General features: G+C 45.5%; 2 protein-coding genes across 19 annotated transcripts; both read left to right on the top strand.

The window, feature by feature from the left end:
* The first annotated feature begins 13,323 nt into the window (after positions 1 to 13,323).
* LOC120383253 (zinc finger protein 501-like) lies at positions 13,324 to 69,524 on the top strand. 18 transcript variants are annotated; one of them, XM_039501132.1, is made up of 6 exons: positions 13,324 to 13,529; positions 22,525 to 22,593; positions 43,076 to 43,168; positions 58,254 to 58,426; positions 61,088 to 61,189; positions 66,858 to 69,524. In XM_039501132.1, exons 3-6 carry the CDS (start codon positions 43,164 to 43,166, stop codon positions 67,880 to 67,882), a joined length of 1,305 nt encoding a protein of 434 aa, XP_039357066.1. In that variant the 5' UTR covers positions 13,324 to 13,529; positions 22,525 to 22,593; positions 43,076 to 43,163; the 3' UTR covers positions 67,883 to 69,524. The 18 variants fall into 18 exon arrangements, 13 of the variants coding, with proteins under 13 accessions (XP_039357066.1, XP_039357062.1, XP_039357065.1 ...); XM_039501128.1 differs by having other exon boundaries at positions 22,522 to 22,593; XM_039501134.1 differs by lacking the exon at positions 13,324 to 13,529 and adding an exon at positions 18,938 to 18,950 and having other exon boundaries at positions 22,522 to 22,593.
* On the top strand, positions 22,533 to 27,889 carry LOC120383123 (zinc finger protein OZF-like). Its single transcript, XM_039500747.1, has one exon. The coding sequence runs from the start codon at positions 22,533 to 22,535 to the stop codon at positions 24,066 to 24,068; it is 1,536 nt and encodes a 511-aa protein (XP_039356681.1). The 3' UTR covers positions 24,069 to 27,889.
* Positions 69,525 to 71,785: the final 2,261 nt, after the last annotated feature.

Raw genomic sequence — 71,785 nt, 5'->3', positions numbered from 1 at the left:
TTTGCTTTTTTTGCAACAGCATCACATTATTGACCTATGACTTTGTGATCCAGCACAACTCTCAGAGTGGCTTATGTTCAGTGATTCCATCATACCACAATTCAAGTTAAACAAACTGGATTCCCCTTTATAGTCCAGTGACCGCAATTACACTGATCTCTGTTTTACACATCTTTATCATTAGTTTGTACAAATAGACTAACATTACAGCAACATATATTATTAGTATCACTATTTTCCCCCAAACTCAGTCAATCAGGAGGTGAGAGGGGCAAAAAGAAATTGAGTTCTCCAGAGAGATTGTTGGCGTGGCCAGGGACAGTGTATCTATGGCAAAAAAAAACTGGAGAAAGACAGGGAGATTCAGCAACAACTCCTGGAGGAAATACAGAGCCAGTATGCTCAGCTTCAGCACATGCTGCTGTTAGGGCATGTTGACCTATGGCCTTGTCTCATGTATAGTCTTAGCTTGCTATCATAGAATCATAGAATCATAGAATCATAGAATTCAAGATCAGAAAAAAACTCCAGGGCCATAGCCAATCTTCCCTGGAAAAAAACTCTCCAGCTATATGTAAAGGGACACTATCTGGATATAATATTGAAAGTGTGTGTTGCTTACTAGGGTGAAATATAATAGGTGGCAAGTAGAAGGCCACAAATAATTGGATTATTAGTCTGGGCTATGGATAATGGCTTGTTTTATTAGTACAAGGCCTGGAGTGAGTAGTTATGCTGAGCCTGAGTTTTTAGCTAAAAATTTGCAGGCCCAAGAAGTTAACCCCAGGGCATCAATTCTGCACTCTCATTCTGAGAGACAAACAAATGACAACAAATGTACAGACATACTGCAGAATTACAGAAGTAATTCTGAGACAAGGAGTTGGTGGGGCACCTTGGCAATCTGGTAACTAGGCAGTAAATAGGCACTTAGACCATATTAGCATATAGGAATTATTAAGACATGCTTGATGCAAATTATTAATATTAATGATTGGAAGTGTAATTATGGACACTTGTATCGATATTGGGTAGGCATTAATCCTGATATACACATGGAAAGTGATCAAATATGGTTCAATAGTCAACTGGTTACATAAAAGAACGTGATGAGGCATCTGCCTCACCCTGGCAGATAAGGGGTTAATAGAGCAGCAAGCAGCTAATAGGAGGGGCTGCGAGGAGCAGCCAGTCAGGGCCCAGCAGGCCCATATAAAAAGAGCTGCAGGAGAGTGCTAGATCAGTAGCTGTCTGGAGCTTGAGAATGGATGCCTGTGTCTGGAGCAGGCTGCAACCCCAGTAGCACCTTGGGCAGAGCCACTGTTGGCAGAGACTGGGGAGCAAGAGGAACTCCTGGGTGGCTGCTGAGGCTGGGTAGTTGCTGGCCCTGAGGAAGCATGAAGAAGATGCCGGGGACATGGGGAAGTGGCTTAGGGAGACATAGCAGTAGGCTGCAATCCACAGGGTCCCTGGGCTGGGAGTCCCCTGCCCCCCACTCACCACTGGGGAAGTGGCTGGACTAGGAGCTAAATTCCCCTAGAATGGGGGGAATATTGACAGTGACCCAGCCAGAAGACTGAGCCACAAAGAGGACACTACAGTTTCTGAGGCTGTGGATGGACAGCAGAGATGCAGTGACAATGTGCAAGTTGTGGATAGGGGGTGCTGGCCTTGAGCTAATCACTGGACAACAAGCAGGAGGTGCCAATCCAGGGGTGAGTAACATGCACTGTGACAAGAAGCTATAAAAGATCCAGTCTAGTTCTATAATTTCTGGGTTCTTTGACCTCCCTGAATGGGTGTCAGCAGATTCAAGACCTTCTAAGATGCTCCTGGTCATTTGTATCTGTATTTTCATCACCCTTTAAGATGTGCAAGTGAGCTATAACTATGCAATGTACCTCTTAATGTGAGAGCTTTAGCATTATTTACAGCTTTTTGCTGTTCACTGACAATAGTGAGCTCACTGACTTGTTTGTTATTGAGTCTCTCTCTAATGCACACACCCACACACACCACACCAATATAGAACCAAAGAGAAACATCTCTGGAGTAAATTTTTGAGAAAACCTGTGATAATCAATACATTGTAGGTATGTGATCATCAATACATATTATGAGTGATAAATGTACAGTTTTCTTATTGATTAGGGCTACAGGCAGCAGACAATGCAGTGCTCTAAACCACAACCCAGCCATCTTCTTCAGCCCCTGGACAATACAGGATACTGGGAACAACAGAATCTGCTCCTCACTGTACCCCCTGCAGCTGGGCTCTGAGGCCATTCCCTTCTCACAACCAAGCTCAGGGCAGTGAGAACAACTGCCCTTTGGAGTCCAGCTCCGTTGAGACACGTAACCCCCCCAATCACTTTGAAACCAGAAAGCCCAAGAACAAGAATAGGTAGAGGCAAATTGTGTGCTCACTGCTCACCTCTGATGTTCTATTGTGTTCTGCCCTCCACTGCACTGTGTCATTATGAATTTTTGTTTCACTATTATTTTAGTTAAAGGTTTATTTCTTGTAGGCAATAAATTGTTTAATTATTAACTGGTAGATTCATTCATAAAGAGCCATTAATGCCTTTTAGACAGAAAATCCATACAGTTTAAGTAACTCCTGGGGTTTTACAAAAGTATCAAGGCACAGACAGAAGGTAAAATAAGGAATGTCATGACAAGTCCACTTCTATCACATGTGAAAAAAGACTTCACTACTCACAATCCATTTCCCTCTTCCTCTCCCCAGGTAAACAGCTGAATGTACAGCTGCACATTTTAGGCATGAGACTCGGTAATAGCAATAGGCATCCCTGACAGATTTGCTCTGGCTCTTTCTGTCTTCTACTGGCTGCCTTGCTGGGCAAGTCTTTGCAACTCAGCCTCCCTCTCACCACCAAGCTTTTCACCCATACTCACAAATATTCTGCAAATACAACATGCAGCTATAATCTTAGGTGCATTTTTCTCTGCACCTTCCAACCTATTCCACAAACAGCACCACCTCCCCTTCAAAGGGCCTATGGCACACTCCACTGTCATTCTGCAACTACTGAGGCAACAGTTAAACATTTCCTTCTTTCTGCCCAGGTAGCCTGTGAATGGTTACATGAGCCAGGGAAACGGAGGATTCTAGCTGCGTGGACCTTTCTGGACCACCCTGCATTTATGTTTGTAAACCTGCCACTATTGCCAACCTGCCCTTGGAGCATCATGGAGTGATACCCCTTTCTGAGTCTGGTGGTGGTGTGGCAAGTAATATTCACATGGGTTCATCAATTGCTCCAATACAGTTTGGGAAACCCATGCATACAAAGCTGCCAATAGTCTCCTGATCATTACCAAGCATTACCATGCAACACTAGAATCATAAAATCATAGAATATCAGGGTTGGAAGGGACCTCAGGAGGTCATCATGTCCAACCCCCTGCTCAAAGCATGGCATCATGCAGCTGTATGACAATGGCCCCAACAGTCAATCTCCCTATGCTGAACTGGTTGGCCATGGACTGGTAGTATTCAGGGGTGGCCAACTTCCAGGTGGCAATGGTGATCGACTTCTCCCGAGGGACAGGGAACTACATGTCTGAACACTGCAGCTCTGGGGCTAGTTCAGCACAGATCTCAAACGGTGTCTTTGCCATCCTGAAATTCTCTCACCACTACTGATCATTCTGCAGACCTGGGATGACCTGTTTCCATCAACTGATGATGGTTACCCAAGTCCAGAAATGGAGTTGTATAGTGAGGAGCTGCTCAGCTCCTGTAAAAGCAGTTGCTGGGTGCTGTCTTCTTCCTCATCCTTGACCTATTTCCTATACCACTGCTGAAGCTGCTGTTGCTGCAGGAGGTGATGCTGTTGCTGCTGCCACAGCTCTTCCTATAAAGGAAGGAAAGGGAGAGTCAGAAGGGAAGGCAGGAGAGCCTAGAACAGTGGTTCTCAGCTTGCAGCACAATATCACATCTGCAACCCATGTGACGTTCTCTGGGCCATATAGGAAGTATATATATTGTGTAGATGCAGTGTACATAAAACAGAGAGCTGCATTGTGGCCCACAATGGTAAATAGGTTGAGAACCACTGGCCTAAAATGGCAGAGGGATAACAGCATCATGCCAGACTGCCTCCAGGGAACTGATAGGAAGACTGCAAGCCCTAAAATGTAAGGGGTGATTGATTCATTTTATGTTAAACTGATGGACTGGGCTAATCTGAGTTAAACAGAGGAAAGCCAGATTGGAGAAAGTGAGCCACCAAAAAAGGGACTGAACACAGAACCTTTGACAGTGGGTTTATGCTCATCTATCCTGGTGATGCTGCTGTTCTTTGTATAAATGGTTAAATCTCCACTGAGAGAGACTGTACAGCCCAGTAGTTAGCTCCCTCATCTAGGAGGTGAAAGACCCAGGTTGAAGTCCTTGCTTCTAATTGAGTAGAGATTTGAAGACGTCTTCAACATCCCAGGGGAGTGTGTTAACCGCTTGGTTATTGTGCATCATAGAAATGTAAGCCTGGAAGGAACCTTGGAAGGTCATCTATTCCATCCCCGCACGACCCCACTGAAGCAGGACCAACTATATCTAGATGCTTCCTCACAGGTTTATTTAAGCTGTTATTTAAAAACTCCAGTGATGGGGGTTTCTACAACCTGCCATGGAAGCCTATTCCAGTGTTTAATTATCTTTATAGTTAGAAATCTTTTCTGAATACCTAACCTAAATCACCCATGCAGCGCAGTAAACTGAATACTTCTTGTTTGAGCTTCAGTGGAATGGGCATCTCTCTTCCACTTCCCCCCATGAGGAAGGACTGACCTAACTTAGGCACCTTACCCCAGGAGAAGGGTCATGGCTGTGAATACTAAACAGAGGGAGATGTCTCCCCCTAGCACAGAGTTAGATACCAAACTCTCCTTGTGGGGCAAGGCTTATGCCTAGGCCCCTCTTGTGTATCTAAGCATATGTGACTTACCCAAGCTTATACAGGAAGCCTGGGACAAAGCAGGGAATTGGAGCCATGTCTCCTGAGTTTCTGGTCAGAGCTCTACCAGTGAGCCACCCTTCCTGTGTAAAGAAGCTGATTCTGATGATTCGCTGCCCCAAAGAGCTTTCTGTGTAAATTCTCATGCAGAAAATAGATTATCTTCACTTCACAGAGGAAGAACTGAGGCCCAGAGGATCAAAAATGGGACTTTGAAAGGTCACAGGCCCACTCAATGGGAGTTGGGTGCCTAACTCCCTTGTGGCCTTTGCAAAACCCCAGTCTAGGTGACTTAAAAAGCTCAAACAAGGAGTGTGGCACAACCAGGAATTGAACCCAGAGCTCCATAGCGGAGATTTACCCTACAGAATTGTACCACCTAAATCACTTCATACACATTCTGTTTGTTTGGGGGACCATGTGCTGACCGTGTGTGTGCGCTCAGCCTAGTGGCCTGCTAGGCAAGGCTGAGAGCTTCTTGATGAGGCTTTGATCCCTAAGCCCTTTAGTATCCATCAACCCTTAACCAGGGGGCAGGGCTACTCAGGAAGAGCAGGGCTTTACTCCTAAGCAACCAGAGGAGCCAGCGAACAGGAATAGCTAACGGGAGTTTTGCGAGGGAGTTTACAGGGGGAGTGGGGGGCTAGATACGCTTAACGTTCTTTAAACCTAAAGGCAAAACACCCCCTGATAAAAAGAAAAGAACAACAAAGGAACCAGCTTCAGGAGTTAAGATAACGCAGGCAGAAGTCCAGCAACAGAGTGGGGGGTTATCCAGTTTACTGCACCCAATGCCGCATGTATGATTACCCGCCTTATAGGCGGGTGGCATATGTGTACCTCAGAGACTGTGTACAGGCTTTTGGAGACCAGAATAGCTGAACTGGAGGAGCTAAAGGAGACAGAGAGGTACATAGATGAGACTTTCCAGGACACAGTAGAACGGTCTCAGTCTGACAGCCTCTGTGCTGCTGAGGAGGATGAAAGTCTCAGGGAAGAACAACATCCAACTGGAGCAGAGGGAAATGATCCTATAGTTGGGACCTTCCTTCCAGATGATGATGTGGTATCCTCTCGCAGTGAAGATATCTCTCCAGGGGAGGGAACTCTGGTAATTTGGAAGAGACAGGTATTAGTAATGAGCAATTTGATCATTAGAAACATAGATAGTTGGGTTTGCAATGACCAAGAAAACCACATGGTGACTTGCCTGCCTGGTGCAAAGGCAGCGGATCTCTTGAGACATCTAGGTAGATTTATGTGTAGTGCTGGGGAGGAGCCAGTGGTCGTGGTACATGTAGGTACCAATGACATAGGGAAGGATAGAAGAGACGTCCTGGAGGCCAAATTTAGGCTGCTAGGTAAGAGATTGAAGTCCAGGACCTCTATGGTAGCATTCTCTGAAATGCTTCAAGTTCCACATGGAGGGCCAGTTAGACAGGCAGAACTGCAGAGTTTCAATGCGTGGATGAGACGATGGGAAACTTTTGGGAAAGGGGGAGCCTATACAGGAAGGATGGGCTCCACCTAAACCAAAATGGAACCAGATTGCTGGCACTTACAATTAAAAAGGTTGTAGAGCAGTTTTTAAACTAAGGGCTGGGGGAAAGCTGACAGGTATGTAGGAGCACGTGGTTCAGACAGAGACATCCCTTATGGGGGGATCTATTAATGTCCTAGTAAGGAGGAGAGGATGGAAAATGATAAAATACAGGTAGGATCTGATGAGAGAGAGTCAAATGAAAAAAAGTCCCATTCAATTCCATCATGTAATGGCAGACAGCTAAAAAGTGACAATTTCTTAAGTGCTTATATACCAATGCTAGAAGTCTAAATAATAAGATATGTGAACCAGAGTGCCTCATATTAAATAAGGATATTGATATAATAGGCATCACAGAAACTAAGTGGAATGAGGATAATCAATGGCACACACTAATACCAGGGTATAAAATATATAGGAAGAACAGAACAGGTTGTGCTGGTGGGGGAGTGGCACTATATGTGAAAGAAAGCACAGAATTAAATGAAGTAAGAATCTTAAATGAACCAAACTGTACCATAGAATCTCCACGCAGGGGCGGCTCTAGGCATTTTGCCACCCCAAGCATGGTCGGCAGGCTGCCTTCGGCAGCTTGCCTGCAGAAGGTCCGCTGGTCCCGTGGCTTCGGCGGACCTCCCGCCGAAGGCAGCCTGCCTGCTGACCTCGTGGCGACTGGCAGAGCACCCCTAGTGGCTTGCAGCCCCAAGCACGCGCTTGGCGTGTTGGTTCCTGGAGCCGCCCCTGTCTCTATGGATAGTGATTGCATGCTCTAATAATGAGTATAGCAGTAGGAACTGCCTGACCAGGATGTGACTGTGAAATGCACAGGGAGATTAGATAGGCTATTAAATTAAAAAACTCAGTAATAATAATGGTGGATTTCAACTATCCCCATATTGACTGGGTACATGTCACCTCAGATGGGAAGCAGAGATAAAGTTTTTTGACACCTTAAATGACTGCTTCTTGGACCAGTTAGTCCTGGAACCCACAAGAGATTGTGATTTAGTCCTAAATGGAGCACAAGATCTGGTTCAAGAGGTGAATATAGCTGAACCACTTGGTAATAGTGACCATAATATAATTAAATTTAACATCCCTGTGGCAGGAAAAACCCCACAGAAGCCCAACACTGTAGCATTTAATTTCAGAAAGGGGGACTACACAAAAATGAGGAAGTTAGTTAAACAGAAATTAAAAGGTACAGCGCAAAAAGCAAAATCCCTGCAAACTGCATGGAAACTTTTTAAAGACATCATAATAGAGGCTCAACTTAAACGTATACTCCAAATTAAAAAACCTAGTAAGAGAACCAAAAAAGTGCCACCAGGACTAAACAGCAAAGTCAAAGAAGCAGTGAGAGGCCAAAAGGCATCCTTTAAAATGTGGAAGCTAAATCCTAGTGAAGCAAATAGAAAGGAGCATAACTCTGGCAAATGAAGTATAAAAATATAATTAGGAAGGCCAAAAAAGAATTTGAAGACCAGCTAGCCAAAGACTCAAAAAATAATAGCAAATTTTTTTTAAGTACATCAGAAGCAGGAAGCCTGCTAAATAACCAGTGAGGGCCACTGGATGATTGAGATGCTAAAGCAGGGGTAGGCAAACTTTTTGGCCCAAGGGCCACATCTGGGTGGGGAAATTGCATGCAGGGCCATGAATGTAGGGCTGGGACAGGGGGTTGGGGTGTGGGAGAGAGAGAGTGTAGGATGTATGAGGGGGCTCAGTGCAGGGGGCTGGGGTGCAGGAGGGGGTGCACAGTGTGGGAGGAGGCTCAGGGCACTGGTGCAGGGCAGGGTGTGGAGTGTGGGAGGGGGCTCAGGGCAGGGGGTTGGGGTGCAGGTGGGGTGTAGGATGCAGCAGAGATTTGGGGGGCAAGCAAGGGGCTCAGGTGTGGGGTGCAGGAGGGGTTTGGAGTGTGGGATCCGGCCTGGCGCCGCTTACCTGGAGCAGCTCTGGGGTGGCAGCAGTGTGCACCGGGCCAAGGCAGTCTCCACTGGCAACCAATGGGAGCTTTGGGGGAGGTACCCACAGGCAAGGGCAGTGCGCTCAGCCCTCTGCCTCCCCTCCCTCAGGGGTTGCAGGGACTTGGTGCCGGCCGCTTCCCGGAGCGAAGCGGGGCCCACAGCGCCATGGGGGTGGCAATCCTGCAGGCCGGATCCAAAGCCCTGAGGGGCCGGATCCATCCCTCAGGCTGTAATTTGCCCACCCCTGTGCTAAAGGAGCACTCAAGGATGATAAGGCCATTGCGAGAAACAACATTAATTTTTTTGCATCGTTCTTCATGGCTGAGGATGTGAGGGAGATTCCCAAACCTGAGCCATTCTTTTTAGGTGACAAATCTGAGGCACTGTCCCAGCCTGAGGTATCATTAGAGGAAGTTTTGGAACAAACTGATAAACTAAACAGTAATAAGTCACCAGGACCAGATGGTATTCACCCAAGAGCTCTGAAGGAACTCAAATGTGAAATTGCAGAACTACTAACAGTAGTCTGTAACCTATCATTTAAATTGGCTTCTGTACCAAATGACTGGAGGATAGCTAATGTGACGCCAATTTTTAAAAAGGGCTCCAGAGGTGATCCTGGCAATTATAGGCTGGTAAGCCTGACTTCAGTACCAAGCAAAATGGCTGAAACTATAGTAAAGAACAAAATGGTCAGACACATAGATTAACATAATTTGTTGGGGAAGAGTCAACATGGTTTTTATAAAGGGAAATCATGCCTCACCAATCTCAAAGAATTATTTGAGGGGTTCAACAAACATGTGGACAAGGGGGATCCAGTGGAGATAGTGTACTTAGATTTTCAGAAAGCCTTTGACAAGGGCCCTTGCCAAAGGCTCTTAAGCAAGGTAAACTGTTATGGGATAACAGGGAAGGTCCTCTTATGGATTGGTAACTGGTTAAAAGATAGGAACCAAAGATAGGAATAAATGGTCAGTTTTCAGAATGGAGAGAGGTAAATAGTGGTGTCCCCCAGGGGTCTGTACTGGGCCCAGTCCTATGTAACATATTCATAAATTATCTGGAAAAAGGGGTAAACAGTGAGGTGGCAAAATTGGCAGATGATACAAAACTACTCAATATAGTTAAGTCCCAGGCAGACTATGAAGAGCCACTAAAGGAACTCTCAAAACTGGGTCACTGGGCAACAAAATGGCAGATGAAATTCAATGTTGATGAATGCAAAGTAATGCACATTGAAAAACATTATCCCAACTATATGTATAAAATGATGAGGTCTAAATTGGCTGTTACCACTCAAGAAAGAAATATTGGAGTCATTGTGGATAGTTCTCTGAAAACATCCACTCAATGTGCAGCAGCAATCAAAAAAGTGAACAGAATGTTGGGAATCATTAAGAAAGGGGTAGATAATAAGACAGAAAATATCGTATTGCCTTTATATAAATCCATGGTACGCTCGCATCTTGAATACTACATGCAGATGTGGTTGCTCCATTTCAAAAAAGATAAATTAGAATTGGAAAAGTTTCAGAAAAGGGCAACAAAAATGATTAGGGGTATGGAATGGCTGCCATATGAGGAGAAATTTATAAGACTGGGACTTTTCAGCTTGGAAAAATGCTGACTAAGCGGGGATATTATAGAGGTTTATAAAATCATGACTGGTGTGGAAAAAATAAATAAGAAATTATTTCTCATAACACAAGAAGTAGAGTCACCAAATGAAATTAATAGGCAGCAGATTTAAAACAAACAAAAGGAAGTATTTTTTTCGCACAACGCACAGTCCATCTGTGGAACTCCTTGCTAGAGGATGTTGTGAAGGCCAAGACTATAACAGGGTTCAAAAAACAACTAGATAAGTTCATGGAGGATAGGTCCATCAACGGATATTAGTCCTAGCTTCTATTTGCCAGAAGCTGGGAATGGGTGACCTGGGATGGATCACTTGATTACCTGTTGTGTTCATTCCCTGTTGGGCACCTGGCATTGGCCACTGTCGGAAGACAGGATACTGGGCTGGATGGACTTTGGTCAGATCCAGTATGGCCGTTCATATGTTCAACCCCAGAACCTGGCTGCCCCAGCCCTTGGCTCTGCCTTGTCCACCCGCACCCCCTGCTGCTCCAGCCCTGGGCTGAGCTCCCCCCCGAACCTGCACCCTCCTTCCGCCCCAGCCCTGGGTCACTGGTAACTTGCTCCCAGGGTGGGTCATTCAGCAGGAATTTTGGATGTGCACAGAACACAGACAGGATTGGTTCCTATATGGTTACAGAACTGCAGTAAAGTGGAACAATGTTCAGCTTGTGCGATTGGAGGATATCTGGATGCATATTATAAGACTGTCCTCCATAAATGAGGAAAAGTTGAGGTGCCTTTATTATTCTTTTGTTTCACTCTTTGTTTCTATGGGAATTTGCCAATGCAATATCACTGTCGTCCTTTTAAACAAATAGAACTTTAAAAAAAAAAGGCAATGGCTGTTGAAAATAGAAATTCCAGTCCTAAAAACCACTGGGAAGCATTTCTTGCTCAATTTTATCTTACTTTTTCTACAGCAAATTACAGTGGATCAGTATATTTGATTTGGGAGAAATGAAGTAACAGCTGCCCAAATTGAGCTTGAGCACTCCTCAGTTTTGAGGTGTTCAAATCTGGAAGGCAGGTGCTAGATTCCCTTTCTGAATATTAGCTAAATCTGGAAAGGAAAAGTCAATTTCTGCTTCCATGGCTCAGAAGTGGAAATCCTCCTAAGTGCCTGGTACTGTATCTAAAGCTGCCCAGGTCCAGAGCCTCCCCTCCCTTACTTTTCATTTTAAATTCTAGTGGGCTCCACTTACCTCCCTTGCTAGGCTTCAGATAGACAGGGGCACTGTCCATTTAGTCCACCCAATTCCTTCTTTGGGGGCTGCAAGGTGAGGTCACACCAGTATCCCTAATCCAGTCTGGGGATGTCTTCTGAAGGGGATATCTGGGCCAAAGCCTTCTACTCCTTGGGCACACTTGTTCCCCATTCACAGTGCCACCCCGCGCTAGCAGTGAGCTCTCCATTCACAACAAGCTGCAGCATGAGGTTTCAGCTACCATACTCCCTCCCACTCCCTTTCCCGTTGACAGTGGCCAAGGGAATACTGGGAAATGTAGTTCCTTCCCTGCTCCAGGGCTGGCTTTATAGGGAGGGAGCTAACCAAGGAACTACAGCTCCCAGGGCCCCCTGTTGGTTCTCAGCTCCCAGGCTGGATCCCTGCCAGCTGCCGCCTCTGCAAATGGGTTGTCCCAAGCACCTGCTTGCTTTGCTGGTGCCTAGAGCCGCCCCTGATATTGCCGAGTCTCCTCTGGGTGGGAAGGGGACAGAATGTAACACGCAGGCTCTAGGGACTATCAGGGCTGACTCACCTGAAATATGGCGGACCAGTGAAGATGCTTGAGCAGAAGCTAAATGCCTCTCCCATCTTCCATTACTCAAGGTGACAGGAATCCGTACCCAGTGAGGTCATGGTATAACAATTCTCCTGCATGGCATTCCTGTACAGGTGTTGCTAAAACAGGTCTTGGAGAGCTCACAGATGCTCAGTAAAATACACAGCCATCTCCTCAAAGGTCACCTGTTCTGCAGCCATTCCCTTCGCTGTCCCCTGGGAGGATGGGATGATCTGGAGAGAAATGTGGCTGTTTATTCTGGAGCCTTTCAGGGTGAGAAGGACAATTAGGGAGGTCTCATTAGGGGCTTTAGTGTATTTCATATCCTGATTCTCCCCAGGCTCTGCTATTGTGGAGAAATGCAAGAGCCAAAATATTCAAAAAGAGCAATGTAAAGCAAACTCTTAAATCCATCTTCAGGTAGTGTCTGGCCTTTAAAGAATGTTGAGTCTGAAACATCAGGGGTCATTTCTGAGGAAGCAGGACTTTGATAAGCAGGCAGGTACCTGAATGTGGATTTGGAAGCTCAAATGCAGACTCCTGTAGTTAAAGATTCTGACCCGGTCACTTAATTACAGCCTCCCACTGGGACTGAACACATGAAACATTCCCACTAACAGAAGTTAAATTAAGTCAGTGGGACCACTCCTATTTGTAAAGCCATGCATGTGTACCTGTTAGCTGCAAGATAAAACCTGTAAAGTAGTAAACAAATCTTAACTTCAAGCCATTAAATCCATATTCATCTCTCAGTATGGAGCCTGAGTTTGAAAATATTTTAAACTTGCAACACTGGGACTCAGTTCTGGCACTCAGCACTTGTGATAATCAAGCCATTTATTCAGGTACCAGAATATTGATTTCAAAGCCTAAAGTCAGACTCCTGTATTTAAAGATCCTGGCCTTGATTATTTTATTAGTCCTTAGACTATACCTTCCTTCCGCTAGGAGGGAATGCAGGGAGACAGTGCTAAACCCACCCGGTGACAAGAGATTAAATGAAGCCAGTGGGACTACTCTCAGGCCAAAGAAAAGAATGTGTAAGTGTTCGTAGACTCAAATCTTACTGAAGGACAAAAAACCAGCGTGTATGCACAATGGAGATTTACTCAACTCCTGTAACAAATGTACATCAAAACAGACAGAGAGGAATGGATCTGACTTTAAACGCTCCGGCCTAGAGCCGAAAGGATCAGAATTGTTCAGGAATTGTTAAACACGCTTTTTATGGAAAACAAGTGAATCTGACCGCAACTCCCCCTTCTGGCAGCCCGGGCTCCCAGATGCCATAAGCGGGCAGCGTCTGACCCGGCAAGTTCCACCCCGGCTCTGCGGAGCTGTAACAGCTGCTGAAGCCGCTGCCCTCGCTACCATCGGAATCCGCTTCCGGCAAGGGAGGCGGGCAAACGCTCCCCCGAGGTGCGGTGGGAGGGGACAGCACAGCACAGCCGCCAGGCCGGATCAGCGACTCCCCAGCGAGGTGTGTGCAGGGAGAGCCCTTCCCTAGCGGCCCTCTGTGCCCAGCCGGGGGGACTCTCTGTGGGGGCTGGAACCAGCCCCTGGGGCAGCCCCGGGCTCTGCCGACACCAGCCCCTGAGCCGGAGCCTGCAGGTGAGGGGAGAGACCCGGGGGAAGGGCCGGGGCCGGGAGCTGCTGCCCTTCGGAACCTGCTGCTCTGCTGGCCCGGAGCGGCTCATAGGACCCTTGGGGGATCTGGTCAGAGGAGGCGAATGGGGGTGTGGGGGGTGGGCACAGTCTGTGCGGGGGCAAACAGGCTGCGGGAAGGAGAGGGGCTGAAGGGGAAAATCAGGGGCAGGAGCCAGGGTTAAGGAGGTACAGGCACAGCCAGTGGCAGAGGCGAAACCCCCGCGATAGGGACAGGGAGGGGATAAAAGATCCCTCTAGGTGGGCTGCAAACGCAGGGGGGTCAGACCCTGGGCTTTCCACCCCCAAAACCTCACAGGATGGTGCAGTTCAGCAACTGCTTCTCAGGGCTGTGTTCTTAAAGGCACAGGGCATCCCAATGCCTGGGTAAAGCAGCTCTTCCCTCTCTGATATGCCTCTTAGCATTTCATTTACCTCCATTAATATTGGGCAGATGGATGTCATTGTGCTATTTAATTTATATTTTTAATAGAAAGTAATTGAAAGTATTAATAGTTGCTAGTTGTTCAGCAATGGCATTACACAGTGCAGCGCTTCTAGTATAGCGCTTCCTGTTTGTATTGGGACATTTGCTTTTAATTCTTAATTTTTGCTTTTTTTTTTTTCCTCACTATTTAAGCACACAAGTTTAATCTTTGGGACCATCTGACATCAAGACTGACTGATTTCCTGTGTTGCTGTCAGAATGTCTTCAGTTTCCTTTGATTGCCTGTGTCAATTTTTATTTTGCCTCTCAATCCAGCACCCTAGTGCAGGGGTAGGCAACCTATGGCATGCGTGCCAAAGGTGGCACACGAGCTAATTTTTAGTGGCACTCACACTGCCCGGGTCCTGGCCACTGGTCCGGGGGGCTCTGCATTTTAATTTAATTTTAAATGAAGCTTCTTAAACATTTTAAAAACCTTATTTACTTTACATACAACAATAGTTTAGTTATATATTATAGACTTATAGAAAGATACCTTCTAAAAACGTTAAAATGTATTACTGGCACGTGAAACCTTAAATTCGAGTGAATAAATGAAGACTCGGCACAGCACTTCTGAAAGGTTACCGACCCCTGCCCTAGTGCTTTTTTACATGTCACACTTGTGAGTAGAACTTGGTTCCCAAACAGGCCAGATTTTTCAAATGTTGAAAGCACTTAGATTCTTTTGAAAATCCCACTATGTGTCTCAATACCTTTTAAAAATCTGACCCTAAGAGCACTACTATACTATCTTTTCTGAAATCCTTCTCAAAGGTGAACTTCTACTGTAATTCTTACTAAATATAAGTACGCAACCCTGGATATATTAATAACCAGAAGTATTCAAAATCATGAGTTATATACCCAAGAAGAATGAAATTAAAATACATAAATAATTACATTTGGGATTCTTTTAACTTACTTTTTTTGCTTCTGAGCCTTTAGGGAACACACTCTTCATATTTTTGCTGTCACCTCACCCAAAGAATTCATATACTTAAAATGGTTGTACATTCCTCTAGCAATTACTACCATTCTGGACTTCCAGTAACATGTGACTCTCGGCTCCCTTTGTAATTGAAAATGTATTAAAAATCCTTTTTTCTGTAAGTAATTCCCCATCATGCGAACACTGAAGTGCACAATTTACTCTTCAACAAATTAAATAAATGAATACATGTTGATTTTTTTCTACTGAATTTTGTATCCTTTTAATTACATATTTTAATTTCATAGACTTTTATGTATGCTATGTATTTTGTGATACCTTTCAATGAAATTCTTCATTCTGACAAGTTTATTTTTCTGTACTGCCCAAAATAAGATTTTTTTTTGTGGGGGTGGGGGACATGAATTATCCTGTTACTCCTTTGCTTTGGTTCCCTTTTGGAAAAACTAAAGTGCTTTGTCTCCATGTTTTCGTGGGGAGATAACTAACAGGCATTAGCTATCCCAGGGTGTTTGAGTCTGAATGTCTAGAGCCCGCCATTTGGGTGGGTGCCATGGAAAACCATTTAAAGCCTTTTAAACTAAAGAAATTAACAGAGGCTTTCAACACCCCCCCTCAATTTCTCTTATTCCGTTCCCTTATAAAGGGCATGTCTATGGGGTGTAACACTAAGGGTGTGAAGTTAATGCACATATGTTAGAGAGAGAGGAAAAAAACTAAGAAATGACACAAGGTTTTGGGCAAAGCCTGGTTTGTTGGTCTAGGAGTTATTGCTTCCTTAGGATCTGAATTTCAGTTTGTTGCTTTAGGTGTGAGACACCACGGAAAAGACCTTTAAAGGTGAAGTTAGGTGCTCTACTTTTACATTTTATAGCTAGATTTGCCTGTTTTTTCCCCATGGTTCTAAAGAATGACAATTGCTTTTGGGCCAAAGTATTGTTTGTTGGTCTAGGGATATGATTTTTGCTTATAATGCAAGCAGTCTGGGGTTTAAAACCCATAGAAACCCTTGCAAAGGTTTCAGAGTAGCAGCTGTGTTAGTCTGTATCTGCAAAAAGAACAGGAGTACTTGTGGCACCTTAGAGACTAACAAATTTATTTGAGCATAAGCTTTCGTGGGCTACAGCCCACTTCATCGGATGCATGCAGTCAGGGGCGGCTCCAGGCCCCAGCAGGCCAAGCGCGTGCTTGGGGCGGCATGCTGCGGGGGGGCGCTCTGCCGGTTGCCGGGAGGGCGGCAGGAGGCTCCGGTGGACCTTCTGCAGGCGTGCCTGCGGAGGGTCCGCTGGTCCCGTGGCTCTGGTGGACCTCCCGCAGGCGTGCCTGTGGAGGGTCTGCTGGTCCACCGGAGCCGCGGGACCAGCGGACCGTCCGCAGGCACGTCTGCGGGAGGTCCACCGGAGCCGCGGGACTGGCGACCGGCAGAGCGCCCCCCGTGGCGTGCCGCCATGCTTGGGGCGGCGAAATGGCTAGAGCCGCCCCTGCATGCAGTGGAAAATACAGTAGGAAGATATATATGTACACACACAGAGAACATGAAACAATGGGTGTTACCATACACACTGTCACGAGAGTGATCAGTTAACGTGAGCTATTACCAGCAGGAGAGAGAAAAACTTTTTGTAGTGGTAATCAAAATGGTCCATTTGCAGTAGTTGACAAGAAGGTGTGAGGAACAGTGTGTGTGGGGGGCAGGATAAATGTTTTTTTCTCTCCTACTGGTAATAGCTCACCTTAACTGATCAATTCTCAAATAAATTTGTTAGTCTCTTTTTTACTAGGTTTTCCTGTGTTTGTGGGTATTATTTCATTAGTTGTTTCTCTTTTCATTTTTAATTCTGAAGAATGACAATTTACTTTTGGCCAAACCATAGCATATTGGAGCAGGAGTTATTCTGAGGAAAGAACATAGTGAGGATAAGGCTCCTCAGTTTAAGCAGTGGGGAAAAGGCCTGAGAAAATGACTCTGAAATGTGATCAGAAGGAAACATGCTGACATGGGTGTGCCAAAGCACAGAAGTGCAAATTTTGTATTGAAAACTTGTTCAGTGTGTGTAACAGGGGCGATAGTGGAAAAACAATGGTAGATTTTTCTGCCTAATAGCTTGTGTTTAAGAGATATACATAAATATTTCAAATACTGTTTTCAATACTTTACACTAGTTTCAATGTTCTGTGCATTAACAGACAATCCATGGACTGATCTACAATGGAAAGAGACTGTCATGGAGTCACCCGGGCGATGAAATGGAACTACTCCATACAAAGCCAGTCAGGACTCTGGGGGAGCATGTCTCCTCTCTGTGAGCATAGTGTCTCCAGGGCAAGAAGCTTACATAGCTTTGACCTCCCTGGATCTGACCTCAGAGCATTCAGCATAGCCAGAGGACCCTGCACACCCCAACTCCACAGTCAGATGTGACTCTCTGCCAGCTGGTAGAACAGAAGGTTTATTAGTTGACAGGAACACAGCATAGAACAGAACTTGTTAGTACAGAAATCAGTGACTTATTCTATGATTCTATGACTTTCAGCCAAGTCCATCTTCACACATACATCATAACAAGGGAAAATCCCCACTTCATCACAGAGACTAATAAAGAAATAACACCTTCATTAAGAGTTTCAAATGAAAAATAGATATTTCACAATGGTAGCAAGTGGTGACACCCATCACAACTTGATACCACTGAGCTAGAGCATGGGGAAAGATAGAGAATGAAGAAAGGGCGGAGGTAACAAATCATGATGGGAATGACCCCAGCCATCAGAATCTGCTATCTCTGGGCTAGGGTATGGGGAAATGCACAGGCAGCAAATTGTGATGGGGCAGCAAAAGAGAATGCCCAGGTGTCAGTAGCTTATATGATCAAAAGAAATTTGTGGGATAGGGAAAAAACATAAATGTAGAAAAAAAAAAGTTACAAAATCACACCACCACACAGAAAATGTAATACAATGTGAGTACACAACATCCAGCAGCACAATGCTAACTGAGGCAAATGCCAGAGTGCTAAAAACAATGAGTAATAAAAATTGTATTTAAATAAGTAATTAAAATGTGTGATGGTACATTTGACAGTGAGGCAAATCAGAACAGCAGATAGTTCACAGATTTGTCTCATGTAAACTGACAAGGAATTATTTTAACACAAAACAGGATGTGTGTGTGAGTGAGAGAGAGAGATTTCAATGAACCAGGTCTCATTGGTAGCTTTCTACATCATTTCAGATAGAGAAAGAGCTGCTGTATCTAGGCCAGTGGTTCTAAACTTTTGTCCTGGTGACCCCTTTCACATAGCAAACCTCTGAGTATGACCCCCATTATAAATTAAAAATGCGCTTTTATATATTTAACACCATTATAAATGCTGAAGGCAAAGCAGGTTTGGGGTAGAGGCTGACAGCTCAAGACCTTTGAGAACCACTGATCTAGGCACTCAGCACAAGCCCCTCTGCCAGCAATCTACACCCTGTTTGGCAACCACTACTGATGGCTCACTGACATTTTCTCCATCTGCCTGCATGTTGGCTCCTGAACAATTTCTGCCCATCCTCCCCTCCGATTTCCCCCTCTTGCTCCCTCGTCAGCTTTGTCTTGCAGGAAGCAGAGTATGGGGGTAGTAGGGGCAGAGCGAAGGCAGCAGCTACAGCAGATGTCACTGAGCATTCGCCTGGCTCCAGCCTGCCCTGGAACAACAAAGGAGCTAAATCTGTTGCTTCCTGTGCTGCTGTTCTGTCCTCAAAGTGTGAATGTCAGCTATGCTATTCACGTAGCTGAAGATGCATATCTTAGATCGATCCCCCACCCTAGTGTAGACCAGCCCTCTGTCTGCTCCTTTAAACTTCCTGGTTGGGACTCAGAAGACCTGGCTGCTGCTGCATCCATTGTGATCTGGGAGCTGACCAGCTGCTCCTCTGTGCCCAGCCCCTGAGCCGGAGCCTGCAGGTGAGGGCTGGGGCCAGGCAGGAAAGTGACTTCCTCCTGGCCCCAGCTCTGCTCCCAGGGGCGGGGTCCTGAGCACCTGCAGGCCAGCTCTGGGAGAGCGGGAGATAGTGGATGCAATCAGTGAGGAGGGAGGTTCCCAGCTCCCAGCCCTGCCCAGCCCCATTCCCTGCCGCACCCTGGGGCAGACTGACTTTCCGGAGACAAGGGGAGGGGCAGGGAGAGGAAAAACCAGTTCCTGCCTCTGCCTAGTCTCCAGGGCTATGAGGAAGCGAAATCTGTAAAGGTGACTACTCATGATGAATCTGATAAAGTGGCTCAGTTTTTATACCCTCATGGCAGACACCACATAGGGGTCTGTCTGACTGTGTGTCCCCTCCCCCTTCCATACTCTGATAGGAAGGGGAGGTAGAATTGATCCCCTCCTCCATCTCCTCTGGGAAAGGGTGTTGGGGACCAGGACATGGGTGGTCATGTCTAGTGCTCAGAGCAGGAGTCAGTCCTAATTGTCAGAGCCATGAGTCACAGCCAGCACCAGGAACCTACAGCCAAGGGTCAGAACTGGAATCTGAGGCTGGATGCCAGAACCCAGGGTTAGAGCTGAAGTCAGGAATGGGAGGTGAGGGATAGAAGCACATTAACTGGACTCAGGCAAGGCAGGAGTAAGGCTGGGAATAAGCAGGAGCTACCGCAGCCATGGGCAAATACACAACAGCCAGAACAGGTCTGCTAAACCCCTCGGCCCCTGGTGGCTTGGCCCATCAGGCAGCTCAAATGGGCCCAGCTGTGCTCATTACTGTGCCTGGGCTTCAGCTAGCAGGTCCTTGCTCCTGACCAAGGACTGGGAGGGCGTTTGATTGATTTATCTCCTGGGCAGTTATTTGGGTTTGTTCTGCCTTGTTTTACCCACGTTAGCAGGTATAATATCCTTGTGGCTTCCTGCCCAGCAGGACTCACACGCTCAGTGTTCAGAAGTGATGTGGAGGTGGAATTGATCCCCTTCTTTCTTTCCTCTGGAGAAGGGTTTTTTGGGGGAGGGGTGGGCGGAGTTCTGTTAATCTCCCCCAACAGTTACTTTGGTTTGTTTCTGTGATGCAAGAACCCCAGGATGCCAGCTGGTAAGGGGGGTTACAGGAATGTCCTGATTCTTGTAAGTACATTCTGTTTCACCAAAGAATGGCCTGTGCAGTCTTAAATGAAAACTGGGGTCATAGTGGAAATTAATATTGTTGTGAAATGTATGTATGGATCCTGCGGAAGGGGGTGTGTCTAGATCCTGAAAATATGGTTTAAAGTCTGTGTCATGGCAGAGTTGTGTGACGTAGTAGGGAGCGGGGTGAATTGACTGGGGAATGTTGTCTAGTTTTACTGGGACTGTCTGCATTGTGGATGGGATAGCAGGGGATGAGCCTGTAACCTGAGCCAGGAAGGGGGTGGGGCCAGGTAACACCTTTGCCCGGGTAACTGGACAAAGGCTAGAGGAGGAGCTGCGGGGAGGGAAGAGAGCCTGCTGGAGGGTTTTTTGGTTTCAGTTTTGTGCTGGGTGGTGGAACGCAGGGAACCCCAAGGCTGGGGTCTAAGCTCCCTGCCCTCCAGAAGGACTCGACTGAGGGGTCCTAGCTGTACCTACAAGCTCTGTTTTAGACTGCGTTCCTATTGTCCAATAAACCTTCCGTTTTGCTGGCTGGCTGAGAGTCACGTTGAATCCCAGGAAGAGGGGTGCAGGGCCCTGACTCCCTCACACTCTGTGACAAGTTGACAAACAGGTTTTCTGTCAGCTAGGAGAAGTTTAGTCACCTCTCTCTGCTGAGATGTAAATTAAGTACTGGAATCCAGCGCCATGGTTACACATTTACATACAAAGTCAATGGAGAGATGTAAAAACAGGGACGCAGCACTTAGGAAAATAAGCCGCAGGTGGTCGTCCCGACTTGGGGCACAAAGAATGAATTTTGGGGATATAAATGGAAAGCAAAGAAGACACCCTTTTATCCTGCACCTAGGAAGTAAACAGGTAGTTCGGTTACCTTCATGAAAACAGGATCTCAACCAACCTTGGTTGAAATGCTGCAGAAGACATTGGCTGAGATAAAACTGCTTTAGACAGGAGGCTACCCTGTTAAGTCTCTAGAAAGAGTTTTTCTGTTTCTATTTTTGTTGTATAGGTCTCTTACTCACTGCCACTTGAACCTTGAATCTTTATTAATGAACTTATTGTGGTTTTCACTATAACTATATCTAAGTGCTGTGGTATTAAGCTAGATGTTGATCCTGAACTGAATCATACCAGCTAGTGTGTATGCTTTTCCTTTGGGGACAGCAAACCTGGTATTTTTGTGTATGGTCAGTGAATAAGGGGCTGGACACTACAGGGGAATGCTTCAAAGGGACTTGGGGATTAGGGTGCACCTATTGTTTACCTGCAAGGCAAAGTAATGGCTGGCATATCCAGAGGAGAGTGCTTTAGTGGCTATCAGACTGGTAGTGTCAGGGAGCTTGTGACAGATTTTTGTTACCAATCTGCCTGGGCCCACAGTTTATCAGGCTGGGGTCACAGGATCTTTTGGGGAGAAGATGACGAGGCACACACCAAGTGTCTAAATTTTTAAAGCTTTATTAATAAAATAATAAAAATACAGCAGAGAGTGCTGGGAACTCTCCCATGTCACTCAGGGGAAGAAAGAAAGCATTAGAGCCCCAAGCCCTAACCCACTTTCACACACTCACACTCATTACCCAAAGCTGGCCAGGCCTGGGTGTAACGTAAGAAGAAGAAGGGAAGGGGTGGACGGGAGTTCTTGCCCTGGGCCCAGGTCGTCTGGGGGATCTGCTGTAATCTCCGAATTGCTCCAGCTCTCAGGAAGGTTTTAAGTCCTGGGTTCCTTGGGGGTGTTCCATTCTGCAACCTCTGTTCCTGGTGTTCCTTGTCCCAGTCCAAACCGCTTTCTGTGGTCTCTTTCCCTTTCCCAAAACATCCCGGCTCTGCAGACTGTTTTCTTTTCTGTCTTGGCCTTCACTGGTCTCGCTGTTATCTTTGCAGCTCTGTGTCTCACTTAATTCTTCTTTTCTCACAGCTGGTCGGGGGCGGGGGAGGTTGGACTTCCCCCTTCTGTCTTGGCGGGTAGCAGCTGGCCTTGGGCTGGAGTTCTCTTGTCTTCCGACTGAGCTTGTTAATTGCAGTGTTGAGTTAACCCGTTCTCTGCTCTTTTCTTTTTCTTCGCCCCCATTTTTGGCCTCTTGTGTCCTACAAGGAAACCTTCCACTGTCCACTCAAACACCTTTAACCTTCCCCAAAATGCTTTGTGATGCTCGCAACAGCATTAGCAATATACAATGCCGATCTGCCTTTCCAGGGGACTCCCTAAGCGGAGGGGGCCATTGGGTTGTGACAAGCTGACACCCAGCTAAGCACAAGAATGTCTGCATCATGCTGGATGCAGGTGGGTAACTAGATAACTTACAGTCCTAGGTACCCCAAGAACCATCAGGGTCCACCTTTGCTTTTCCTCTCTGAAGTTTCTTTCCCCCCCCAGGACAGGGAGTGACTCCTGTCTGGATTGTCTCCCTATCCCAGCAGGTGAGAGGATGGTGAGTGAGAACAAGGAGGGGAATCCTCAACAGGAAGGTCCTGAGCATGTGGATCCAGGTGAGATGATATCAGGAAGTTCTGAAGGGGATGTTTCTCAGTGTGCTGAGCAGGGAGAAGCCCGTGAAAGTCAGTGCAATCCAGAGAGGCAGCAGAGAAACCATGCAAGGGAGAACCAGTGTAAATCTACTCACAGGAGCCAAGTGGTCAAGAAAATCAAAGAAACTGTTCAAAAGAGAATCCCCAGTGGAGACAGACCCCATACATGCAGTTTCTGTGGGAAAAGCTTCTGCTGGAGATCAGCCTTTATTAGTCACCAGAGAACCCACACAGGAAACAGACCCTACAAATGCAACGAGTGTGGGAGAAGCTTTAGTCAGAGCTCAACTCTCACGATTCACCAGAGAATCCACACTGGGGAGAGACCCTACAGATGCAATGAGTGCGGGAAAAGCTTTAGTCGGCGTGGAAACCTTCTAGCACATCAGAGAATCCACACAGGGGAGAGACCCTACAGATGCAATGAGTGTGGGAAAAGCTTTAGTCAGAATGCATACCTTCTATCACATCAGAGAACCCACATGAAGGAGAAACCCTATGTATGCAATGAATGTGGGAAAAGCTTTAGTCATAGCTCACAACTTCTATTGCACCAGAGAATCCACACGGGGGAGAGACCCTACATATGCAATGAATGTGGGAAAAGCTTTAGTCTGAGCTCACACCTTCTATCGCACCAGAGAATCCACACGGGGGAGAGACCCTACAGATGCAACGAGTGTGGGAAAAGCTTTAGTCGGCGTGGAAACCTTCTCTTACATCAGAGAACCCACACAGGGGAGAGACCTTTCAAATGCCCGACATGTGGGGAAAGCTTTGTTCAGCTCTTGAAACTTGTTAGACACCAGAGAATCCACACTGGAGAAAAAACATATAAGTGTAATGAGTGTGGGAAAAACTTCAGTGACAAATCACATTTTAATAAACATCAGAGAGTCCACACAGGAGAAAAGCCCTTTAAGTGCCCTGAATGTGGGAAAAGCTTTGGTTCAAGCTCAGATCTTATTATACACCAGAGAATTCACACAGGGGAAAAACCCTATAAATGCATTGAGTGTGGGAGAAGCTTTGGTCGAAGCTCAGACCTCACTAGACATCAGAGAAAACACACAGGAGAGAAGCCCTACAAATGCCCCAACTGTGGGAAAAGCTTCAGTGACAGTTCTGCCCTCACTAAACACCGGAGAATCCACAGAGGGGAGAGACCCTACAGATGCAAGGAGTGTGGGAAAAGCTTTCGTCACATCTCAAACCTTCTATTACATCACAGAACCCACACAGGAGAGCGACCCTATAATTGTCCTGACTGTGGGAAAAGCTTCAGTCGAAGCTCAAATGTTATTACTCACCAGAGAATACACACAGGGGAGAAACCCTTTAAATGCCCTGAATGTGGGAAAAACTTCAGTACACGTTCAGCCCTTACTGCACATCAGAGAATACATAGCAGAGTGAGACCCTTATCAATGTCTTGACTGTGGGAAAAGTTTCTGTAACAGCTTAGCTTCTATAATCTCCAGGGAACCTACATAGGGAGAAACACTACAAATACAGTAAGTACAGGGAAAGTTTTAGTTGAACCTCACACATTCTATTACATCAGAGAACCCACATTGTGGGGAGGGGGAGGGGAACCTATAACTGCCCTGACTGTGGGCTAAGCTTCAATTGGAAATAAACCGGTATTAAGCATCACAGAATCCACACTGGAGACAGCCTGTAAATGCTTTGAATATCAGGATCAGGCAAGGCTGGAGTGGCCATGCAATAAGGATGCACAATAGTTGTTAAAACAGAGACTGAAATCACCGTTCCAGAACAGAGCCCTGTAGGACAAAAGGCTGAGATAAGATTCCGATGCTGTGATGAGATTTGATCATTACTTCTCAAGAAGCTCTGAACATCCTCTGTACAGCTCCTAAATTTGTTTGGTGCTAGAAAGCTCTTATATTCTGTGACTTCTCATTTATTCTTCATAGTTTTTTTAGACCTGGGTCCACCAAGGGACTTAAGCATTATGATGCTGAGTATTGTGATACCACGCTTCTAGACAATCACGGAAACAACACTGGGATCCAAAAGCCTGAGTTAGGCACCCGAGCAGTCTATAAAATGAGTGGGGAGAGAGAGACATCTCAGAATGTGACTCACAAAACCAAGCATGCTAGGTGGGGAGCCACCTAACCTAGCCAAGGGGAGACACCTAAGGAGACAGGGGTGTCCTCAGTCCTGCCCTTTTCATGTACATAGGTACCTAAGTCCAGGCTCCAGGGAAGCACCTGTCTCTGCTTGTGATTCATAAACTAGGGATGATAAGTGCTCCTCTGCCGATGGGGCCCCATCCAGTTGGAGTGTTCCAAAGTCACCTAACACTACACAAAATACCTGGGGCAGGGGAAAAAAGGACAAGGACCTCTCTTATACCCTTTAGCCCAGTGGTTGAGGTACTCACCCAGGAGGTTCAAGTCTCTATGCTGTTCAAATCCCTTCACCTCACCAAGCAATCTGCCACCTCCCAAGTGAGTGCCCTAGCCACAGGATATTCAGAGCTGGAAGTATTCCTCAATCTCCTTTGTTGAACCTGGTCCACTGTATAAAAGTATTCAGCTAAGAGATGGCAGGTTCTATGCTAAGGAAGGATTCCAAGAAAAGGATGGAAAGGAATTTCTTGTGATGCCTGAATGCCACCTGCTGGATGGACAGGAAACTTGCTATGATAGTTTGACCTGTCCAGTTAATGAATGACCACCTGCAATAAAAGAAAATGCTTCTCCAAAAGAAAAAAGGGCAATGGAAACTTGCCTAATATGTCCTTTGGGGTAGATTGAGTCCCCCATTACAGCCACATGGAGTGATAATGCATAAAAAAGGTTTTGGGCTAGACAATCCTAAATTCTCTGTAAGCTGCTTGGCAGCATGGCCGCGTAGCAGCCTATTTAGCACTGTGCAAGTGCTTAGAGAACCTGCCTGGGGACCTGCCGCAGCTGGGGGAGGGGGCCCCCTCCCCCGGCCCCAACTCACCCTGCAGCCTTGACTTACCGCAGCCTGGACCCTAGCATGGCCAGATCAGGCCCAGGTGCAGCCGGAGCAGCCTGGACCTGGCCAGGGTGGTGCGGAGCAACCCAGACCCTGGTGCAGTCTGGGTGGCCCTCCCCGGCTTGGACTTGCTGGGGCCGGGAGAGGAGCAGCTGTCCTGCAGCTCCAGCCCCAGAGCTCCCGCAGCAGGGACAGGCACCTCTTTCCTCCTTCCCCCCCAGTCCAGGTGCTGCTGTGGAGAGAGAGCGCTGGGGAGAGTCCTCTTTCCCCACTGTAGCCCTGGAGCACCCTCTTACACCCCAAATGCCTCATCCCTGACCCCACCCCAGAGGCCACACCCCCAGCTGGAGCCCTCACAGCCCCACATCCCAACCCTGAACCCCCTCCCACAAGAATTCTTTGGCCTCACCGCATCCCATGAATTTTGTTATGTGCACCATTATGAAGGTGACATGTCACACATCACTTTCATATTGGTGCACATAACAAAATTCATTCCACACATGGGTGGAAAAATTAGAGAGAACACTGCAAAAACCTCTGTCCAGCAAAACCTACCTCCAGCTGATTGTGATCAGCATATCAAACCCTGATTCAGAGAAAGCTCGGTCATTCCACATGAGAAGTGTTCATTTAACTCTCCCTAAAAGAGCAATTTTCTTTGACTGAGAGTCCTTGGGATGCTAAACTCCAGAATCCCAGTAATAAGCAGCTTGGGAGAAAAGATGTTTCCCAGAAGACAGAATCCTAAACCAAGCTACAAAGAAGAAGATTTCACCCACAAAAATAGAAGGGACTGGGAGGGTGAGCAGAGCCACTTCTTTAAAGTTCAGAAAAAATTAGGAAATCGGTTCTCATTGCTAAAATTCAACAGGTACTTTCTGTGCTTGGAAGGAAGATAGACATTAGTCTTTGAGCGTGTTTTCCTAGAATACCTCATCCACTGGAGTTCAGATCTATTTCATAGAACCAGACTTTTGGTCTGGTAGAAACTTTTAATTGGAAAATACCAAAGTCATATAAACCTATCAACTTCCATCCAACTATGAAAAATATCCCAATTAAAAATAGTAAAAAGGAAATGAATTAACTAGAAATTGGAAAAAGATATAGAGTCTTAGGGCATGGCTACACTGGAAACTTCAACACGCTGCTGCAGGAACACTCCTGTGGCAGCGCTTTGAAGTGCGAGTGTGCTGGGAGAGAGCTCTCCCGGTGCTTCTGGTAATCCACCTCCACAAGGGGAATAGCTCCAAGCTCGGAGCGCTCAGAGGGGAAGTTAGAGTGCTATAAAATGTAAGTGTAGACAAGCCTTAAAGTAGACTAAAGCTATGTCTACACTGCACAGCTTACAGTGGCACAGCTGTGCTGCTAACACCTTGCCACTGAAAGGAACCCAGTGTAGCTGCTGTTTGTTGGTAGGAGAGAGCTAAGAACACTCCCTCAACCTTCTTGATTAACTTTAATTTGAATATGTAGCATTGTCATATCCAGGGACCCACATGGCTCTTAGAGACAAGTTGGGTGAGATAATAGCTTTTACTGGACCGACTTCTGTAGGTGAGAGAGACAAGCTTGAAAGCATTCTCAATAAAAATATTATTTCACCCACCTTGTCTCGTTAAATTGAATTAACATTTGATTAATTAAACTGCTTTTTGAGCTTTCACACTTGTAAACTTGCCTATTAACTCCACCAAATCAGAGTTAATCCTCTCGGCTCTGAACTGTTGTATAATAATCACATTGGGTGATTCTTGTACCACAGCTTGTACAGGGTTCATTGTAATTATTTTCCATCTAGACATCTCTAAACAATGCTGAATTTTCAACTGTAATAAGATAGAAGTAAGAGAAATAGTAAGTGTTTTACTAGATTTTTAAGTTGTCACTACTTTCACTTCTTCCATCCTACCCAATTTATCTAGTTTTGTCCAAATTCATTTTTAGTTTAAAAGTTTTAGTAGCAAGTTGAATCACTGTGTTGTAGACTAGTTATTATACTGAGTTTATACTTGGTTATTTGATACTATTTCTTTAAGTTTAGCTTTTTAATTCCATCAATAATGCTTAGCTACTAGTTAATCTTAATTAGGATAAACAACCTGTGGATTTTTTTTAGTATCCTAAATAATTAAGTGCATACCATTGTGGTTAATCCCCATAGCTTTTTGAACTTTATACTCGGTTTTATAACACTAGTCCATTTAATACTTGCTTTCTATTTTAGAATGTCATATTTAATTAAGAGGTTATTTTAAGAATGGGTAAATTGTATCACTCATTTTATTTACCATTTTTCATCTGGTGTATCTCACTTGCATAATCCTTATTGATTTTATTGTTTATTGGTTTCTTCTGCCATTTCTGATTACTTAAATAAACTCTTCTCTATTTAAAGTCAAGTACAGTGGTTTATTTTACAACAAACGGGGAGATGTCAGCTGGTGAAGATGAGCCACCTGGGGTAACAGAGAACGTACGGGTAAGCACACAGGCTGACGTGGGTGTGACACAATGCAGTGTGGGATAGCAGAGGGGGGCATAGTTAATACAAAATAGGGCTACGTGCCCACAAATCTTATATCCATAGAACTCATTCTGTGGTGGACTAATATCATTTCCAATGAGGATTGATTAAAGTGGGAGAAAACATCAGATAAATAGAAACAAGAACTTTTATTTGTGAACTCAGAGCAGTTTATGCCAAAATCCAGACATTTTACTTGAACACTCCCATGTAGAACAAAAATGGAAAAGTTACAGTCAAATATGATTCTTATTTGTATGCATGTATCCTCTTTTGTATAAAAAGTTATGAATGTTGACTATATACTTGTATTTCAGATGTGTTTGCTGCTAGGGTAACACCCACGAGGTAGTTTACATCCAGTCCATGTTGCGAATGAACTATTCAAGTTGATGTCCCATTAAGGAACAATTAACTCTTACAATGGATATAGAATCATAGAATATCAGGGTTGGACGGGACCTCAGGAAGTCATCTAGTCCAACCCCCTGCTCAAAGCAGGACCAATCCCCAACTAAATCATCCCAGCCAGGGCTTTGTCAAGCTGGGCCTTAAAAAACCTCTAAGGATGGAGATTCCACCACCTCCCTAGATAACCTATTCCAGTGCTTTACCACCCTCCTAGTGAAATAGTGTTTCCTAATATCAAAACTAGACCTCCCCCACTGCAACTTGAGACCATTGTTCCTTGTTCAGTAGCGCAGCTAGGGTGGAAGCAGAGGGAGCAGTTGCTCCCACTGAGCAGAAAAATGGCACCTTTTTAATTTTTACTCACCCGGTGGTGCTCCGGGTCTTCGGCGTTTTTACTCATTCGGCGGCGCTCTGGGTCTTCGGCAGCACTTCGGCAGTGGGTCCAGGTCCACTCCGGGTCTTCGGCGGCAGGTCATTCAGCCACTCTGGGTCCGCTCCGGGTCTTTGGTGGCAGGTCCTTCAGCCGCTCTGGGTCAGTCGGGGGTTTTCTTTTTTCTTTTTTCTTCACGGCAGGTGGTGCTTTTTTTTATGTGTTCACTCCCCCTGCTGCTAAAACTTGGCTTCGCCACTGTCCTTGTTCTGTCATCTGCCACCACTGAGAACAGCCTAGATCCATCCTCTTTGGAACCCCCTTTCAGGTAGTTGAAGGATGCTATCAAATCCCCCTTCACTCTTCTCTTCTGCAGACTAAACAATCCCAGTTCCCTCAGCCTCTCCTCATAAGTCACATCCCCCAGCCCCTGATCATTTTCGTTGCCCTCCGCTGGACTCTCTCTCCAATTTGTCCACATCCTTTCTGTAGTGGGGGACCCAAAACTGTACACAATACTTCAGATGTGGCCTCACCAGTGCTATAGTGGGGAACAATCACTTCCCTCAATCTGATGGCAGTGCTCTTACTAATGCAGCCCAATATGCTGTTAGCCTCTTGGCAACAAGGGCACACTGTTGACTCATATCCAGCTTCTTGTGCACTGTAATCCCCAGGTCCTCTTCTGCAGAACTGCTTAGCCACTCAGTCCCTAGTCTGTAGGAGTGCATGGGATTCTTCCATCCTAAGTGCAGGACTCAGCACTTGTCCTTGTTGAACCTAGTCAGATTTCTTTTGGCCTAATCCTCCAATTTGTCTGGGTCACTCTGGACCCTATCTCTACCCTCCAATATATCTACCTCTCCCCCGGTGCTCCTGGTACTGTGGGAATACAGAGGCTGCTTAACTCCACAGAAAACACTAGTGTGGGGGACCTAAGCTCATCCCACCCAATGGCCTTTCTGTGGATGTTTTATTTAGAATATGCCTAATGGCCATCCTGTGAGTCATCAAAGCATGCAAGGGCATTTGAGTTTCTCATGTGACCTGGACTCCATCTTGTGCCTGTGATTTCCCACAAACTAAGACGGGGGTTCTCAAACTGAGGGTCAGGACCCCACGGGGTCATGAGGTAATTACATGGGGGGTCACGAGCTGTCAACCTCCACCCCTAACCCTAACCCTTACCAGGCCAGGGCCATCAGGAGAGGAGCATGTAATTTTCCCAGTTAGTGAATTGCACACAGAGAGATCACTAGGCACTAGTGATTCCCACTTGCTCTGTGGCTCTTTAAATATTTATACACTGTGGAACTGCTTCACTAGGAGAGACTAAGGGAACCTCACATCAAACTACCCCGCAACTCAATGGCTTGGGTACTCACTTGAAAGAGGACAGATCCCTGTTCAAATCTGTTTTTCCCCCTCAGGTGGAGGGAAAACTTCAACAGGGGGTCTCCCACATGCTGAGAATATAAGCTCACCACTGGGGAAAAGTTTTGTGGAGTTAGACAGCCTCTGAACATGCTTAGTAGATGGGGGCAGGAGTCCAATCTCCCATTGGCTAGCTTATGCAGCGCCCCGCTTGCTGGCTTTTGTGAAGCTTTTTTTCTATGATGCCTATCTCTCCCCTTTCATTGCATAGGTGCCTAACTCAAGCTTTGTGGATCCCAGTGTTGTTCCCGTGACTTTCTAAGTGCCTAAAATTTAGGCTTTGCAACTCTCAGGGCATGTCTACACTATGAAATGAGGTCAATTTTATAGAAGTCAATCTTTAGAAAGCGATTTTATACAGTCGATTGTGTATGACCCCACTAAGCGCAGTAGGTTGGCTGAGTGCATCCTCAGCACCCTGGCTAGCATTGACTCACGGAGTGGTGCACTGTGGGTAGCTATCCCGCAGTGCCCAGTGCCCACTGGAATTCTGGGTTAAGCTCCCAATGCCTGATGGGGCAAAAACATTGTTGCAGGTGGTTTTGGGTACATGTTGTCAGTCTCCCCTCCCTCTCTCCTTGAAAGCAACAGCAAATAATCATTTTGCACCTCTTTTCCTGGGGTATCTGTGCAGATGCCATAGCACGGAAAGCATGGAGCCCACTCAGCTGCGCACTGCTTTTGTGAGCATTGTAAACATCTCGCAGTATGTGCAAGAGCCTGGTTAGGAGCCACCAGCACGAGGACAATTGTGAGGAAGACACGGATACAGATGTTCCTGAAAGCATGGGATCTGGCAGTTGGGATATTGTGGTGGCACTGGGGCATGTTGATACAGTGGAACAATGATTCTGGGCCCGGCAAACAAGCACAGACTGGTGGGACCACATAGCGTTGCAGGTATGGGATGATTCCTGGTGGCTGTGAAACTTTTGCATGTGTAAGGCCACTTTCCTGGAACTTTGTGAGTTGCTTTTCCCCACCCTGAAGCGTAGGAATACCAAGATGAGAGCAGCCCTGACAGTTGAGAAGCGAGTGGTGATAGCCCTGTGGAAGCTTGAAATGCCTGACTGCTACCGGTCAGTCGGGAATCAATTTGGAGTGGGAAAATCTACTATAGGGACTGCTGGGATCCAAGTAGCCAATGCAATCACTGACATTCTGTTATCAAGGGTAGTGACTCTGTGAAATGTGCAGGTCACACTGGATGGCTTTGCTGCAATGGGGTTCCCTAACTGTGGTGGGGCGATAGATGGAACACATATCCCTATCTTGGCACCAGACCACCTTGCCAAACAGTACGTAAACCACAAGGGGTACTTCTCAATAGTGGTGCAAGCACTGGTGGATCACAAGTGCCGTTTCACCGACATCAACGGGGGATGGCTGGGAAAGGTGCATGACGCTCGCATCTTTGGAACTCCGGACTGTTCGAAAAGCTGCAAGAAGGGACTTTTTTCCCAGACCAGAAAATTACTGTTGGGGATGTTGAAATGCCAATAGTTATCCTTGGGGACCCAGCCTACCCCTTGCTCCCATGGTTTATGAAGCTGTACACAGGCAACCTGGACAGTAGTAAGGAGATGGTCTGCCCAGTGCCAGAGAGGCAGAAGGAGCCAGATGAGCTGGAATGTGAACCTTAGACCATAAGAACATAGGAATGGCCATACTGGGTCAGACCAAAGGTCCATCCAGCCCAGTATCCTGTCTACTGACAGTGGCCAATGCCAGGTGCCCCAGAGGGAGTGAACCTAACAGGTAATGATCAAGTGATCTCTCTCCTGCCATCCATCTCCACCCTCTGACAAACAGAGGCTAGGGACACCATTCCTTACTCGTCCTGGCTAATAGCTATTAATCAACTTAGCCTCCATGAATTTATATCATCTGCAAACTTTGCCAAAGTTGAATAGGATTGGTCCCCTCTCTATTCTGAAAATTTACCATTTATTCTACCCTGTCTTTAACTGTTCCTGTCTTTTAACCAGTTCTTCAATCCATGGAAGGACCTTCCCCTCTTATCCCATGACTTAATTTCATTTTTGTTGACCCCTTCAAAGAACTCTAATGATTAGTAAGACACGATTTCCCTTTACAGAAACCATGTTGACTTTTGCCCAACAATTTGTTCATCTATGTGTCTGACAATTTTATTCTTTACTATTGTTTCAACTAATTTGCCTGGTACTGATGGGATCACCTCTAGAGCCTTTTTTAAATATTGGCGTTACATTAGCTATCTTCGAGTCACTGGGTACAGAAGCCGATTTAAAGGACAGGTTACAAACCATAGTTAATAGTTCCTCAATTTCACATTTGAGTTCAAGAACTTTTGGGTGAATGCCATCTGGTCCCTGTGACTTGTTACTGTTAAGTTTATCAATTAATTCCAAAACCTCCTCTAGTGACACTTCAATCTGTGACAATTCCTCAGATTTGTCACTTACAAAAGATGGCTCAGGTTTGGGAATCTCCTTAACTTCCTCAGCCGTGAAGACTAAAGCAAAGAATTCATTTAGTTTCTCGGCAATGACTTTATAATCTTTAAGTGCTCCTTTTGTATCTCAATCGTCCAGGGTCCCCACTGGCTGTTTAGCAGGCTTCCTGCTTCTGATGTACTTAAAAAACATTTTGTTATTACCTTTTGAGTTTTTAGCTAGCTGTTCTTCAAATTCCATTTTGGCTTTTCTTATTACATTTTTACACTTAATTTGGCAGTGTTTATGCTCCTTTCTGTTTACCTCACTAGGATTCAACTTCCACTTTTTAAAGGAAGTTTTTGTCTCTCATTGCTTCTTTTACATGGTTGTTAAGCCACGATGGCTCTTTTTTAGTTTTTACTGTGTTTTTTAATTTGAGGTATACATTTAAATTGGGCCTCTATTATGGTGTCTTTGAAAAGTGTCCATGCAGCTTACTCTAGTCACTGTACTTTTTAATTTCTCTTTAACTAACCCCCTCATTTTTGCATAGTTCCCCTTTCTGAAATTAAATGCCAGTGTTGGGCTGTTGAGGTGTTCTTCCCACCACAGGAATGTTAAATGTTGTTATATTATGGTCACTATTTCCAAGCGGTCCTGTTATAGGTACCTCTTGGACCAGATTCTACGCTCCACTCAGGACTAAATCGAGAGTTACCTCTCCCCTTGTGGGTTCCTGTACCAGCTGCTCCAAGAAGCAGTCATTTAAAGTATCGAGAAATTTTGTTTCTGCATTTCGTCCTGACATGTACCCAGTCAATATTGAATGGAAATCCCCCACTATTATTGAGTTCTTTATTTTTATTTATTAATTTATCTTTATTTTTTGAGTTCTTTATCTATTGAAATTCTGTCAGGCCAAAATAAGTTACTTGTGAAAGATTCTAAATATCAGTTTTTTCAGGTCAGGCTATGCCTGCTACTGTAATGAGAGTAGATAGTACTACCTGTGGCTCATCAAACCCACTTCTTTGTGGGTAGCCCAGGAAAGCATAAGGCTAAGGGAGCAACCCGTGACAGAAAAGCCCCACTACTTTGTGGGTGAATTCAGGAGAATGTAAGGATATGATAGTAAACTCAGACAGAAAATCTGGAGTTGAGCCCCAAAGGCAGTCAGGTACTAACATCTTAATGTCTTTCTGGCAACTCCTGCAGTTGATTGGGTACAAGATGACCTCTGGATTTTACCAGTGACACCAATGTCCTGATGCATGGGCAACTCTGGGCCTCCATATCATCTGCCGAGGCTTGTGCCCTGGAGAGGTACTCCAGCTTTGCCTCAAGCATCAACACTACAAAAGCAAGGTAGCAAAATGACATCCATCTGCACAACGTGCAGGAAGGAGTATAAAAATATTGCTCAGGCATGCAAGAGTGAAATCAGGAAGGCCAAATCACAATTGGAGTTGCAGCTAGCAAGGGATGTTAAGAGTAACAAGAAGGTTTCTACAGGTATGTTAGCAACAAGAAGGTGGTCAAGGAAAGTGTGGGCCCCTTGCTGAATGGGGGAGGCAACCTAGTGACAGAGGATGTGGAAAAAGCTAATGTGTTCAGTGCTTTTTTTGCCTCTGTCTTCATGAACAAGGTCAGCTCCCAGACTACTGCACTGGGCAGCACAGTGTGGGGAAGAGGTGACCAGCCCTCTGTGGAGAAAGAAGTGGTTCAGGACTATTTAGAAAAGCTGGATGAGCACAAATCCATGGGGCTGGATGCACTGCATCCGAGGATAAGAACATAGGAATGGCTGTACTGGGTCAGAGGGTGCTAAAGGAGTTTGCAGAACCATTGGCCATTATCTTTGAAAACTCATGGGGATCAGGGGAGATCCCGGATGAGTGGAAAAAGGCTAATGTAGTGCCTATCTTTAAAAAAGGGAAGGAGGAGGATCCACGGAAATACAGGCCAGTTAGCCTCACCTCAGTGCCTGGAAAAATCATAGAGCAGGTCCTCAAGGAATCAATTCTGAAGCACTTAGAGGAGAGGAAAGTGATCAGGAACAGTCAGCATGGATTCACCAAGGGCAAGTCATGCCTAATTAACCTAATTGCCTTCTAGGATGAGATAACTGGCTCCGTGGATGAGGGGAAAGCAGTGGATGTGCTATTTCTGGACTTTAGCAAAGCTTTTGATATGGTCTCACAGTATTCTTGCCAGCAAATTAAAGAAGTATGGGCTGGATGAATGGACTATAAGGTGGATAGAAAATTGGCTAGATCATCGGGCTCAGCAGGTAGTGATCAATGATTCCATGTCTAGTTAGCAGCCGGTATCAAGCGGAGTGCCCCCAAGGTTGGTCCTGGGGCCGGTTTTGTTCAATATCTGCATTAATGATCTGGAGAATGGCATGGATTGCCCCCTCAGCAAGTTTGCAGATGATGCTAAACTGGGAGGAGTGGTAGATACACTGAAGGGTAGGGAAAGGATACAGAGGGACCTAGAAAAATTAGAGGATTGGGCGAAAAGAAATCTGATGAGGTTCAACAAGGACAAGTCTTGCACTTAGGACGGAAGAATCCCATGCACTGCTACAGACTAGGGACTGAGTGGCTAGGCAGCAGTTGTGCAGAAAAGGACCTAGGGGATATAGTGGACGAGAAACCGGATATGAGTCAATAGTGTGCCCTTGTTGCCAAGAAGGCTGACATCATTTTGGGCTGTATAAGTAGGAGCATTGCCAGCAGACCGAGGACTGTGATCATTCCCCTCTATTTGACATTGGTGAGGCCTCATCTGGAGTACTGTGCCCAGTTTTGGGCCCCACACTACAAGAAGGATGTGGAAAAAAATTGGAAAGAGTCCAGCAGAGGGCAACGAAAATGATTAGGGGGCTGGAGCACATGACTTATGAGCAGAGGCTGAGGGAACTGGGATTGTTTAGTCTGCAGAAGAGAAGAATGAGGGGGGATTTGATAGCTGCTTTCAACTACCTGAAAGGGGGTTCCAAAGAGGATGGAGCTCGGCTGTTCTCAGTGGTGGCAGATGACAGAACAAGGAGTAATGGTCTCAAGTTGCAATGGGAATGGTTTAGGTTGGATATTAGGAAAAACTTTTTCACTAGCAGGGTGGTGAAGCACTGGAATGGGTTATCTAGGGAGGTGGTGGAATCTCCTTCCTTAGAGGTTGACAAAGCCCTGGCTGGGATGATTTAGTTGGGGATTGGTCCTGCTTTGAGCAGGGGCTTGGACTAAATGACCTCCTGAGGTCCCTTCCAACCCTGATATTCTATGATTCTATAAGGAGCAGTGGGAGGACTGCCAGAAGTGTTGTAGTTAATCCAGAATAGAGACATGTGCACATGTACCTTACAGGGCCACCCAGAGGATTCAGGGGGCCTGGGGCAAAGCAATTTCAGGGGCCCCTTCCATAAAAAAAAGTTGCAATGCTATAGAATACTATATTCTTGTGGGGGCCCCTGCAGGACCCAGGTCCTGGGGCAAATTGCCCCACTTGTGTCCCCCCCCCCCCCGGGGGGCAGTCCTGGTACCTTATACCACTAAAACTCATTGTGGAATAGAGTAATGCCAATTCCAAAGAGGATTAATTAAAGTGGGAAAAGATACTGGATAAATCAAAAAGAACTCTTATTTCTGAACTTGAGGCAGTTTATGCCAAAAAAAGCTAAAGTTATACTGTAATAACTTTCCCATGTAGGCCTTAAAGATTGGATTTTCCATTTTTGGCCCCATCCTGTCTATATCACTCACTGGTTAGGAGAATGGTTCCATACTGTCAGGCTCAGTTTTTTTCTGCAATTTCTTGACTGCAGCTTTAGCAGAAAAATCCATGATTAGGAGGCTGGAGCACATGACTTATGAGGAGAGGCTGAGAGAACTGGGATTATTTAGTCTGCAGAAGAGAAGAATGAGGGGGGATTGGATAGATGCTTTCAAATACCTGAAGGGGGGGTCCAAAGAGGATGGATCTAGACTGTTCTCAGTGGTAGCAGATGATAGAACAAGGATTAATGGTCTCAAGTTGAAGTGGAGGGGTGGTAGGTTGGATATTAGGAAAAACTTTTTCACTAGGAGGGTGGTGAAACACTGGAATGGGTTACCTAGAGAGGTAGTGGAATTTCCTTCCTTAGAGATTTTTAAGGTCAGGCTTGACAAAGCCCTGGCTGGGATGATTTAGTTGGGAATTGGTCCTGCTTTGAGCAGGGGGTTGGACTAGATGCCCTCCTGAGGTCCCTTCCAACCCTGATATTCTATGATTCTATAAACATAAACTGAAGTAAATGATGGAGTATTAAAAGCAATATGAGTAATACGTATATATTTTAAATAAATAATTAAAAGGAGTGAAAACCACATTTGCAGTAGATTACAGAAAAGTGAGAACCCAATTCAGGCAATCAGAACAGCAGATAAGCCAAACTAGGGAACTGCTCTGAGGTTGTCTGCTTCTGCATGTTACATGCTCACAAACTGACATGGAATTCTTTTAAACACCAGAATATATGTGATTAAAGACTCCATGATCTTTGAATGAGTCTAAAATATTTCACGGACTCCATTCTCCTGCAGTAGCTTAGTACATCATTTCTGCCTAACCTTGTCTAAGCATTGGGGTACATACACAGCACCTTTGACACCCAGCTCTGGGGCAGAGATCATCTTCCCCCTTTTTTAACCCCAGCTGCTTCACCCTGCGCCTGATTTTACCTGTCTACCCCTCTCCCTCCCCTGCCCACAATGTCTGTGCTCACTCCTGCCCTCCAATACCCCACCCCCATTCTATAAATCCCTTTCATTGCAGGAAGCAAAGTCTGGTGGTTAATGGCAGAGGCTTCAGCAGCTGTTACTGCTCCTCAGCAGATTGTGGGTTGAGCTTCCTGGGTCAGACGCTGCTGGTGGCTGCCTCCAGGCTCCATTGTGACCCCGGGATTAATCTGCTGCTGCTCCCCAGCGAGGTGTGTGCGGGGAGAGTCCTTCCCCAGCGCCCCTCTGTGCCCAGCCGGGGGGACTCTCTGCGGGGGCTGGAACCAGCCCCGGGCTCTGCCGCCACCAGCCCCTGAGCCGGAGCCTGCAGGTGAGGGGAGAGACCCGGAGGAAGGGCTGGGGCTGGGCAGGAAAGTGACTCTGCACCACCGGCCCCTCCTCGCCCCAGCTCTGCTCCCGGGGGGGCGGGGGTCTGCGAGTCCCAGAGCTGCTGCCCTCCCTGACCCTCCCCCCGGCTCTGATTCCCTGAGCGCCTGCAGGAGCCGAGCCAGCTCCGGGAGAGCGAACGCCCCAGGAACGGAGAAGTAAAAGCTGCACCAAAATTTCAAACTGACCCTCCCTCACCCCAAATAAACAAAACCAGTGTATGGGGGGGGGGGAGGGGCTGTGAGAAGGGGCAGCATCTGGGTGGGGAGCTGTGTGGGGTTGAGGGAAAAGTGGACAGTAATATTGTTATTAACAATAACCTTAGAAAAAAGGTTAATAGCCACAGTTCCATGTTGTGGGAATGAGCAAATGTAAAACTGTATGCAGTGTGTTTGTAGCCGTGTTGGTCCCAGGATATTAGAGAGACAAGGTGGGTGACCTAATATCTTTTATTGGATGAACAGAAGTTGATCCAATAAAAGATATTCCCTGGCCCACCTTGTCTCTATCCTATAAACCTCATTGGTTAGAATCATTGCCGGCACATCTCCTTAAATACTGTGATATAGAATTGGCATGAGGATTTTTTGAGACTAATGCAAAAGAGTTCATTTCCGAAGAACTTTTTTTTTTAAAAGGAAAAAATGGTAAATGTCAGCATGAAGGATGTCACTGAAATGTATCAGAACAAAAATATTTAGCGGAGAGGAAATGGCTGTGAAAGTGGGCTGCCACTTATGAGATACAAAAAAAAATCAGCCCATCAAGGTTGATCCTGAGTCCTTAAACCTGGATAGCTGACAGTGTGTATTGAGCATCCCTACAGATTTCCCAGGAAAGCTACTTCAGAAAAGGATGATCCTGGGAAAACCTGGCTTGAAGCAACCCTGCTATGAAAATAGAACATTCAATTAGAAATTTAAATGTTTTAGGAGATAAATGATAATTGATGTGGCTAATGAAATATGAAAGCATGTGTCTCAGCGTTAGCAGGATGGAAGAATTAGTTACAGAAATCTGGTTTATTTTTTAACTAAAAATAGGTGAGAACTATATAATTGGAAGTGCAAAATGGTATTAATTGTTAAAGCAATGTATAAATATTTTAGACATATGCATTCTTTGGGAGAGGTCACAGCCAATCAATGGTTGCAGTCTCTGCTTGCAAACAAATTCCTGGGGGGGAAGGGAGTAAACAAGTCCTTAATTTTATGGAGTGTGAGTGTTTTCATTGGTGTCAGTTTGTCTAGGACGTAGTCAAATACATACACTCATTGTTACCAACTTCGATTATTTTATCTTGAGTGCGGCAATATTTGTTCTTTTTATTCTGAAAGCATAAAAGACTGCTTTTAAATCACATAATAATAATAATTAATAATAGATTCTAACCTTCATGGTTGTGGAGGGAAAAAGAGCTTGAAAATATAAAGCTAGTGCCCCATAAAGGGTCAGCATCAAAAAGATAAATAAAAGAATCCCAAATGTATTTTTTTAACAATCATAATTCTTCAGCGTTGAATTTGAATTCTTCAGGTTGTCAATATTATATGTGTATATTTAGCAAAAATTGCCTTTGAGAGGGATTGCATAGAATATTAGGGTTGGAAGAGATCTCAGGAAGTCCTATAGTCTAATCCCCTGCTTAAAGCAGGACCAACACCACCTAAATCATCCCAGCCAAGGCTTTGTGAAGCCGGGCCTTAAAAACTCTAAGGATGGAGACTCCACCCAGGGCCAGCTCCAGGCACCAGCCTACCAAGCACGTGCTTGGGGCGGCACCTTGGGAGGGGGCGGCGATCGGGGTTTGTTTTTGTTGTTTTTGGTTTGGCCAGGTGGCGCTGGGGCGCGGGACTTGGGGGGCGCAGGGACTTGGGCGGCGTGGTGCTGGGGGGGGCACAGGGACTTGGGCGGCGTGGTGCTGGGGGGGCGCAGGGACTTGGGCGGCGTGGTGCTGGGGGGGGCGCGGGGCCGTGGGCGGCGCGATGCGGCGCTGGGGGAGGGCGTGGGGACTTGGGCGGCGCGACGTGGCGCTGGGGGGGGCGCTCGCGGGGGCAGGGCAGCGCACTTTTTTTTTTTTGCTTGGAGCGGCAAAAATGTTAGAGCTGGCCCTGACTCCACCACCTCCCTAGGTAACCCATTCCAGTGCTTCACCACCCTTCTACTGAAATAGTGTTTCCTAGTATCCAACCTAGACCTCCCCCACTGCAACTTGAGACCATTGCTTCTTGTTCTGTCATCTGCCACCACTGAGAACAGCCTAGCTCCATCCTCTTTGGAACCCCCCACTTCAGGTATTTGAAGGATGCTATCAAATCCCACCTCATTCTTCTCTTCTGCAGACTAAATAGCCCTAGTTTCCTCAGCCTCTCCTCCTAAGTCATGTGCCCCAGTCCCATAATTATTTTTGTTGCCCTACGCTGGACTCTCTCTAATTTGTCCCCATCCCTTCTGTAGTGGGGGGACCAAAACTGAATGCAATACTCCAAGAGTGGCCTCACCAGTGCTGAATAGAGAGGAATAATTACTTCCTTCAATCTGCTGGCAATGCTTCTGCTAATGCAGCCCAGCAGGGCTACCCAGAGGATTCAGGGGGCTTGGGGCAAAGCGGGGCAGCTGCCGCGCTTGTACTCACCAGCGGCGGTCCGGGTCTTCGGCAGCATTTCGGCAGCGGGGGGCCCTTCAGTTGCTCAGTGTCTTCGGCAGCACTGAAGGCCCCCCCGCTGCCAAAATGCCACCGAAGACCCGGACCAGGGCTCACAGGGCCCCTATGGGGCCCGGGGCAAATTGCCCCACTTCCCCCCCCCCCCCCCAACGTGTGGCCTTGCAGCCCAGTATGCTGTTGGCCTTGGCAACAAGGGCACACTGCTGACTCCTATCCAGCTTCTCATCCACTGTAATTCCCAGGTCCTTTTCTGCAGAACTGCTGTTTAACCAGTCAGTTCCCAGCCTTTAGCGGTGCATGGGATTCTTCGTTCCTAAGTGCAGGACTCTGCACTTGTCCTTGTTGAACCTCATCAGATTTCTTTTGGCCCAGTTCTCCAATTTCTCTAGGTCACTCTGGACCCTATCTCTACCCTCTAGTGTTATCTGTCTCTCCCCCCAGTTTAGTGTCATCTGCAAACTTGCTGAGGGTGCAATTAATCCCATCATCCAGATCATTAATAAAGATGTTGAACAAAACTGGCCCTATGACTGACCCCGGGGGCACTCCGCTTGATACGAACTGCCAATTAGATATTGAGCCATTGATCACTACCCGCTGAGCCAGATGATCTAGCCAGCTTTCTGTCCATCTTCTAGTCCATTTATCCAATCCATACTTTTCTTGACAGCAAATTAAAATACTGTGGGAGATGGTATCAAAAGCTTTGCTAAAGTCAAGGTATATCACATCCACCACTTTCACCGTATCCACGGAGCCAGTAGATTTTCATACAAGACAATGGTTCTCCTTTTGACCTGAGCAGATAGTCAAAGTTCAGGGACTGAGGGCTGCTCCAGTTGGGAGGAGAATTTGACAGTGAACTCTGGGACCTTTACAGCAGTCTTATTTATTTACACTAGTGTCCTGTTTCCTTGAGCCCCGGAGATATAAAAAAAACTAATGAACAAAAACCCCAAACCAACCACTCATTTCTGCCAGTCAACTTATTCAGGCTGGTTTACATTTAACCTGAACGCAGGGAAGCTAAATAGTGTAAAATCTATATCTTTACTCATCGTACACCATGCCCCCTTTCTGCTTTATGTCTCAGCTCAGATTCATTTTTGGACATGTACACTTTTGACCTGGTGGTCATTTTGGGGGGAAGGGCGGGGGAAGATGCATCAGGACTAAATGTATAAATAGCACTTTGTGGGTTTCTTTATTTACATTTAAAGCTGTTGTTAAATTCATTTCAATAGGCCAGCAGCATAAAGAAGCATTGTCATTTTTAAATAATTTATGAAATAAAGCAGATTATCTCAGAGAGAGTTAGTTACATGGAAATGTGACTGTAGAAAAACAGAGAGGGCTAATATTCAGAAATAAGGGGGGGAAAGAAAGACCAAGAGAATATAAAGTGGATTATCAGAAAATGTGTGTGTGTGAGAGAGAGAGTTAGTTACATGAAAAGGGGAAACAAGGAAGAAGGAGAGAGGAAAATAAAGTGGACAAAAAGAGAGAGTTGTAAAACAGCAAGAAAGGAAAATGCTGCTCTCTGACCAAATGGCAGGGAGAGAAAATGAAGACAATTATTACAAAGTGTGTGAGAGTGTTTAAAAAAGCAAGAAAGATAAAAACACCTCACCCCAAGGGCGGTCACTAATCAAATGCCAGTAATTCCAGGACAGCAGCCTCAGACAAGCGAGGCTCAAGGCTGAGCCAATTAGAAGATATTATTTCCATGTATCATAGAATATTAAAATGAATGCATTTCCCTGAACCAATCATAATGGGCCATAATGGTGGGGCATGGCTATTCTCTATTGCACTGTTTAAATCACTTTTGTTGAGCCAGTCAGGAATGGCCTCCTGAGGACTGGATCATTTGGAAAACTCCAAGCAAGGGAATTTAAACTGGGAACCTGTAGGTTCCAATCATGGCCTATTACAAGATGCCTACAGATGCCAAGAAGCTCAAATTGCCTCTGGGAGCACCTGCATGTGTTCAGAAGAGACAACCTGCCTACACTTATTTCCCTGAAGAGGCATCACCAATACTGAACCCCGCGTTCTATCCAGAAATCGAACCAAAGAACCAGGGAGACTCTATGGGGCCATCACCTGTTGTAAATAAGGCAAAAAATGTAAAAGTACGTCAAGATAGGATGCAGAGGCATTTGTTGCTGACTATGATGCAGGCAGATTTAAGGTCTGAGGTGAGATGGCCTGTATTATTTTATGATAAATTGCTGCAAAATTATAAGAGGCTAAATATATTTATGCTTTTTGGGAGGAAGAAGAGCCTGTATACATGGTGGTGGCCATGGTATCGTTGGAGGATGGTGAGGCCAACAGTCAGGCAGTAACTGACGATTGCTTGTCAAATGGCAATATCATCATGGTAAAACAACTGGAAGTTTTTACACAGCTTCTGAAAAAGAAATTGCAGTTGTACCTTTAAAATATGCTTTTTGTTGTTTTTGACAGATACCCTGGCTGTAATCCTGTATGATTCCAGCTTAGTTATGTAGCGAGTTGCCATCAGAAGCAGAGCAATCTGAGCCAGAATTGCAAGATGAGGTAAGACCTCTTATGGCATTTTACAAGAAATTAATGCAAAATTATAAGGGTTTAAATACATTTATATGTTTGTTCATAGTAACAGGGATCATAGAGAGAAGACAGTGCTCAACAGCATGGTCATTAGGAATGATGACATTTCAGAAACAGAAGAGGGGATGATCTAGGTAGTTAAAATTTTTGCCTTTTTAATTTGTAAATTACAGCAACAAAGAATTAAAAACCTAGTATTTTCTCTGCTTTTGACAGACATCTTTAGTGGATTAGTTGGATAAAGAGAACCAGCCTTCTGGAAGAATAAATCTGATATGCACATGCTGCTTTTGCAAAAAAGAGACTTAAAAAGCCTATAGCAAAGTAAGGGGACTGACCAACCGAGCTGTAAAGAAGGTATTCTGACTGATATTGTTAGGGCTGTTGTAGGCAACGCCAATTACCACCCCTTAAAGGTCAGCTCTTTGATAACTGTGAAGCCTGTGTGATAGATGAACCCACTCACACAGCCATAATTGTATCCTTTGAGGGTGTACAGAAATGTTTCACCAGGTCAGATGCATTTCTTCTAAATTGAATATGGCATGGCTCTTAAATATAATTATGGCCACAGGCTACAAACTAAAGGAGCTTAACTTGACCACTCAAACTGTAACTGAAGTTGTTAAAATGATAAGGGAGGTAGAAGCTTCAGCAGATTGTAACTGCTGGCAGGCATTGGAAATAATGTGCCAGTGAAAACTGGCCTGATGATATGTCAGAGGGTTGTTAAAAAAAGCTTATAAAACTTCTTGCATGACAAAACTTCTCCCTAAGGGGTCAAAAAGAATACAACTGAATATTGATGAAGATGTACACATTTTTTCTTTCAGAAACAAGAACATAGCGGATGTTCAAGGTGCTACAAAACTAATCTTAAATAGAAAGATGTTACCGGCTGTGCATAGTTGCTTCACTTGACTGTATATAACTGCGTTTAAGAATCTAATGTAAAATATGATTCCTTGCTCTGTATTTTTTTGTTAGTGTTTTCTTACATATTCTTAAGTCTTGGAGTCAGAAAAGACGGGCTTGGTAAAGAGGCAAGGTGCGTGAGGTAATGTCTATTATTGGGCCAACTTCTGTTGGTGAGAGAGACAAGCTTTTGAGCTACACAGAGCTCTTCCTCAGGTCTGGGACACATACCCAGAATGTCACAGGCTTTTAAAAGAAAATGTATTTCCCAGGGAGGTTGGGAATTTTGGAGGTGTGATTTCGCCCCCCTCCCCGCCCCTTGTTTCAGGCTGCTAATAAATTTGGTAAAACTCTGAGCAGAAAGCAGATTGCATCTTGGCTTGTAGACCAAGATACTCACATACAGCACAAGCCAGCAAGAATCAAGTTTAAAAGAAATAAAATGGTTGTGTCTGATGTGGATGCATAATGGCAGGCTCATTTGATCATTGTGATTCCCAACTTGAACCTCAATGATAGTCATAAATAAATGTTAACACTGATAGATATTTTGGCTAAATAGAACGGGGTGGTAGCCTTAAGTAATGATGAAGCTCTTTTCAGCCAAGGTTGGGTGCCTCAGAATTTTAAGAACTCTTTTCCTTATCTATTTTTAACAAAGCTTTAAAGACTTTGTTAAAACACCAAGGTGTACATGATTTTTTTACCAATAATAAAGTCAAGGTGAGGGTCATGGAGAAGTTTAAAATCAAAGACATGGAGGTATTTTAATGCCCATGGCACCTTTTCATACATCAATGTGTCCTACAGGCCTTCAAGCACAGTTACAACTGAAGTTATCAGAACTGATTGATATTACCCATACTAACTCTGAGCCTGTCAGAAATGATTTATGGGAATAGCTTTAAACTAAAGGTGCCACACTTTCTTTTTCAGAAAAGAGATCCCATAAGGTTTCTAAATTAAAAGGAGCTTTTAAAAAGGGATATCAAATGTCTACCAATGAAATATTTGTGTTGGGTGTTTCATCATAAGGGAAGCAAACTGTACACATTAAAAGATTACGGAGAAAAGGAAGTTGCAGGCTCTTTTTGCCCTGAAGAATTACAAAAAGTAAACATTAGCCAGGCCTGTGTTTACAAAATAGAAAAGATTCTATCAAAGAAAAGGCACAGGAGAAACAAGTATTTTCTGGTGAAATGGAAAGGTGACCTAGAAAATTTAACAATTCGGTCAAAATGTCTCAAGTTCAAGACCTGTGATAAGGAGGAAACTGACTGAAGGTGGGTTTTATGTCATCTTACCTAGAAATGCGCCTGTGGGGACCTTTCCTCAAAATACTGTTTCTAGCTTTATACTTTAAATATGATTTAATAGGCGATTTAATAAGCAATAGGTTTAAAACAAACAAAAGAAAGTACTTCATACAGTGCAGAGTCACCTGTGGAACTCATTGCCAGAGGATTTTGTGAAGGCCAAGAGTATAACCTGGTTCAAAAAAGAACTAGATCAGTTCATGAAGGACAGGTCCATCAATGACTATTAGCTAGGATGGGCAGTGATGATGTCCCTAGCCTCTGTTTGCCAGAAGCTGGGAATGGGCGACAGGGGATCACTTGATGATTACCTGTTATGTTCATTCCCTTTGGGGCACCTGGCACTGGCTACTTTCTGAAGACAGGGTACTGGGCTAGGCGGACCATTGGTCTGATTTGACCCAGTATGCTGTTCTTAAACTAATTGGGATGTTGCTTTATCAGAAATTCATTATGGTCACTTATGGACCATAATTTCTTTTGCTTTACCATTTGTAATAAAAGAGCTGGTACTACCAGCCTATTATTAAAATACCCAGCATTTATTAGAGAACATCAACAAAACTATTAACAGTGATCCCAAGTGATGAAGCAGTGACCAGAAGGACTTGGTTAAAAGCAAATGAAGAAAAGGTGTTTTTTTCCCACGCCGGGGGTGGGGAGAGGGGGATTGGTGATAGGATTGGGAGTATTCTTGCATGATAGCCCCTCACCCTGTTGACATTAGAGTGGTGGTGGGGGGTTAATTCTTCATATATGTACACGGATATAGTAGAACATCAGTTAGTGGGGGACTGCTCTCTTCCGGTGCTGTGCTGTGTTCCTAGCCATGACAGCACCAACAAATGTATCACTATTATGGGTGACAAATCCCATTAACTTTCCATTGGTAAGCAGCACATCAGAACCATCCCTACTGAAATAAAGACAGACTGGAATAAACACATTTGATTTTGTTTTGGGAAGGTGATCATTAAACTGCATGTGCACCCGTAAGAACATAAGAACAGCCGTACCGGGTCAGACCAAAGGTCCATCGAGCCCGATATCCTGTCTACCGACAGTGGCCAAAGCCAGGTGCCCCAGAGAGAGTGAACCTAATAGGTAATGATCAAGTGATCTCTCTCCTGCCATCCATCTACACCCTCCGACAAACAAACAGAAGCTAGGGACACCATTCCTTACCCATTCTGGCTAATAGCCATTAATGGACTTAACCTCAATGAATCTATCCAGTTCTCTTTTAAACGCTGTTATAGTCCTAGTCTTCACAACCTCCTCAGATAAGGAGTTCTACAAGTTGACTGCACTGCATCAAGAAGAACTTCCTTTTATTTGTTTTAAACCTGCTGCCTATTAATTTCATTTGGTGACCCCTAGTTCTTGTATTATGGGAATAAGTAAATAACTTTTCCTTATGTACTTTCTCCACATCACTCATGATTTTATATGCCTCTATCATATTCCCCTTTAGTCTCCTCTTTTCCAGGCTGAAAAGTCCTAGCCTTTTTAATCTCCCCTCACATGGGACCCGTTCCAAACCCCTAATCATTTTAGTTGCCCTTCTCCAAACCTTTTCTAGTGCCAGTATATCTTTTTTGAAATGAGGAGACCACATCTGTAAGCAGTATTCAAGATGTGGGCGTACCATGGATTTATATAAGGGCAATAATATATTCTCCTTCTTATTCTCTATCCCCTTTTTAATGATTCCTAACATCCTGTTTGCTTTTTTGACCGCCTCTGCACACTGCATGGACATCTTCAGAGAATTATCCATGATGACTCCAAGATCTTTTTCCTGATTTGTTGTAGCTAAATTAGCTCCCATCATATTGTATGTATAGTTGGGGTTATTTTTTCCAATGTGCATTACTTTACATTTATCCACATTACATTTCATTTGCCATTTGTTGCCCAATCACTTAATTTTGTGAGATCTTTTTGAAGTTCTTCATTCAGCTTTGGTCTTAACTATCTTGAGCAGTTTAGTATCATCTGCAAACTTTGCCACCTCACTTTTTACCCCTTTCTCCAGATCATTTATGAATGAGTTGAATAGGATTGGTCCTAGGACTGACCCTTGGGGAAAACCACTAGTTACCCGTCTCCATTCTGAGAATTTACCATTAATTCCTACCCTTTGTTCCCTGTCTTTTAACCAGTTCTCAATCCATGAAAGGACCTTCCCTCTTATCCCATGACAACTTAATTTACATAAGAGCCTTTGGTGAGGGACCTTGTCAAAGGCTTTCTGGAAATCTAAGTACACTATGTCCACTGGGTCCCCCTTGTCCACATGTTTGTTGACCCCTTCAAAGAACTCTAATAGATTAGTAAGACACGATTTCCCTTTACAGAAACCATGTTGACTTTTGCCCAACAATTTATGTTCTTCTATGTGTCTGACAATTTTATTCTTTACTATTGTTTTGACTAATTTGCCCGGTACCGACGTTAGACTTACTGGTCTGTAATTGCCGGGATCACCTCTAGAGCTCTTTTAAATATTGGCGTTACATTAGCTATCTTCCAGTTGTTAGGTACAGAGGCCGATTTAAAGGACAGGTTACAAACCCTAGTTAATAGTTCCGCAACGTCACATTTGAGTTCTTTCAGAACTCTTGGGTGAATGCCATCTGGTCCCGGTGACTTGTTAATGTTGAGTTTATCAATTGATTCCAAAACCTTCTCTCGTGACACTTCAAACTGTGACAGTTCCTCAGATTTGTCACCTACAAAAGCTGGCTCAGGTTTGGGAATCTCCCTAACATTCTCAGCCGTGAAGGCTGAAGTAAGGAATCTATTTAGTTTCTCCGCAATGACTTTATCGTCTTTAAGCGCTCCATTTGTATCTCGATCATCAATGGGCCCCACCAGTTGTTTAGCAGGCTTCCTGCTTCTGATGTACTTAAAAAACATTTTATTACCTTTTGAGGTTTGGCTAGCCGTTCTTCAATCTCCTCTTTAGCTTTTCTTATTACATTTTTACACTTAAGTTGGCAGTGTTTATGCCTCTTTCTATTTACCTCACTAGGATTTGACTTCCAGTTTTTAAAGGAAGTCTTTTTATCTCTCACTGCTTCTTTTACATGGTTGTTAAGCCATGGATGGCACTTTTTTAGTTTTTTTGCTGTGTTTCTTAATTTGGGGTATACATTTAAGTTGGGCCTCTATTATTGTGTCTTTAAAAAGTGCCCATGCAGCTTGCAGAGATTTTACTTTAGTCACTGTACCTTTTAATTTCTGTTTAACTAATCCCCTCATTTTTGCATAGTTCCCCTTTTTAAAAATAAATGCCACGGTGTTGGGCTGTTGAGATGTTCTTCCTACCACAGGAATGTTAAACGTTGTTATATTATGGTCACTATTTTCAAGCAGTCCTGTTATAGTTACATCTTAGACCAGCTCTTATGTTTCACTCAGGACTAAATCTAGAGTTGCCTCTCCCCTTGTGGGTTCCCTTACCAGCTGCTCCAAGAAGCAGTCATTTAAAGTATTGAGAAATTTTGTGTCTGCATTTCGTCCTGAGGTGACATGTTCCTAGTCAATATGGAAATCCCCCACTATTATTGAGTTCTTAATTTTGATAGCCTCTCTAATTTTTCTTAGCATTTCATCATCACTATCACTGTCCTGGTCAGGTGGTCGATAATAGATCCCTAATGTTATATTCTTATTAGAGTATGAAATTACTATTCATAGAGATTCTGTGGAACATGTGGATTCACTTAAGATTTTTACTTCATTTGATTCTACATTTTCTTTCACATATAGTGCCACTCCCCACCCCACCTGTTCTGTCCTTCCGATATATTTTGTACCCCAGAATGATTGTGTCCCATTGATTGTCCCCACTCCACCAGGTTTCTGTGATGCCTATTATATCAATATCCTCCTTTATCACGAGGCACTCTAGTTCACCCACCTTATTATTTAGACTTCTAGCATTTGTGTACAAGCACTTTAAAAACTTGTCACTGTTTATTTGTCTGCCATTTCTGATGTGTCCAATTCTTTATGTGAATGTCTTTCATCTGATCTGGCCCTTACATTATCCTCTTCCATCCTCTGCTCCTGACTATAACCTAGAGAATCTCTATCAATAGACTTTTCTCTAAGAGAAGTCTCTGTCCGATCCACATGCTCCTCTGAAGCAGTCGGCTTTCCTCAGGAAAGTTAAAGGATGTTGACTACACAAAATTAGGGGGACCCCTCTCTGTATAGCAACGATTACAAGGCTGGTTATGCCTTGCTGGGTTATCCTGTATTACCAGCTATGTGTGAGGATGGTTTAGGAAGGATGTTCCACAGTCTTTTAGAAAAACAGTAACAATTTTGAGAAAGGGTCTAGAAATCAGTAAGCCCCACATGAAAATAGCTGTTAAAATGACAACCAAAGATGTAAATTGTGTGTCTAGCGCTGTTATGAATGAAGTGGGCATGCACATAAAACAGGAAGGTTCTGGTCTTGCGGTGATTAGGAGCAAAAGAGCGGCATCAAGCCTTCCATGTACAGGGTCTCCCGGCAATATAAAAAAGAAAATAAAAGCTGTTAAAAGATGATGCAGCCATAAGCCTAAAAGACTCCCTAAGAAGAGGAAGCAGAGCATCACCCATGGTAAAAGGGATGTATTTTAAAACACAAAATGGCTTTCATTCATGGCAATTCTGAAGAATTGTCCCAAATCAGAATTGGATCTGTTTCGAATAGCCCTGCTCAAACCAGCATTGAGAATAGCTTTTATGCCAAGGTGTCACCTTTGGCTGCCTTAACTGTGATTCCCCCTCTAGAATTTTTTTATTTTATTTTGAGGCCTGGGGCTCATTACCTAGACCTCACAGCACATTGCTGTACCTGTGCCGCCAGGTTCTGAAAGAAGATGGGGCAGACACTAACAAAGATGCCACGTCACTCTAACAAATTACCCCATCACCACCCTTTTTAACCAGCTGGATGTCAGTTTAGGTGGCTGTCTTATCAGCCAGAGCAACAATTGTTACCCTTACAGAATCTAGATTGAATTGATTCTGAACTACAGCAATCATACCCTAGCTACGCACGTTTCCACAGGCATGTTTCAGAGAGAGACAACAGGGGCCCACAATAGCACTGTTTTGGACAGTGTGGGTAACCGGTTTTATACTCAGGGCTGACCTAACAGCCATCAGCAGAAAGCTGGATTTGCTGGGACCTTTACACAGTGATTTATTTTTTCAAGAAAAATTGCTGCTGAAGGACATGGACTTCAAAAATTAAACTTATGTGCAGCAAAGAAACTTTTTGCCTGCTGAGTGGGAATGCCACTCGGAATTATAAAGTGCACATTATTTCAGTGTCCCGTTTTGTGAAACAGGTGAAAGTTACTCAGGGGTTTGTGTGGGCCACGCAGAGGCTGTAACAACCACCAACGCGAAGTACCATGTGGACTGGGTGGGCATGATGCAGCTGGAATACTAAACACCTTCAGTCACGTCAGTAACCAGGAAAACCTTTCGGGGGCAGTTACCAAACAGTTTGTTATTGGCTTTATAGATCACGCTGCCTTCAGTAGTAGTTACGTTAACAGCACTTTCAACTTTAAACGTTATGACATTAATTTTGTGGCCTTATATGTGGATGGCAAGCAGGTGCAAGTTAAACCTCTACAACCTGATTTTGAGAAATGGAAATGCATGAGGGAGTACATGGATCTCACGCAGGCAACTGGGAAAGATGTGACAGACTGAGCATGCTTGATTGATCGTGGTGAATTTGCTCAGGCTTACATGCTGTAGACCTGTAACCTGACCCCAGACCGGGAATGCACAGATCATTATTCTCTCATTGAAACTGGAAACCTGAGAGTAATTTGTTTTGCCCCAGCACTGCCCTCTACAGTTAGTATGACAGTGTATGGGGTTTCTGATAATGTGCTCAAGTTTAACACAGAAGGAACATCCTATCTGAGGGTATGTCTACACTACCAGATTAGTTTGATTTAACTTAATTCGAATTTGTGGAATCGACCTTACAAAGTCGAATTTGTGTGTCCACACTAAGGATACTAATTCGACTTTGTGAGTCCACACTAACGGGGCAAGCGTCGACATTGGAAGTGGTGCACTGTGGGAAGCTATCCCACAGTTCCCGCAGTCCCCGCTGCCCATTTGAATTCTGGGATTTCCCCACAATGCATGCTGGGGGGGAAAATGTGTGGAGGGTGGTCTTGGGTAACTGTCATCATTCAATGTGCTTTCAACTCGCTCGGATCTCAGCAAAACCAATATCCCCATTGTTATTGCAGCTTGCTGTGTGCTCCACAATCTCTGTGAGAGCAAGGGGGAGACCTTTATGGCGGGATGGGAGGTTGAGGCAAATCGCCTGGCTGCTGATTACACTCAGCCAGACAGCCGTGCAATTAGAAGAGCCCAGCGGGAAGCGCTGTGCATCCGGGAGGCTTTGAAAGCTAGGTTCCTCAGGGAGCAGGGTAACCTGTGACTGTTCAGTTTCTTTACAGAGAAGCTGAACCTGCCCCTGCTTCAGTTACTGTTGACTTTCTTCTGCGGTTACATACCCCGTTCACCACATTTCCCCCCTTCCAACACAAGTTTAAAAATAAAGTTAATGGAACATTGTTAATTAACGTTTTCTTTATTAATGAATTCGCATTAAAGGGTTGAAACAGGAACGCAGACTGTGGTGGGTAGGGTGTGCAGTAATGTTAACACCGCTTCTACACTCGAGGAATGATAGGCTCCTGCTCCTAGAGCGGTCTGCAGTGCCGGACTGGTTGTTTCAACGGAGCCTGCCATCCCTCCTTTTCGGGACTCTGTGTGCGGGGGCTACGTGACCTTGTGGCGGGGGAGGACGGTTACAGATTCCCCTGCTGCGTGGCTCTGTGGTCCGGGACAAGGACCACTGCATAAGTTCTGTAACCGCCCTCCCATGCCACAAAGTCACATACCCCACACCCACACAGAACATGGAAAACACCTCCCAGACTGACCAGGGTGCCTACTGACTGCACTGTGTGTGTGACCTGCTGTTGATCCTGCCCCTGTGTCTGTACCCTGGTAAAGGTGACTGTCCTATGCAATTAACAACCCCCTTTCCCCCTCCCCTTCACAGACAGTCTTCTGTAGAAAAACTTGATGGAAATAGTAATTAACAGCAAACTACTTTTAATAATCAACTACACAGTTAGGGGATGAAACTGGGATTGGGGCTTGGGTGAGCCAGGAAGGGAAGGACTTCTCAACATTTAGGGAATGAGAGCCTTCTTGTATTTGTGCACTCTGCAGGGGTGCAGTGACAGTTTTCACGGCCCCTGTTGCCCCTCCTTCTTGTTACTTTGGGTGAGGGGGGTTTGGGACTTTGTGGCGGGGGAGGGCGGTTGCAGATACAGTGCAGGGGGGCTCTGTCCTCCTGCCTGCAGTCCTGCAGAACATCCACAAGGCACCGGAGCGTGTCAAATTTTCCCTGGGCATTTCCTGTGTGGCTGGTCAGAACATCCAAGCTCGGACTGCTGTCCAGAGCGTCAACAGAGTGGTGCACTGTGGGATAGCTCCCGGAGCTACTAAGGTCGATTTCCGTCCACACATAGCCTAATTTGACATAGCCATGTCGAATTTAGCGCTACTCCCCTCGTTGGGGAGGAGTACAGAATTCGAACTAAAGAGCCCTCTAGGTCGAACTAATTAGCTTCCTGGTGTGGACAGGTGCACGGTTAAGTCGAATTAACGCTGCTAAATTCGACATAAACTCCTAGTGTAGACGAGGCCTGACTCTATTGGATTTTGAACACTGTGCATTTAACGCACATTTTATCAGAGGATGCTTCTTTTTTAGATATTTTTCTCAGCGACCTGCTCCTAAAGGATTTATGTCTGGAAGACCCTTGGGGCTTATTGTTAATACCCCCCACAACTTACCCAGGGAACACTGTCTGGCCCCTTTACTACCAAAACATGGACCAGACAAGTTTTTCAATTCCCACAGATTTCCCCCAGTCAGTAACTTCATTCCTAAAGCTAACATGACTTTTTAAAATGGTAACTCTAATAATATTGTGTTTCACCAGGGACACACATCTCCCTACCGGTAGCCTGTGGGCAGAGGCGACTCATTGGGAGCAGGGGTGTCACATGCCGTCCCAGATTTCTGCCAGGATTTGCTGGCTGGGTCCTCTCCCTGTGAGACAGCTCCTGGGACTGGCCAGTTGCAAGCTGTGACCCTGGGTAGAGGCAGCAGCAAAACAGCTGAGAGCTGCAGGGAGAGTCTATGCTTTTGCTGCTGCCTCTCCCCACAGAGCTAAAGCAGCAGCTGCTCCCTGCACCTCCCAGGAGTTGTGGTGCTAACACCTGGGAGCTGCAGGAAAGGACCACTAAGGGGGGCGGGGGAGAAGAATGTGCCTGGGGGGGATATCGTAGTATATATATTTTTAAAGAAATGTAGTAAAAGGTTACCTCTTGATCACATTTTAAAATTATATACGGGTGATTTACCAGAACACGACCACATGGTGATGCAGGTTTTAAAAGGGAAAAATCAGGCATGTCCAGATGCATCCCAAATTTTTTTTAACATGTTTTTTTAACTTGTCTTTCTGGTCCCATTGAATTCACTTAGGGCATGGCTACACTTACAGATGTGCAGCGCTGGGAGTTAAAGCTGTCTTCGTACAGCTGTGTAGGGACAGCGCTGCAGTGTGGCCACACTGACAGCTACCAGCGCTGCAGTGTGGCCACATTTGCAGCATTTGCAGCGCTGTTGGGAGAGGTGCATTGTGGGCAGCTATCCCACAGAGCACCTCATCCCATTTTGGCGCTGTGAGTTGTGGGAAGGGGACGGAAGAGTGCGGGTCATTCCACTTCCTGTCCCAACGTGGTGCATCGCTTCACATCCCAGCAGTCACAGTTTTTCCGTTCACGTTTGGCGCCATTGTGAGTCTCTGTGAAGCGTGATTTCTGTGGGAAATGGACCCCGAGCTGCTGAGGACTTTGCTGATGAGTGTCGCCAGCACATCACGTTTGGCAGTCGAGCTATTCCTTCAGCTCCAAAGTGACAGTGAGGAGTCCGACGATGATATCGAGTCGCCTGACTCGTGTGACACTAAATTGCTTGTGGCAGTAACAGAAATGCTCAGCACTGTGCAACGCTGCTTTTGGGCTCGGGAAACAAGCAGTGAGTGGTGGGATCACATTGTCATGGAAGTCTGGGATGACGAGCAGTGGCTGCAGAACTTTCGGATGAGAAAAGCCACTTTCATGGGACTGTGTGCTGAGCTTGCCCCCACCCTGTGGCGCAAGGACACGAGATTGAGAGCTGCCCTGACGGTGGAGAAGCGGGTGGCTATTGCAATCTGGAAGCTGGCAACTCCAGACAGCTACCGATCGGTCTGGAACCAGTTTGGAGTGGGAAAGTCTACTGTTGGAATCGTGTTGATGCAAGTTTGCAGGGCCATTAATCGCATCCTGCTAAGAAGAACCATGACTCTGGGGAACGTGCAGGACATTGTGGATGGCTTTGCACAAATGGGTTTCCCTAACTGTGGAGGGGCGATAGATGGGATGCATATTCCTATTCGGGCACCACCCCACCTGGCATCCGAGTACATTAATCGGAAGAGGTATTTCTCTATGGTTCTGCAGGCGCTTGTGGATCACCGTGGGCGTTTCATTGACATTTACACAGGCTGGCCTGGAAAGGTGCATGATGCACGAATCTTCCAGAACAGTGGCCTGTTCAGGAAGCTGCAAGACGGGACATTTTTCCCAGACCGGAAGATCACAGTAGGGGACATTGAAATGCCCATTGTGATCCTTGGAGACCCCACTTACCCGTTAATGCCTTGGCTCATGAAACCGTATACAGGGAAGCTTGACAGGAGCAAGGACCGGTTCAACTACAGGCTGAGCTGTTGCCGAATGACTGTGGAGTGTGCTTTCTGCCGTTTAAAGGGCCGCTGGAGATCTCTTTATGGGAAGCTAGACTTGGGGGAAAGCAGCATCCCTGCGGATTAGGGATGCTTTGAGGGAGGAATTTGAGGCTGAAAGCCAACAGTAATGTTTGCTGCCTTGCACGGGAGTGAAGTGCAGTGGTTACAATTATTTGCAGTGCCTGTTTTTTCCTTGGGGTATGGTATCTTTCACTTTCTGCAATAATAAAAACTGTTTTAAAAGCCAAGAAATCATTTATTGAAAAGAAAGTAAGTAAAAGGGCAGGGGGGTGGGTTGGTGAACTGTACAGTCAGAGGTTTGAATATGTCCTGCCTGGAGTGCTGTGCAATGACTGCTGCACTTCAGGATGAAAATGCTGCATGGTGATGGGGGTTGAGTGCAGAGGGTAAGGGTCGTAGTTCTCAGGGCTGGTAGGTGAACGTACAGGTGTTGGGGGCAGCAGGTGGTGGTAAGAACCTGGATGCTGGAGAAGGGGGGTTTGAGCTGACATTGGGGCACAAGGGAGAGAGCTTTGGGGTGGGGGGGGCAGCACAGTAGTGCTCTGCCTGCATGGCTACGGGTGACTGCATACAGTCCGTTTGGCGCGCCAGGAGGTTTATCAGCTGCTTTGTGCTTTTCTTTTTAGCCAATTCCTTTCTCCTGTTTTCCTTTTCCCTCCACTGCTGGATTTTTTCTCTCCAGCCCTGCAGCCTCTTACTCTCTCTGGCAGACTGATTCATAACTGCTTTCACCAAATCTTCTTTGCTTTTTCTTGGCTTTCTCCTCAGATTTTGTAGCTTTTCAGCAGTCTGTGATAGGGCCAGTCGATTAGTAGGACTAGTCAAGGACACTGTCGGAAAAAAGACAAAAATTAAAACATTTAATAGAGAGGCAGCATTGTGTATAAACACAGTGAAGGAGTTTTCAGTCTCACTGTAGCAAAGTTTCCACATACCAAACACAGCACAGAGAGGTCACAGCACCGAACACATGGTGAGTAAGGGGGAATTAGTGCAGGACTTAATTAATCCTGGAAGCCATCTTGCTGCCGCGGCTCACCTGGGAAGGGGAACTGATTGGTTCAGGGCTGCACTGGGCTTTCTGTGCATTGGGGAAAGCAGAGAGCTGTGGGGGGGAATCCTGCACTGAACACTATCCCTACATTTTCAACAGGAGTTAATCCTGGAAAATATCTCACTGCTGCGGGTTACCTGGGAAGCAAGGGAGGGTCTCCTACAACAATGCGGATTCCGCCCTGGCCTCTATGCAGCTTGCCTGTGTGCAGCAATGGTCCCCCCACCCCTCGCGGCACAGTGGCGCGGACGCGTTAGCCTGACTGGGACAAGGACCACACTGGCTCTCCCTATAAACTTGCACAAGCGCATTGCCCATGCTCTGGCTGAAACTTTTGAAGAGATTACCGAGGCCGATTACTGCGATGTGATAGACCACATCAATGGGCTATTCCACGTCTAGGTATGCATGCATGCAGCCCTAACCCCCGCTCCTCTCCCGAAACATTTCCATCCTGAAAATAAAAACTGCTTACCGGGAACACGCTCCTCTGCTTCATCTTCACCAACAAGTTCCAGCTGCTGCGACTGGCTACCTTCCTCCTGGCTTGAGAAGAGCACCTGACTGCATGTCTCCTGGGACTCCGGGGTGTCTCCCCCTACCCCAGTACCCTCACTGTCGCTTTCCATCCCCCTCTCCACCTCCCTCTCCTCTCCCTGCTCTGAACTGTCCATCGTGGTCCTCGGATTGACAGTGGGGTCATCCCCAAGTATCGCATCCAGCTCCTTGTAAAAATGGCATGTCGTGGGGGCAGCACCTGAGCGGCAGTTTCCCTCTCGGGCTTTGCAGTCGGCACTCCGCAGCTCCTTTACTTTAACCCTGCACTGCACCGCGTCCCGGTCATGGCCCCTTTCCAGCATAGCCTTTGATATCTGCCCATAGGTATCATAATTCCTACGGCTGGAGCGCAGCTGTGACTGCACAGCTTCCTCACCAAAAACACTGATGAGGTCCATCAACTCGCCATTGCTCCATGCTGGGGCTTGTTTGCCGCGTGGAGGCATGGTCACCTGGAAAGAGTCACTGATTGCATTCCACACCTGGCTGAGCAAACAGGAAGGGGATTTTTAAAATTTCTGGGGCATTTAAAGGGCGGGTCACCTGAGGCCAGGGCAGTAGAGTCCAAACTGATGAGCAGAGTAGCTGAACAGGCATTCTGGGATATCTCCTAATACCCTGGAGGCCAATAACAGCGCTTTTGGTGGCCACACTTGACGAGCATCACCAGCGCTGCAATCCTTAGACCCCAAGCAGACCAGGTGTACAGCCAGCACTGCAGCCAGGGAGTTGCAGCGCTGGATGTGCCTTGCAGGTGTGGACAGTTACTAAGTTGCAGCGCTGTAAACCCACCACCAGCGCTGCAATTCTCCAGTGTAGCCAAGCCCTTATTAATCTCTAGTATGGAAAAAAGTCTCTGGATTTGGTCTTGGTGGGAGGGGGCTGGATCCATGGTATAATAAAGTGATGGTGGTCAGGATCTTGTATTTAAACAAGGGCCTAAATTTAGTCACCTAAATCCATATTCAGGCTCCAGAGTAAGTGGATTTCAGTAGCTTTGGGCACTCAGAACTGAAACCCAGTGTTGCAGGCTCAGCATTTTTGAAACTCTGGCCACTTTTTGAGAAAAGTGAATATGGATTTAAAAGGCTATTGTTTGAAAAAGCTATTAAAACATTTCCCCAGAATCACAGTCTAGAACATCTGTCTGCAGGGAAAGAACCTGTGGGGAATAGGGGTGTGAAACAGACCAAATCCCCTTCCAAAACATCCCCAATCACCCTTCTAACCCAGACAGCCTGCAGAATAACATCCACATTTTGCTTCAGGTTGTGCCATTCCCTTGAGAGACGGGGAAAGGAAATGGCTGGAGTGGAGCTGGTGACCTTTGAGGATGTGGCTGTGTATTTCACGAAGGAAGAATGGGCTTTGCTGGACCTGGGTCAGAGAGCCCTGTACAGGGACGTCATGCAGGAGAATTATGAGACTGTGACCTCGCTGGGTAAGGATTCCTGTCTTCTTGGGTAAGAGAAGCTGTTGGGGGAGTGTCTCTGAAGCATCTGGGTTGACTTCTGTGCAGGGTTTTTCATTGGTCTCCCAGATTACAGGGGAATCAGCCCCTATAGTACCCAAATTCTGTGTGTGAGTGACTGTCCCCCCCACATCCCCTCTCATAGGACAGGAGATTCAGGGACATAATGATGCTGCTCTTCCCTTAACCAGTGTTTTCAAATGAGACAAAGTCACTCTCTACTGACTGTTCCCAAGACTAGTCACATCCTCTGCGCCATCTGACCCATCTGCCATCTCAGAGATGGCCAAGTTTCTCCTGACTCAGCTCTGCCTAAATCCCCAGTGGCCACATTTTCAAACGCCCTTCACCTTCATCTTGCCCATGTTCTGCCTCAGCCAGCTGTGTTGGTGGGCGGCCCCAGATGTTCCTGACTCTTCTACCAATCATGAAGGGCATGGACTAGTGTGAGAGTGCTGCTGTTCATGCCTCATGAGCTACCACTTGTGCTAATGTGCTGAATCTCGGGAAGGAGGATGTTGTTCCTGGTGTCTCTTGCTGGCCGTGGTAGGTCTCAGTGAAGTGCTGGTTTCTCACAGTGAGAGGGGCTGGGTTGTGGGGCTGAGTGAGGGTTTGTGAAGTGCTTTATGGTCTGGAAGTGTTCTGTGGGGTATGTCACCAGAGTAGAAAAAGTGAGGCAAGCTGCTCTTGTTTTTCAGACACTACACTGGGACTCAGGAGACCTGGTTTAAATTCTGCTATAGCCTCCCTGTCTGAGCTTTTGTAAGTCACTCAGACTGTGGCTTTCAAAGGGACCCAGGGAGTTACACATCCAACCCTGTTGACTTGGGTGCCCGGGCCCTTTTAACAGTCCTAGATTTATTCTCTCTGGTCTTCAGTTCCCCCTCTGTAAAATTGAGATAATAATCCACTGTCTGTCTTGTCATTTTAGACTTTGGGACAGGGACTGTGTCTTACTATGTGAATGTCTGGTGCCTAGTTGAAAAACTTTACTCAAATAATAGTTACCTATAGAGTGCTGTTAAATGAGGAAGACATATTTTGTAGGGCAGGATTAGAATTCAAAACAGTCTTGAGAAATTGAAGAAATTACCTGAAATGAGCAAGATGAAATTTAGTAAACACAAGTGAAAAGTACTAATAAACAATGAGAAATAACTGTCTAGGGAGTAGTACTGAGAAAATAGTCTTGGCGTGATAGTGAATCACAAATTGAATGTGAATCAATAATATGATGCAGTTGAAAAAAGGCTAATGCCATTCTGAGGTGTATTAACAGGACTGTTGTATGTAAAACACTGGAGGTAATTGTCCCACTCAACTCAGCACTGATGACACTTCAGCTACAGTATGGTGTTAACTAGTTTTGGGCACCACAATTTAAGAAAGATGTGGACAAACTGGAGTGAATCCAGAGCAGAGCATTGAAACTGATAAAAGGTTTAGAGAACATGACTTGTGAAGTTAGGTTTAAAAAAAATGGATGTGTCTAGTCTTAAAAAAAGAAGACTGAGAGAGGACCTGATAACAATCTTCAAATGTGCTGTTGTAACGAGGACGAGGATCAATTGTTCTCTATGTCCACTTGAAGGTAGGATAAGAAATAATGGGCTTAATCTGCAGCAAGGGAGATTTAGGTCAAATATCAGGAAAACACTTTCTAACTATAAGGATAGTTAAGCACTGGAACAGGTTACTAATGGAGGCTAATGGAATCCCCCTCATTGTAGGGTTTTAAGAACAGGTTGGACAAACACCTGTCAGGCATGGTCTAGGTATACTTGGTCCTGCCATGAGTACAGGGAACTGGACTTAATTGCTTCTCAAGTTTCCTTCCAGCCCTACATTTCTATGATTCTGCAGTTTGAGGCCAGGTTGGATGAGAATGGCTACTCCATCTCCAGAGCTGTTTTCTCTGAGGGGATGAGCTCCATCACCAGTCCTTTGATGTCCACCAGACTGGCAGCTATGGGGGCAGAGCAGATCTCCTGGGTGATGGGGAAGGGCTGAGTGACCATTGGTCACCATGGATCTGCCCTAGTCCTAGTCTATCATGACTCATGAGAAGAGGTTCTTTGCTCTCTGCACTGCACTGGGGGCAGGTGTCTATTGATCTTCTTTCCAGGCCATGGGTGGTGTTACCTCTGTTTATTTCTGAACAACTTGCATTGGGAAAGCACCTAGAAGCCCCAGTCAGGATCAGGGCCTTTCTGAGCCAGGTGGTACATGGACACATAGTGAAAGACTGTCCCTACCTCAAAAAGATCCCAGTCTATGTAACATCTTCCAATTGTGGCTTGTTTTGTGAAGGGATATGCGTTATGGGGCGGGGGGGGGGCGGGAATTGGCAGTGATTAAGACTTTAGTTGTATCCCAGATACCTTCAGAGTGTAGCAACTCTCCTCAGCTCCCCACGGGAATAAGGCAGGGTCATTCCCTAGGTAGAATGGATGAGCTGTTGCTCCAGAGCAGTGTGTCATGGAACCTTTTATGATTTATAGCCCAGTCCCTATAGGGTGGTAGGAGAGAGGAAGGAGCCTATCTGGGTGGGCTATTCAGATCCTCAGTTTGGAAGGAATAACAGTTTCATTTTAATAAACATGACCAGCACTTGTTTCCTTACTCCCCCAGCAAAACCTGACATGATCTCCCAGCTGGAACAAGGGGAGGAGCCGTGGGTCCCTGATCTCCAGGGGTATGAGGAAGGGGAGATCCTGAGGAATGGCCACACAGGTGAGGATTCATCTAAACTGACTAAGAGACCAATTATTGTATCCTCATGGCAGACATCACATATGAATTTTCATCAAGCCCGTCTGACCCTTCAGCCTCTATATTCAGAGGATGTGGAGGAAGGATGGGTTCCCTCATCTCTCTCCTCTGGAGAAGGGTTTGGGAGGTTTGGGGATTCAACCCAGACCAGTAAAAAGTTATGTCACTGCCTGTCCTACAACTATAATGGCTTAAATGCTCTGCTACTGTGGCTTATAGCCCAGACAACAACATCCAGCAGACAAGCCTGTAGGTCACAGCCTGGCTTCCACTGCCCAGTTATTGTTTGCAAAGTGACACCAACACCCCTCCAGTTCTGAATTTCCTGAAAACTGTCTCCCTGCAGTGCCCAGACCGCTCCTAGAATGCTCACAGAAGTTATTAAGTTTGTTGCTCCTTTAAAGAGACAATACACTGCAGCTCATTAATTTCACTGGTGTTTGACAAACCCTCCTATCTCAATCCAAGCACTGAGCTGGTTTAGATAAAGTAAAAAAGTTTCTTCGATTAAAGAGATAGGATTGAAGTACAGGTGATAAAGATAGAAATTGTTTCAAACAAACAAACTTAAAAATGTGCTTTCTAAGACTAAAGTTTAACTTCAACAGTTTACAATTTTTATCTAAGCAGGTTTCTCACCTATATTCAATTCTCAGAGACTTCATCCCCCTTGGTTGAAAGATCCACTTTTCCCAGATATATAAGGGCACTGGGGATTGGGTCAAAAAAAATCTGAGGAGGTTCAACAAGGACAAGTGCAGAGTCCTGTACTTAGGACAGAAGAATCCTATAAGTAGGAGCATTGCCAGCAGATCGAGGGACGTGCTCATTCCCCTTTATTTGTCATTGGTGAGGCCTCATCTGGAGTACTGTGTCCAGTTTTGGGCCCCACACTACAAGAAGGATGTGGAAAAATTGGAAAGAGTCCAGCAGAGGGCAACAAAAATAATTAGGGGGCTGGAGCACAAGACTTACGAGGAGAGGCTGAGGGAATTGGGATTGTTTAGTCTGAAGAAGAAAAGAATGAGGGAAGATTTAATAGCTGCTTTCAGCTACCTGAAAGGGGGTTCCAAAGAGGATGGATCTAGACTGTTCTCAGTGGTACCAGATAACAGAACAAGGAGTAATGGTCTCAAGTTGCAGTGGGGGAGGTTCAGGTTATATTAGGAAAAACTTTTTCACTAGGAGGGTGGTGAAGCACTGGAATGGGTTACCTAGGGAGCAGTGATGAGTCCCAAAATCCTAAGAACTGGTTCCCTACTGGGTCCTCAGCAGCACTTCAGTGGTGGGGGTGGGGTGTCTTCACTCGCTCCGGGTTTTCGGCAGCATTTTGGGAGAAGGTCCTTCACCCTAAGCGAGTGAAGGTCCCGCCACCGAAGTGCCACTGAAGACCCGTTAGGGAACCGCCTGGTGAGTACAGTACAAGCCTCACGTGCCTGTCTCCCACCCACCCATCCGACCCCAACCCACATCCTGCCCGGACTGCCCCCCTCAGAACCTGCAAGTTACTCCTCCTCCACTGGGGTAGCAGCAGCAGCCCGGGGCTCTGGGGTTATTTAAAGGGCCGGGGCTCCCCTGCTTCAATCACCCCAGCCCTTTAAATAGCTGCTGGAGCCCTGGGAAAGCGGTGGGGCTCTGGTGGCTATTTAAAGGACTGGGGTGGCAGAGGCAGCTGGAGCTCCAGTCCTTTAAATAGCCCCTGGAGCCCCCCACTATCCCAGGGCTCTGGGGGCTATTTAAAGGGCCGGAACTCCCCGGCTTTTACTGCCTCAGTCCTTTAAATAGCCGCCGGAGCCCTGGAGTAGTAGCGTGGCTCTGGCGGTTATTTAAAGGGCCGGGGCACTAGAAGCAGCAGGAGCCCTGGACTTTTTAAATAGCCCCCAGAGCCCTGTAGCCCTACCCCAGGGCTCCAACAGTGGGGCTCTGGTGGCAATTTAAAGGGCCTGGGGCTCCAGCCCCTGTTGGGAGCCCCAGGCCCTTTCAATTGCCCCCTGGGGAAGCCAGGCGACCCCTTTAGCAACCAGTTCTACACCGACTTCTAAATTTAACAACCGGTTCTTGCAAACCAATGCGAACCGGCTCCAGCTCACCACTGCTAGGGAGGTAGTGGAATGTCCATCCTTAGAGGTTGTTAAGGTCAGGCTTGACAAAGCCCTGGCTGGGATGATTTAGTTGGGGATTGGTCCTGGTTTGAGCAGGGGGTTGGACTAGATGACCTCCTGAGGTCCCTTCCAAACCGGATATTCTATGATTCTGTGATCTGCACAGGAATGGATAACTATGTGATTATATACCTTTTCTTTTTATAGTCCAGTAAACCTACAAAATTCCTTGAAAATTAAGCCCAGACAATGTTCCTTTCCATGCTGGGTCTGGATGCCATGCTGTTTTCTTCTCTCCACCCCCAGCTGGTGATTTTTACAATGCAAATTATCTTCCTGCAACCTCAAATTCAAATGAATAGCTCACTGAATTTGGCCATAACTGGTTTGAAGTTTTGGCCTCTGTGTGTGGAAAAAACCTGTTCATCAACTCCCTCTACATGCTCAGATTAAACATATTTTAGTCACATACTTCCAGTGTATATCTATCATGTCCTTTGTGATACGTACATCACACAAGAATATTAATGATCAGTGAGTTGTTAGTTTTCCAGTGCCATAGTACATGACACCTTTTAGATACAGATTACAGTAACTCCTCGCTTAACGTTGTAGTTACGTTCCTGAAAAATGCTACTTTAAGCGAAATGATGTTAAGTGACTCCAATTTCCCCATAAGAATTAATGTAAGGGGTGGGGGGCGCTAGGTTCCAGGGAAATTTTGCCAGACAAAAGATTTGTGCGTGTGTGTGTGAAATATATATATTATATTATATATTATATACAGACACTTACAGTATAAGTTTAAACAAACAATTTAATACTGTACACAGCAATGATGATTGTGAAGCTTGGTTGAGGTGGTGGAGGAAGAGGGTGGGATATTTCCCAGGTCAGGGTCAGCCTTAGGCATACACAGCATATGCAGCTGCATAGGGCACCCAAAACTTTGGGGCACCCCTGGGTCTTGGTGTACCCCTTCCGCCTCTTCCTATCCCTGTTCTGACCCTTCTTGAAGGCACCCACCATAGCTGGCTGCTGCAGCCCGATGAGTCTTCCTCCAGAGGGGATCTAGTAACTTAAAAGTGAAAAAGCCTTCCAGCCTGCCAGACCTATTAGCACAACATTGAAACTGTTCATTGAAACTGTTCAAAGAGCCTTTCAAGTGTTAATGAAGCCATTTAACAGGCATTTGCCAACCCCTGGGTATATAGTGTCAGTTTCTGAATTTACTGACAAAAACAGTATGAGCTGAGGGGTGAAAACATTATCTAAAGTTTACTCAGAACATGTTAGTCTACAAGACCTTCGTTTAAAATTTGCTTTACAAATATTTCATTAGTGTGTTGCTGAAGATTACAAAATCACATCTCTAAAAAAATCCTTGCACAGATTTTTAGATGCACCTTAGAGACTAACAAATTTATGCTCAAATAAATGTCAATTGTTATGGAGATCACACAAAGTAAATTAGTGTTCCCTTTTTCTAAAAGCAATGAACATTGTTATGAACACACTAAACCTCTGTGACTGATTAATTTAAAATAATGTCTTTGTTTCAGTGAGTTAAATATGTAGTAATCTGGAATGATTACTTTATGAAGGCTTAAGAGTACATTTAAAATATAAAATCGGCTTAGAAATACTGATTAAGAAAATGTGAAACAGAGAAGAGCTGCATCATGTATTCCATAATATTTAATGTTGTATACAGCAGGACAGCTGACTTGCGCTTACTACAAAAGTTTTGCAAATAAATCTCTGACAAACTTCAGGGCATATCAAAAAACCTGTGACTGACATTTTTTATTCCCAAATTCCCAGTGCTTTTAATTAGGTACCTACTGCATGTTGAGTCTTCACCATCTGGCTTGCAGTGGAAAACATGTTCCATTTTCTTTAGAGAGAAATTGCAGAAGAGTGTTTTTTTTCAAATGTCATTTGTTTCATTTGGGTTCAGGGATTTGGCTGGAAGGGGCTGAGCAGGGAGGGGGAGGGAAGAGAGGAGGGAGAGGGTGGGGCCTGGGCGGATTGGGGGAATGGCCTGGGGTGGAGTATGGGTGGGGCAGAAGAGGTGGGCTGGGAAACTAGCCTCCCCAAGCGGCAGCTTCACCCGCTGCCCATGACAGCAGGTAGGAGCGGGTCAGCTCCTGCACACCCAACGCACACTGCAGTCTCCTTAGGAAGGGACCATATTCACAGAGCCGAATGCACCAGTGCCACACATTCTGCGTGAAGGAGAGGATACGGAGGTCTCTGCAGGGCACTGTGACTCAACGCTGCCGTGATATCCTTTGATGACTCATCCCTAGCCCCCCCCCCCCCCCCGCCGGCTATGAGCCCAGGCTGCTATGGGCATAGGGGCACCAGTTTAATAATACTGCATAGGGCTGCATAAATCCTAAGGACCGACCTGTCCCAGGGAATGTCTTGCTGCTAAATGATGAACTAGCACTCAGCTGAGCCCTCAAGGGTTAACACAATGTTGTTAATGTAGTCTCACACTCCACAAGGCAGCACAAATGGAAGGAGGAGACACAATAGACGCATGGCAGTGGCTGTAAACATTCCCTGCGGAAACTGAAGGTGATGATGAACCCACGCTACCCCACTGGAGCACAGCACTCCCTCCACTTTCCAAAGTGCCGAGGGTTCGTGTGTGTGAGACAGAGATACACACCGTGTGTGTGTGTGTGCGTGTGTGAGAGAGAGATGCATATTGCCCCTTTAAGTACGCTGACCCCACTCTAAGTACATTGCCTTTTTAAGTAGATCAGCAGGTTGAGATAGCAGTTGCCTCCACCAAGCTCCCTCCATTCTGAGCCCTGTCTCATGCCCCCTGCCCCCCGTTCTGTGGAGATGGGATACAGGAGTGAGGGGGAGGAGGGCACCCTGACATCAGCACAGCCTCTTCCCCCCCATCCCCTGCACAGCAAGCAGGAGGCTTCCAGGAGCAGCTCCAAGGCAGAGGGCAGAAGCAGCACACAACAGTGTGGGGAGGTACACCTGAACTGCCCAGCAATTGATAGCCTGCTGGGCAGTTGCTGCACAGGGAACTTAGGGGAGTTGATGGGGGGCTATCAGCCCATGCTGGTTCCAAGCCCCCACCAGCTAGCTCCAATGGGCTGCTCTTCATGCAAGCAGTTGACAAAGCAGGCATCTGCCAAACAACATTATAAGGAAGCACTGTGCAACTTTAAACAAGCATGTTCTCTAATAGATCGGTGACATAACAATGAAACAACATTAACCAGGATAATGTTAAGTGAGGAGTTACTGTATAGCAATAGTGAGTTGTTCTGCATGAGATGGCCAGGCCAGCTGAAACTCACTGCTACAGGAAGCCCCTGGCCTTCTGGCATTGGGTTGCTCTTAGGATCACAGGGGGTGAATAGGATTCAGCTGCTGATCTTTTAATCTCCCTAGCAATTATTTGCTTTTGATCTCCTTTCCTGTTCCCCTTACTGTCATTTCCTTCCCCCCCAGCACTGAGACTGACTCCTGTCTGGATTCTCTCTCTATTTCAGAAGGTGATGGCATGATGAGTGAGAATGAGGAAGAGAATCCTCAGCAGGAAGGTCCTGAGCAAGTGGATCTACATGGGATGGTATCTGGAAGAGCTGAAAAGGAGGTTTCCCAGAATCCTGAGGAGCCAGACATCCGTGAGAGCCAGCACAGGCCAGAGAGGCAGCAGGAAAACCACTCAGGGGAGAGACAGGCTAAATCCACTCTCAGAAGCAGACGGGTCAAGAAAATCAGAGGAACTGTTGGACAGAGAAACCCCACTATAGAGAGACCCTACACTTGTGGGGATTGTGGGAAAAGCTTCCATTGGAAATCAGTCCTTATTATTCACCAGAGAATCCACACAGGAGAGAGACCCTATAAGTGTGTGCACTGTGGGAAAAGCTTCAGACAGAGTTCAGCCCTTATTACACATCATACAATCCACACAGGAGAGAAGCCCTATAATTGCCCTGACTGTGGGAAAAGCTTCAATTGCAGCTCAACCCTTATTCAACATCATAGAATCCACACGGGAGAGAAACCCTACAAATGCAGTGAGTGCGGGAAAAGATTCAGTGTGAGTTCTCACCTTCTGTCACATCAGAGAACCCACACAGGAGAGAAACCTTATGAATGTTCCAAGTGCAGGAGGAGTTTCAGTCAAAGTTCACAGCTTCTATCACATCAAAGAACCCACACAGGAGACAGACCCTATGAGTGCCCTGTGTGTGGAAAAAACTTCAGTAGGAGCTCAACTCTTATTACTCACCAGAGAATCCACACAGGAGAGAAACCCTACAAATGCAATGAGTGTGGGAAAAGCTTCAGTGTGAGCTCACACCTGCTATCGCATCAGAGAACCCACACAGGAGAGAGACCCTATGAATGCCTCCAGTGTGGGAAAAGCTTCAGTCAGAGCTCACACCTTATTAGACATCAGAGAATCCACACAGGAGAGAAACCTTATAATTGCCCGAACTGCGGGAAACGCTTCAGTCACAGCTCATCCCTTATTAAACATCAGAGAATCCACACAGGAAAGTAATGATATAACTACCTCAACTGTGGGAAAAACTTCAGAGTTCAGATTTCACTAATCACCGGAGAATCAACATGGGGGAGACACTGCAAATGCAGTGAGTGTGGGAAAAGATTCAGTCAAAGCTCACAGCTTCTATCCCATCAGGGAACCCATACGAAAAAAGAGACCCTAGGAATGCCTTTAGTGCAGGAAAAGCTTCAGAGAAAAGCTTATTATTCACCAAAGAATCTCACGGGGGAGAAACTCTTTCAATGTCCCGAGTGTGGGAAAAGTTTCAGAACAACTCAGCCCTTACTACACAATAGAGAATCCACAGTGGAGAGAGACCCTACAAGTGTATGGACTGTGGGAAAAGCTTCAGTCAGAGCTCAGCCCTTATTACACATCATACAGTCCACACAGGAGAGAAGCCCTATATCTTCTCTGACTGAAGGAAAATCTTCAGTTGAAGCTCAACTCTTAGTCAACAGCAGAAAATCTTAATAGGAGAGAAACCCTGTGAATGAAAGGAGTGTGGGAAAACCTTCCATGTGAGCTCACATCTTCTATCACATCAGAGAAACCACAGGGAAGAGAGACCCTATAAGTGGCCCAACTGTGGGAAATGCTTCTGGCAGAGCCTAAACCTCATAAGAAATTCCACATAGGACACGCATCATAGAAATGTCCTGGTTAGGGATGATCTTTTCCAATTCCCATGAATTTCAGAGCGTCAGGCTAGGCTGGAATAGCCATGTAGTGAGGATATGCAATGGGTAGTTATTAAAACAGAAAAATGAAATCACTTTCTTGGGACAGAGTTGTACAGAGCAAGAGGCTAGGATGGGATTAGATTGTAACTTCTTGAGAAGCTCTGAACACTGATCATGCTCCATTCAGGTGTTATACATCTAGAATAACCTTTATATTATATGCTATAACTTCTCATTTATTCTTGATAGTGTTTTAGGCCCAAATCCACCATGGGATTTATGCATTGTGACACTCAGATAATTATAATGCCTACCTTTTAGGTTGTTCACAGGAACAACACTGGGATCCACAAAGCCCGAATTAAATATCCAGGCTCCCTTTAAAATGAAGGGGAAGAGAATTAATCTTAGAATGTGATTCACAAAAGCCTTTGCACTAGGTGGGGAGCTCCCTAAGCTAATCAGTAGGAGATGTCAATGAGAAGGGTATGTCCTAAGCCCTGCCCATCTCACGGAGATAGGCACCTATCTCTGTTTCTATTTATGAACTGGGGAAGTTAGACACTCCTCTGCTGATGGCATCCAAGCCAGTTGGTGTGTTCAGAGGCTGCCTACCTCCACACAAAACAGCTGTGGTGGGAAAAGAGGATCTCTCTCATAACCGTTAGCCCCATCATTAGGGCACTTGCCCAGGATGTGGGAGACCTCCCCAACTTCAAGTCCCCCCTCCATCTGATGAAACAAAGGGATTTGAGCAGGTATCTGTCACCTCTCATGTGAGTGCCCTGGCCATGAAACTATGGGTTAGTCTGATACAGAGATCCCTCAGTATCTCCTTATGAAACAGTTCCACTGGATATACATTTTCAGAAATGCTCCCAGTTCCATGTGCAGAGCCAGGTAGGCAGGCAGAGCTTCAGAGTCTCAATGCGTGGATGAGACGATGGTGTAGAGAGGAGGGGTTCACGTTCATTAGGAACTGGGGAAACTTTTGGGATGGGAGGAGCCTATACAGGAGAGATGGGCTCCACCTAAACCAAAGTGGAACCAGACTGCTGGCACTAAACATTAAAAAGATTGTAGAGCAGTTTTTAAACTAGGAGATGGGGGAAAGCCGACTGCTGCAGAGCAGCGTGTGGATCGGACACAGACTTCTCTTAGGGGAGAGTCTGATGATAGAGAATCTCCAGGTTATAGTCAGGAGCAGAGGACTGAAAAGTATAATGTAAGGGCCGGATCAGATGATAAACAGTCACATAAAAAAGAATCTGGCACATCAGAAAAAGGCAGGCTAATAAACAGGGACAAGTTTTTAAAGTGCTTGTACACAAATGCCAGAAGTCTAAATAATAAGATGGGTGAACTAGAGTGCCTTGTGATAAAGGAGGATATAGATATAATAGGCATCACAGAAACCTGGTGGACTGAGAGCAACCAATGGGACACAATCATTCCGGAGTACAAAATATATCGGAAGGACAGAACAGGTCGTGCAGGGGGAGGAGTGGCACTATATGTGAAAGAAAGTGTAGATTCAAATGAAGTAAAAATCGTAAGCGAATCCACATGTTCCATAGAGTCTCTATGAATAGAAATTTCATGCTCTAGTAAAAATATAACATTAGGGATCTATTATCGACCACCTGACCAGGACAGTAATAGTGATGATGAAATGCTAAGGGAAATTAGAGAGGCTATCAAAATTAAGAACACAATAATAGTGGGGGATTTCAATTATCCCCATATTGACTGGGAACATTTCACTTCAGGACGAAATGCAGAGATAAAATTTCTCGATACTTTAAATGACTGCTTCATGGAGCAGCTGGTATGGGAACCCACAAGGGGAGAGGCAACTCTAGATTTAATCCTGAGTGGAGCACAGGAGCTGGTCCAAGAGGTAACTATAGCAGGACCGCTTGGAAATAGTGACCATAATACAATAGCATTCAACATCCCTGTGGTGGGAAGAACACAACTGCCCAACACTGTGGCATTTAATTTCAAAAGGGGGAACTATATAAAAATGAGGGGGTTAGTTAGACAAAAGTTAAAAGGTACAGTGACTAAAGTGAAATCCCTGCAAGTTGCATGGGCCCTTTTTAAAGACACCATAATAGAGGCCCACCTTCAATGTATACCCCAAATTAAGAAAAACAGTAAAAGAACTAAAAAAGAGCCACCGTGGCTTAACAACCATGTAAAAGAAGCAGTGAGAGATAAAAAGACTTCCTTTAAAAAGTGGAAGTCAAATCCTAGTGAGGCAAATAGAAAGGAGCACAAACACTGCCAACTTAAGTGCAAGAGTGTAATAAGAAAAGCCAAAGAGGAGTTTGAAGAATGGCTAGCCAAAAACTCCAAAGGTAATAACAAAATGTTTTTAAGTACATCAGAAGCAGGAAGCCTGCTAAACAACCAGTGGGGCCCTTGACGATCGAAATACAAAAGGAGCGCTTAAAGATGATAAAGTCATTGCGGAGAAACTAAATGGATTCTTTGCTTCAGTCTTCACGGCTGAGGATGTTAGGGAGATTCCCAAACCTGAGCTGGCTTTTGTAGGTGACAAATCTGAGGAACTGTCACAGATTGAAGTGTCACTAGAGGAGGTTTTGGAATTAATTGATAAACTCAACATTAACAAGTCACCGGGACCAGATGGCATTCACCCAAGAGTTCTGAAAGAACTCAAATGTGAAGTTGCAGAACTATTAACTAAGGTTTGTAACCTGTCCTTTAAATCGGCTTCGGTACCCAATGACTGGAAGTTAGCTAATGTAACGCCAATATTTAAAAAGGGCTCTAGGGGTGATCCCGGCAATTACAGACCAGTAAGTCTAACATCGGTACGGGCAAATTAGTTGAAACAATAGTAAAGAATAAAATTGTCAGACACATAGAAAAACATAAACTCTTGAGCAATAGTCAACATGGTTTCTGTAAAGGGAAATCGTTTCTTACTAATCTATTAGAATTCTTTGAAGGGGTCAACAAACATGTGGACAAGTGTGAAGTCACCATGAAAGAGACTTCACACTGAACAACAGAAAGGCAGGGTGAGAAATTCCACCTAGTAAAAAGTGCAAAAAGATTAAGAAAATCCATGCTTGTTGCTAAAATTCCATAGGGAATTTATGCACTTTGAATGAAGTCAAAATTTGTTCTTTCAGAGCATAATTATTGTTTCCTTAAAACACTGAACCCATTGGAGTTCAGA

Source organism: Mauremys reevesii, linkage group 15 (assembly GCF_016161935.1).
Source record: "Mauremys reevesii isolate NIE-2019 linkage group 15, ASM1616193v1, whole genome shotgun sequence".
Taxonomy (NCBI): Eukaryota; Metazoa; Chordata; order Testudines; family Geoemydidae; genus Mauremys; species Mauremys reevesii.
Note: the sequence above shows the minus strand (reverse complement) of the source record. Positions and strands in the feature narration are given on the sequence as shown.

Coding starts and splice junctions, on each gene's coding strand:
- LOC120383123 (XM_039500747.1), top strand. CDS start 22,533: ATGGTGAGTGAGAACAAGGAGGGGAATCCTCAACAGGAAGGTCCTGAG.
- LOC120383253 (XM_039501131.1), top strand. Junction 58,427..61,087: donor TGAGACTGTGACCTCGCTGG/GTAAGGATTCCT, acceptor TTACTCCCCCAG/CAAAACCTGACATGATCTCC. Junction 61,190..66,857: donor CCTGAGGAATGGCCACACAG/GTGAGGATTCAT, acceptor TCTCTATTTCAG/AAGGTGATGGCATGATGAGT.